This window comes from Leptonotus elevatus, chromosome 7 (genome assembly GCF_054856555.1).
Source record: "Leptonotus elevatus isolate MCC_2025b chromosome 7, RoL_Lele_1.0, whole genome shotgun sequence".
NCBI classification, from domain to species: Eukaryota; Metazoa; Chordata; class Actinopteri; order Syngnathiformes; family Syngnathidae; genus Leptonotus; species Leptonotus elevatus.
This window is the reverse complement of record NC_141245.1, coordinates 9,991,094-10,063,182: the sequence shown is the minus strand read 5'-3', so window position 1 is coordinate 10,063,182 and position 72,089 is coordinate 9,991,094. Positions and strand designations below refer to the sequence as shown.

The window sequence follows — 72,089 nt, the reverse complement described above, 5'->3', positions numbered from 1 at the left end:
GAAAATAATGTGACATGGTAAATGGTGCTGCCATAAAAGAGAGACAAAGACAGAGAGCACATTACTGTTTTGCTGCAGAAAGAGAGATAATTTATCAGAAAGTGAGTCAAAAGAGGGGGTTATCCGAAAAGAATGAATAGGGGGGAGGACAGTTAACAGATGACGATGGGTGAAACAGATCCATTTGACCTGATGGTCCTTCACAAAACGCAGTAAGACCAGACGAACACAGACAAAGAAAGATAAGACAAAACTACTGCTCTAAATGTTTGAATCACTTTTTTTTCCTTTCCATCGATGTAATGTTATTTGAGTAGCATGCAGCTACCTGTTATTATTCCATCTGCAACCTAAGTTTTGGGAGTTTATTGTGTAGGCTGTGTGGTAGGAGCCCGAGCCAACATTCATACTGTCAGTACATGGTAGACAACTAGCCTAAAACCATGCACCACAATCAATCCCACTTTGTCTAATCGAATTAAGGGCAAGGCAACATGTATGCCTACACGGTTAAACATGTTTAAATTTTTGTTGCAAGCAGTGACGTGACAAAGCTTTGCTTCCATCTTGCTTGTGTGTGGGAAGCTGAATAGTGAGCCAACTTCCCGGCTGCTTAACTGTGTCTGACTGATTGTATGTTTACTTAAATCGAATTATCTTGGGCTGCAAATAAATAACAAGATTGAATGTTTGACTATTGAACCAGGTCCATTTTGGTGCTTTTAACCCATTCTTTAGCCCAAGAATTAGCTGCTTTTTACATGAGGGAGAGTTTGGCTGGCACATAGCATTGTCATTTGACCATGTTCCCTTGCTTGTGTGCATGTGGGCACCTGTGAACGTGCTTAATCCATATATAATGAAGGCCATGTTCAATATTTCTTAGACTTGAGCTTTGATGACAGAGGTGCATTTCCATTCACAGCCGTACCTCTTGTTCTTTCCCTCCCAGCAGTTGCTAACAGACTTGTTCTCTCGTACCCCTCCGTCTTCTCTGTTTGTTTTAAGACTTTTTTGAATGTCCTACTTTGCCTCTCCTCAAACATCTACAGTAATTGTTGCCTTCTTCTTCTCTCCTGTGCTGACAGCCTCAACGAGGTGGTCCAAGGGCAGACAACTGAAAAATGCAGTTGGACAATTATTAGAACAGCGTGTAGTCACAGACACATTCAGTATAAAAGGGAATAACGTAGCAACATGTGTTTAGAGTTTCAACACTTGGCACTCAAGCGCACAGTGAGAGATGTAGCAGCTTGCATTGTGTGTTTGTGTGTGCAAGAGAGACAACCACGGATATAAAAACAAAACTAATTGGATAACACATACACTTGGAATAAAATGTTGATGGACTGTTTAATTCCGATGTCAAAACATTACATTTCTGTAGGCTACATCAAGTAGTAATATACACACCATACATAGAGTTAGAGCCACTGTTTAAAAAGGTTTGTAAAACAAAATGAACAATAGGCATCCTGAAAGGAGATGTCAATGAAACCAAGTCGGAGGATATCATATACAGCCTTTCAGGAAGAGCCATTGTCTGTCGGCGAGATTAGTATCGTCAAACATGCCCAAACAACAGAATGGGGGACATCCCAGCGGAAGTTCTGGACTGTGAAGTATTGACACCTTATCGCTGGACGTGACCCTCACCTGGGAGGGTAACAGTACTTGTGGACATTGACTAGGCATTTGCTTACATGCAGTCAATAAGCTTTTTTGTAAAGGCTATGTAAATGCACAAAACCCCGAAAAAGACCCCTGGGTTACTCCTTTTCTAACCTGAAAACTTGGTTGTATAAACGGGGTATATCAGGGTACCTCCATTGAACAGATCATTTGTTTGTGTTCTGTGCAAAAGTGGGCACACCCGTTAATACAATGGCCCGTCAATGGCAGATGCCCACCTTTCGGTGAGTGTGTCCACATTTTTGGGCGAAAACTTTGTAATGCAAAGCCTTGTAAAAATACAGGGATTGAGCACCGACTGAAGCAGGTTTATACCCGTCAATCGGGGTCAGTACAGACGGTCCTTCTCGGTCCGTGTATTTTTATGAGGCTTCGCATCATAGGGCACTCGCCGAAAATGCGGAAGCACTCGCCGAAAAGTGGGCAATCCGACAATGTTGTACCGTTGTATTGACGGACCCACCTCTGGTTCTGTACATGCTCTATTCGCAAGGAATTTTAGTCTTCTGATTACTGGAACTACTTGTATGCGTGGCACCGTCCCACTTCTAACTTGAATACATTAATTTCTCCACTGCGGTTTCACGTTATCTTCTCTTGTCTCGACAGCAAAAATGCTACAGTGTGTATATGTACTGTATATTTATATATATACTGTAAACAGTATATGCACACATAAAGGTGGTCACAGAGTCACCAGTCGACTCACTTCACTACAGACGACTATAATCAGCTTTTCATTCCCTCAACTTCATTATAAATGTGACTTTGCAGCAGTTGGCTACAGTAGTGGACACATCAAGAACACTCCTTTCGTCAAACGCAGGAGCAACGGGCAGCTTTCCAGCATCCTGGGAGCAGTTAGGAGGTGGACTCGAACCTAAGGCCCTGGCCGCAATCCTGGCTACTCTTCCACAGCTGCTCCAGCTTGGAGGAGGAAGGGTGGAGGACCATAAATATAGTTGAGTTAGTGTGTAATTGTTTCTTTCTAGTTGTTATGCGATTACAGCTGGGAAGTCAAATTGAGGAATTCTACTTTCTTTCAAGTCTCTTTCATCAAGCCATGTCCATATCATTTTATTATAACATTATCCACAAAATGCATTAGATTTAATGTGGATTTGTATAACTCTTTTAAGTCAGATAAATTGTTTTAATCAAGAGAAGAGGCAGATCCTTGAAGAGTCACCCTAAGCACCCAATGGAGCCTACAATTAGATTCAAATTACACATGCAGAGAACAATGGTTGAGTCAGTAGCCTACTACATTTGTTTTCTAGAGTAATGTCTCTCCAAAATATGTTTTTTTTTAAACATCTCACTGAAATTATTTTAGTTGCTTATCTGACCGTCACATTACATTACCCATCGCAGCAACAACATATATTATTAGGTAAAACACTCGCTTTCAAGTGGAGTGAAATCGAGCTAAGGATCCACACAAAGTATCATGAAAGCTTTGAGGTATGTAAACCGCTTCCATCCATGACAATGGGAGCAGAGGAGCAGTAAGCCTTTTTAATTGCCTGAAGCGCTCTGTCCAAGCTCAAAGCCTTCAGACTGCCACAGCCAGCATTTCAATCAACACTCTCGTTCAGTCTTTTCAGCATTCCTCTCCGGCAATCTGCTCCTCTGTCTTTCTCTGGCTCACCCTCTTGGTTCTGTGCCTCTCACCCTTTCTTAACTAGCTCTCTAATTCTTTGGCTTTTGGTCCTTTATTCTGTTCATCCTCTCCTGTGAAACCAGTAAACTAATTCGTCTCCAGACAAATTGCCAATCAGCTGTGGACAAAGAGAAGAAAAGAAAAGAGACTGGTCCTCAATAGATCCACTCGCTGTTTTGCTAAACGTTCGCTCAGGGGAGGAGGGGAATGGGAGAGTGTGCTTAAATGTGTGTGCATGGCGGGGTATAATACCGGTTCGTGGGGGTACTTGTAAGTGTAAGCAGGGGTGTGTGTGTGTTCATTAAGACGATGTGTGTCCTTGTCGCCCCCTCCTACCAGGGTTCACCTCCTTCTCTATGCAGAGGTTAACGACCTCACCGGCCAATCACATTCTCCTGTCAGGGCGCTGTCGCCAACAGCAACAGGTGGTCCAGCCAATTGGTATCCTGCTAAGCGGAAAAAAAGTTGCTCGAGACAGACGTTAGGATGGAGAATGAGTCACTGAAGCAGACAGAATTTACATCATTCACAATTAAATTTATATGCTGTATGCTGGCTTGTCTTTTGGGTTCATAAACTCACTGACCCCCATTATGCCATGCTCAGGAATTAAAGCAGCGTGCAAAAATATTATGAATACACTTCATTCAAGTTGTAGACTGTGCTTTTTTTTTTTTTTTTTTTATGTCCAGTAGCTTGCTTTTAAAGATAGATGCTCATCACATCTTAAAACAAATTTTACAACGACCGTTTTGGAAAAATTGGAGAGTTCCTACACCCAACTTGTGACAGACCTGTTATGGATGACACGCTGCAAGTGACATGTGGATGCCATTACTCACACGGATTTCAATTCAAATGACAAAACCTGACTTACAAGTACAAACTGAACTATTGTCATAACCGAGCCTGGCTTGGTTTCTTCTTTTGCCTGTTGAGGGAACGTCCCGTCACACTGCCATAATTGCTCTGAGTGAGTTGGCTACCTGGAGATCAACTCCAGCCCAATTATAATCACGTTGTGCTCATATGACTCTGTGACGACTCCACATGGACTCAGTTATTCATATGCTGTTATTTTGTGGAGCTTGCTAAATTAGGTATTTACACCAATGCTTTTAACAGTAAAATATTTGTTTATGATATGTCATATTGTGCATCAGGGGAAAAAAACAACTTGTTCTCATTTTTCTCATAATAGCAACGCTGCTCAACAGATTTATCCTTCACATTGATTCTACACAGTTTGTTTATTGTAACTTTTTACAAAGAAACAATTTCATTTGGACATTTGAGTACCATTTGTTTGTGATCGTAATTGACAAGGTACTGAAGATGTAGATTGATACGTGAGTCCTCGTTCTTTTTTATTTTGACTTGTTAGTCAAGAGACTCAACTTGAACTACATGACTTTACAAATCCTACGTGTTTACAGTTGAATTTTCATTTTCAAGATGCACCATTTGTTTTGATTTGAAAAGAAAATATTTTTGTATGATGCACATAAACCTGTCAACACTCCTGTATGAAATGATGAGAGTGCAAAGGCCGCTACGTGAACCTATGTTCATCACAATCTTGAGAAATATGGCAAAATGTAAGCTTAGCAACTCATATATCAGATATACAACAACTACATCTAACGTCAACCGTCACAGTAAAGCCCAGAGATAGTTAAGTTAAGTCAAAGGTGTATTCTCGAAAAGTAGAAGCCAAACATCTGTTTGTCACGTTCAAAAAACTGCACATGCGGAAGACCATCTTACCATCTCTCCTGCTCGTCCGGGGAAACGCCTTTCAAATGTCGCTAACTAGCGAGCTCATTTTCATCTTCATCTTCATCAGTCTCTAATCTCTGCAGCCGGCCTCACTTCATAGACGGATGTCATCTTGCGGCTCTCAGCCATTTTCAAAGTATGCGGTGAGCTCGGTGAAGCTACAAAGACGAATGTCTGAGTCCGAAGCTCAGCGGCTACATGCTACAAACCCTCGAAGTGCACATGCGCAGCTAGGAACGAGCACGCACGACGTCGTTACGGCAGATTGATTAACAGGATCGAGAAACAATTAAGATGATTCACCCGGAAGGCGCAGCGACAACAAATTTAACGTCAATCCAACTGATAGCTGGTCAGACATTTACCAAAATGCCAGTCAGTTATTTGTTGAATTGATAAGATGATAATGGGCAAAACGGACAGTGGTTTGGGACCATTGACTAATTCACTGCCACCTCTTTTCAAATTCACAATTTGGTCTTCTTCTTTACTTTTCGGCTTGTCCTGTTCGGGGTTGCCACAGCCTTTTCTTCTGCATCCGCCTCTCTAACACCAACTGCCCTCATGTTTTCCCTCACAACATCCATCAACTTTCTTTTAGGTCTTCCTCTTGCACTCTTTGCCGGCTGCTCCATATTAAAATCAATATATTTTTATGTTTTCACAAATCTATATTATTGGTCAGCCCACACGTGTATATATATATATATATATATATATATATATATATATATTTTTTTTTTTTTTTTTTTTTTTTTTACTAATTATTGACCAATCTAGAGTGTTGAAAATGGCTTGAAGTTAATCGCTGTTAGTTGGTTTGGACAGAAAAAAAGTTGAACAGGTGAGCTCGTAATGGTTGAACCGCGAATAGATGGGGGTTCACTGTACGAAAAGGTTACAGTTCACAGGAGACAGGAACCGAACAGACGGTGGACGGGGGTAAGAGGAGTAGGCAGGCAAGTTTAATAGTCCTCGCTTCAAGTTATTGACCACAGCAGCCTTTTTTTCCGCTTCTTGTCTTCAAGCTGTCCGTCACTGTGACCACTAATTAAGCAGCAAACAGGCTCATAAAATGGAGCAGGGTTTACAAAGGAGAAAGGATAAAAGCTGCATTAGTCTAGGCTGAGTGCTCCTGCCTCGTTAGACTGAGGGAAAGGAGCAGCTCCGACATCTGTCTGATCATTAACTCACTTAGCTTGACATGCCTGTAAATTTTGTCACCCCTCCTTTCGTCTTCTCTTATCCACTCATGTACTCATTCACAATTACAGAGATCGCTTACCCGCCTATCCTTCCTTTTAGTTTATTTTGCTTACAAACCTGTCTGTCTTCTTTGCCTAACAGTTCTTATCAGCTTAGTTTCAGTTCACATATACAAGGGACAAAGACACATGCACCTCTCCCAGTGCTTTTTATATCGACACAAAAGGGCCAAAGGGAGAAGGAGGATAAGGTAACACTACCATGACAGTGTATTTAACAGATTTCTGTCCACAGATGAAGAAAGTGTGTTTTTACACTCACGTGCATTGTTTACCGGTACACACAAATATTAAAGGGAGAGGAACCAAAAACATGTTCCTTTTCCCCAATGTAATTTGGCACTAAATTTTTGTCAACGTCATATCAAACATCCCAGACACCAACCAAAAATAGACATTGTTTTTCTTTCTTTCTTTAGGCACCCTTTACAAACAGATCATAAATTGTAAAATGCAAGTTTATGATTAAAAATGCAAATTCCCTCATAGTTGTAAAACCCATTTTTGGGATACTTTAAACTGGTTCTGTGACATTAGACTACAATCACTTGGATCAGCTACTCTTGCGGACTTCCTAGATCAAATTCCATGCACCGCAAGTACTGGTACCTGAAAACACCCTCCGAGATGCATATTCACATGAAGTCTGCAAAAAAATTGCTCACTCTCTGTAGGTCTGAACCAAGATCAACAGTGAATGTGACTGGACCAAGAATGTGTCTGCGGTTATTTGAGTTGCTATCCAAGTTAATGGTGTACAAGCACAATCCTACATGCTTGGTCCTCTACAAATATGCCACAATATGTACCACTTTATTTGAAAGCCATAAAACAAGACCATTTCCCACCAATGTTAAATAGTGTGACTCTCTGATTCCAGCCAATAAAAGTTATTCATTGTGTCACTGACGTGACCATCTGTCACACTGTGAATGTTGTGACGTTGCTTAGCAGGTCTATGAAGGACAATTGCAACATGATTGAAAGAGACCGTGTCTAGAGGGGAGAGCAGAGGTGAGTTGGGGTGAGTTTCCTGCGACTTTGTCCAATCGGAAAGCAGGAAGCCATACCCTTCCGTTGTACACACATTTGCTAAAGACATGAACACTCACAAGCATAATCTTGGTCACTCAAAAACATACAGGGCAGGAACATTAGCAAGGTTATAGGGTTTTTCCAAATCTTCGTTCCATAAATCTTCTGTGCCAGGTTCTACATGACCCCAACATGAACATGAAACAAAAAACAAAGTGCGCATTCACAGTCGATACCATTCTGACATGTCAAGGAAGCTGAAACATACTCAACGTAACACGCTTACTCAACTTCAAAATAACGTTAACATAATACAGTAATAAATTGACGGCAATGCAAATAGCCTTAGTACACTTCGTGGCGCGATGGCTAGCTCGACTTCCATCCTAGACGTTTCATTATCGTAGTTGACTGACATTGTAGTTGTGACCAACATCCACACAACACTATCCCAAACTCATGTTCAATCGCCAATTTAGGACGCTAAGAAAACGCTAATTAATTACGCCGTCATTGTACGATACGGCAGAAGTCTCCGACGTGAGTGGCTAGCAGCTAGCTGTTAGCATTACCTGGTAAGTGAGTTTGATAGCTGGTACCTGGCTTACTTAAATTATTTTTCAATATTCTGGACCAAGGCTACTGTCCTTTGTAATTCACTCTCAATGTTTAAAAGAAGGGAATGTGCCTTAAATTGCACGTTGAGGTCTTTAAATTATATAAAAAAAAAAGATAAATGTCTTCATTTATTTTATAAAACACTTTTGTCCATTAAAAAAAGAAAAACATTCAACTCAAAATGTCAAACTTAGCTGTATTATAGGAACACAACTTTAAGACATTAATACTTTGTTATTTTACATATGGACCTTATAAAAATAAGAATGTTTCTGCCTGATTATTATTTTTTTTAATGGGGAAAGGTGTTTTTCCCAAAAAATTAAGACAAAGTACTATTTATTTGTTGTTGTTTTTTGCCGATCCGAAAAACGATCCAATCCGGGACTGAAATCCGGGATCCGATCCGAACCGTGACTTTTGTGATCCGTTGCACCACCAATGTAGATCCTTGGAATTCCCTGGATTTCTGCATATATTGGCTATAAAATGTGATCTGATCTTCATCTAAGTCTAAACAATTGTTGATCACAGTCTGCTTAATCTAGTACCATACAAACAATTATCTAGGTTCATGTTTTTATTGGACACACCATGTAAACATTCAAAATGCCGGACGGAAAAAGTACTGTATGTGGACCCCTGGGCTAATGACTTCTCCGAGAGCTAATCAGAGTCAGGAGTCAGCCAACCTTGAACCCAATCAATGTGACGCGTGTATGAGTTGGTAAAAGCTGTGCTTCCCTAAAAACACACACACCAGTTTAGTTTTCCATTCTCAAAGAAGCATTGCCCGAAGTGAACCGTGCCTTGCAAGAAAGGGATCTCAGAATAACAACAATTGAGAATTGTTAACTTGCATTGAACTGAAAAGGGTCACAAACGTATCTCTAAAAATGGTGATGTTCATCAGTCCATGGTAAGACAGATTGTCTACGAATAGAAAAAAAATTGGCACATTTGCTACTCTCGCCTAGGAGTGGCTGTCCTGTAACAATGATAGCAAGAGAACAGTGCGGAATGCTAAACGATGTGACAAAAATGTTGGTTAAGGTCTTAAAGAATACCACTAGACAAATCTACAAGGAGTAAAAGGATGAATAAGGCTGGAAGTCACTAGAGGACACAATGGAGGAAGCCACTGCTCAGATATCCCAAGGATAATGCTGGACTGAAGAGGAGTGGTCAAAAAATTCCTCCTGACTGTTGTTCAGGTCTGATCTGCAACTCCAGGAAATATTTGGTTGCTGGTATTGCTGCCAGAGGAGGCTCAACCAGTTATTAAATCCTAAGGTTCACATACTTCTTCCACCTCACATGTGACCTTTACATTTTGTGTTCAGCAAAAACATGGAAACATTATTGTTCCTGTGGATTTATTTTAAGAAACCTGTTTTTGTCTTTTCTTGTGTCTGATCAGATAACAGTTTATGACCAGTTTATGCAGCAATCCATGCTCATTCCAAAGGGTTGACATTTTTTTTCTTGTAGTGCTATTTATACACGGACAATACATTTCGGAAATTTATCAGGTTTCAAGAAATGCACACACACAACCGGGTGTGTATGAACTTGAAGCTTATGAATGTTGTCGTTTGCGTACATGTACAGTATTTGTGTATGTGCGTGGGTGTGTGCATGTGTGAGGGGAAATGAGCTAATTTGTCTGTGTATCCTGACCATGTCCATACACGCTGCTGCTGCTGCCATAATGAGGAACACATTCGGTCTTCTATTACTTCCACATGTGGCACAGAGCAAGGAGGGCAGATGCTGGAATACAAACAGCGCTTATCCACGCAAGGCTTTTTCCACTTTTATTAATTGCCCTTTATTTTCATCACTCCTGTGAATAATATGGAGAGAATTTAAGAATGTTACAAGGTTTTGTAGGTGGTACCGAGAGGTGTGTACAGCCTGTCCACTCATTGGAACGACTTGACATCAGACTTTGAAAACATTAACGCAGTAGGAAACAGGCAACGTTTTGAAAATCATGTGTCTCTGTCTTATTTTTCACTGTATTTTATGCAGATTACTCATCATAAAAGACACGCGGGCTGACACTTTAACGTTTGCTCGAGCCAATTATGTGTGTAATGGGTTCTGAAAGGGGCCTCTAACAGGTATTTCTGTTGGCATCCTCAACTACAGCCAATTCTCACTTCAACCATAAATAATGGTGCCATTTGACTTGTGGGTCTTAAAAATAAAACCTGCAGAGTATAACTTTAAAGAAAGTACTGCCTGTGGAGATGATGTGGAGCCAAGTAATACCACAAATTTGGCAGTTACTTTTGTACCATCCTACTATCCAAATGCATGTCATGGGACAAGAATGTTGAGTCTACAAAAACGTGAATGTTACTTTTTTTTCTTTCTTTTTTTATCACATTGTTCTTGCATTAAATGTGTCAGACAAATTTGTCTCCCACTTAGAGAAGAAGCAGTACAAACAATAGTAGAAAACGATTAACATTGCCATTTCAAGATCAAAGGAAGGGGGAGGGACAAATGCACAAAAACATGCCAAATATTTGACGATATGGGTTGATTCCACTGCGAAGGCTGGTGTCCAAAGTCTTATCAGTCATTTAATTAAATGATACATAAGCTGTAAGCTTACATTGTAAATGCCAAAATGACTGGATCAGTATCGGATAAACCCAAACTATATAATCGACATGCTAACAGTTATGCTAACAGTTGTTTTCATCATACCGGAATTAGAACTAAGAATCATGGGAAATGTTGTCCTACTCACCTATTGCTGCGGTCAGACCAATGCAAGATGAGCGTTTCAGGTTGAGTGTTTCCAATGTTACAATGTCGGACCTGCTGCCAGGTAAACAGCACAGCCAGCTTCTAATAGCTGCCGTGACCGCACAAAAAATGCTTGGATAATGCTTGTGCATTAACTTGTTTACAGCTGTTGAACTGTCAACTAATATAGCATTTAGCATTAGCCATAGTAATAACACAACAACCGGTCACCAGATTGACTTGCGATATTCAAACTTTTAATTGTGTCTAAGAAACCCGTGTGTAGTTTCACGGTGAATATTTCGGGTCTGGTCTGAACCTAGCGTAACACCGCAGAGTCTAATAAAGAAACATACGGCACAATTAGAATAAACTATTTAACATACAATACTTCACAAAAATAATGCACCTTATGTGTGAAAACTTTTTATTTTTTTTAGTTCATTGATATTGTGCCTAAAATACGTTGCACCTAATAGTCCATAAAATATGGTACACATGACTTCAATGTGTTTTCCTTCTTTCTTTAGGGAACCAGAATAGTTGTACAGTGAATGTGGTGTTTCGGATATCTATATCAAGCAAATTACATACACATATTATAAAGAACTTTAAGAGTGACAAAAATAATCGGTAGACCTATAGGATCGGTATTGGTATCGGTATCAGATGTAAAAAAGTTGCATCAAGCCAAAATATTTGTTACAATTTTTCTTGTTGTTGTTTATAAGATGCGCGGTAATTGTCATTTTATTTGCCATTTTTCATGTTTTATGTCATGCTAATCCGAAGTTTTTTTTTCAAGGTTTATGCCAACTGATTTTTACCTGCATACAAAAACAAAGCATAAGCGAACAGAGGGGCTGTTTAGGGGCCCCACTAAAAAAAAAGGGGGGGGGGGTGTTTGCAAAGGTAGCGAATGTTGATTTCTCACGGTCATACCAGTCGCCAAACGTTTTAATGGCTACCATTACATGGCAATCTTGCGCCGGAGTGCTGTCGTCCTTGAACGCTGTCCCACGGTGAACTCCAGGAAAACCAAGGGTGGATTGAAAAGGCCTTAGCATGTTGGAAGGGTGGCCTCAAATCAAATTGTGCTTGGTATCTCGAAAAGATTTGGGTCAGCACTGCCTACAAGAATCAGACTTGGTTCCACTAGAATTTGACCTTATTGTCATCTACTGAAAACTATTTCAGGTTGTCTACATTTGTGTCCATCCATTCTCTGTACTGCTCATCGTCACTACGCTGGCGGGTGTGCTGGAGCCTGTCCCAGCTGACTTTGAGAAGTTGAGTTTATTAAAACGAAGTTAGAGCTCTTGCAATCATGGTGTGGAGTCTTGGCTTGTCTTCAAAATCAGAGTGAAAGCGGAACGCATTATATGACGTGGAAGTACCAGATGACTAAATGGAGGAACTTATTAAAGATTGTCCTATATTGTGTTTATTACTTGTTCAGTTTTGACAGCACATATTAAAGAATAGCTGGAGAGAGTTATGTCAACTCACTGGCATTGGTAAGATGAATGGTGACATAGCGTGCCTTGCATTTGGGTTTGCTGTGTTCTTTCTGCACTTGTGTGGGTTTTCATCTTGTCCTCTGGCAAACATTGCAAAAAACAACAACAAAAAACATGCTTCTTAGGTTAATTGAAGATGATCCCACAGGTGTGAACTGGAGTGTGAATGGTTGTTTTTCTATATGTGCCCAGTAACTGACTAATGTCTAGTGTGTTCGACAGATGGCTGTATGGCATTGGTAAAAATGTTCATTGCATGAGAATCCCACCTTTGACTGATGAAGGTCCCCTTAAAAATAAATATAAAAAAACTCCCTTTATGAGCTTTTTCTCCCAAGCGTGGCACTCATGAGGCATATGTATCCTCTCATCTCCTGGCTGAGGTTTGGAACAGTACATGCTAAACCAATGACGTTAAACCAGTTCATCTTGAGGAAACTAATTAGCTTCAAACACACAATCGGAGGAGAACCACCAACATGTAGCGTTTGGGATAGTTCAATACAAGATGAAAATAATTTCTTAGCGTGTGAGGGCCGGTGATGACTTTTTCACATCATGGAAGCAGGGGTTAGAGAAATACAGGGGGGGGGGGGGGGGGCACAATGAGGAAAGGAGAGAAGCAAAAGGAAAGGAGGAGGGGGTCATTAAAGAGCTCTAATGATGTGGTGATTGATGAGGGGCCCCAACTCTGACCCCACATTAGTACAGAGCCTGAGAACCAGACCTGTTTTCTGCAAGTGTGTGTGTTGGTTTTGGACTGTGCTTTACAATTTGGCTATTTACAGTACAACGCACACTTCAGTACATAAAACAACAAAGTCTGCTAACAAGTAACAGCTGAGATGGGAGAAACATGTTCAGCTGTCAAGATTTTTTTTTTTTCGCGGTTATCGACTGAGCTTTTGGCTGAGGTCAGAAGAGAAGTTTCTCTTCCAGCCCTTGATGCCAATGCAATGTACTGAACTGTCCAGAAAACCCCAAAACAAGGGCCAAAAATGGCAATGGGCGGGGCGTGCCACAAGCATACTTACTGAGGCCCATCATTGACCGATGGCCGACTGATGGCACATTAAAAGTCAGTGATTGTAAATCACACCAAAACAGTTTACAACCTTCCCAAAGTAGCGCTTCTAATTTCCTACAACACATTCGATTCTCGACTGCCTTACCAAATGTCCGCCGTTGTTGTTCCAATGCCAAACTATCACAAGCAATAGAAAATGAAAAACACTTTTTCATTTTGGCTACCAGCATGCAGACACACACTTGAACAGGCACACGCATACTTAGACACACGAAGCAGCCAAAGTAAGTTAAATAAGGACCAGATGAAGCAGCCATGAGATACTACTGAAACACATGTTGACACACAGAAGCACAAGCCCGTTCCTTTGATTCGGCTACAGCTGCGACCACAACTCAATTCTCTCTTCATTTTTATAATCCTCATCTCTCATTCATGCAACCACAGCAGGAACTGCGACACTCCTCCTTCGTTATGGGGCTGTAAACTACACAAATATGTTTGCGCCTTGGTAACACACATTTAAGCACTCTGTTTTTCCACTCACCACAGTTTTTTCACCTCCTCCCTCTTAATTTTCAATGTTAGGCTACACGAAGTACTCTTTGTTGACAGAAAGCAATGAGTGATGCTGGGTAAAATGACAAAGTCTATTTTTAAATGAAATAAATGGAGAATCATTTGAAACCCAAAGTGGCCAAGTGGAACCAACTGCGGCAGCACCAGATGTACGAATGTACAAGTTGTTAAATCTGGAGCTGAATCACATCGGAGGCCTGTGTTTTCTCCTCCTGGCCTTCCTCGTCCACCTTCACGCACATCTTTCTCTGACAGACTCACTGAACTAGAGCCAGGTCATTTTTAAGAGCCTCCACCACTCGTCTCCAACAACATCGTTTGTCTTTCCTTTATGAGGGCCTTCCCTTGACCTGCCCTATTTCATGTTTAAGACAATGTTTTCCCTGCTGCTTTTTGGCAGCTTCTGCACTCAGCTGCAACACCTCAATGAAGAGGTATTCTATCTACATTTGGACATTGAACTGAAGCTCAATGTTTTTTTTTTTTAAACAAGTGATTTGCAATGTTTATCAATTCTATCATGAGCCACCCATCTAGATTATTTTTTTTAGCCCATGTAGTCAATGCACCTGCTTTTAGCAACCTTTTAAATTACAGTCATAAACTAAATAGTTGATAGCCTGGAAACCAGGCTCATCGTTGTACCAAAGAGGGAGTCAGGACACAGTTGCCATCAAATGCATTTCTGAGGTGCGGCTAACCTAAGCAAATCAGCAATCAGCAGAGAGAGGAAATGACATATTCTGGGCACTTACTAGTATTTTGACCTAGTGCAGTTGCCGTAGTTGGCCAACAAATGTAGCAGACATTCTGCGCATTCTTATCAGTGAAATATGCATGTAGCGTTTTTCCCAGTCTTATCGGTGGCATTTTCGCCGGAGAGAGAGAAAATAATGTGAAAACACCGCAGAGAAATTAATGTTTCAACGTCATCGTTAATCCAAATAATAAGTCTGTGATCTTGTTTTTGTTTTTTATGACTATGTGTTTCTGGTCTGGCCCAGTGCAAAGGTTGTGAGATCAAGTCCGGGCTTCGGCCTTCCTGGGTGGAGTTTGCATGTTCTCCCCGTGCTTGCGTGGGTTTTCTCCGGGTACTCCGGTTTCCTCCCACATTCCAAAAACATGCATGGCAGGTGAATTGGACACTCCAAATTGTCCATAGGTGTGATTGTGAGTATGGTTGTTCGTCTCTGTGTGCCCTGCGATTGGCTGGCAACCAGTTCAGGGTGTACCCCGCCTACTGCCCGAAGCCAGCTGGAATAGGCTCCAGCAACCCCCGCAACCCTTGTGAGGACAAGCGGTACAGAAAATGGATGGATGGATGGATGGATGTTTCTGGTCATTTAAAACTGAGTTTAATACTGAAGGAAACAAACTATCGTCTCTCCCGCGCGCCATTTTAAATGGAATTCCGACGCTGAAGTGTGACATTGCTCACGAAAAACATGTCACAGCAAATGAACACATTTGATTGCACGGTTCGTTTTGAACTGGGCCAAACAGCGGTCTAGAGAGATCCGGACGTTGACATCACACGTCCCAAAATGGGCGTTAGCGCAGCCATTTTGGCAGCATAGAAAACGCGTCTGCCACTTTGAGAAAACGCCACACTTTAACAGCTGCCACAAAGAGAAGAGGCAAAATATGGATGGAACCAATGCGTAGCCAATGGATCATAGCAGCCATAAAAAGGGTGAACAACAAGATTTGGGATCCTCCCAATTGCTTCTATAGCGATAACTTCAATTACTGGATCAGTTAGTTGTGTAGATGTAGCTCGATTATATAGTTATTAAATGAAGGTGAAAGACGTGATCGGGCACTTTGTACATGGTGGCTGAATCAGCCGATGCTAACTTGCCTGAAGCTAGCTAAGTTACCACACACAAAATGTGGGGGCATTAATTAGTTTCATTCGTACGCTGCTACGGTATAGGCCTATTACACAGTTGAATTTGATAACTGACCAACACCATAAGGATTTTTTACGGCATAAATAACGGCGGAGGCACCCGGATTAGCAGATGCTAAATTGCCAGCGTGCCTAAATAACGCTGCAAGACTTGTGTGAAACTGCTAACTTCGATGGCATTTTGACCACACAAAAAGGGGGAAATAAATCCGGATTGTACAAACTTGTAAAGCCTTTATTGATCAGATTTGCAAGCACTCACCGATGTAAAAGAGGGGGTAATTCCACAAAGCAGTGTCACCGAGTTGAAAAAAAGCACTCCTGACACTTGGTGCCAATGGTTATTTCATCCAACCTGTCCACCTCGCGCATGTAGATCATGTCCTTTTCATCAAAGTGAGTGTCAATAGGCGGAAATAGTCCCGGGAGAAATAGTCACGTGACATCCGGATCTCTATGGCAGCCTTTCTAGACCCACTTTTATGAAAGTGGGTGTGTGCATTTCAAATCAGTTGTTTTGATGAGGCTAAATAATAATAATAATAATAATAATGCCTTGAATTTATATAGCGCTTTTCTAGGGACTCAAAGACGCTTTACAATGGAATAGATACATTATTCATGCACTCACACATTCACACTGTGGTGGCGGTAAGCTACTTAAGTAGCCACAGCTGCCCTGGGGCGTCGCTGCCACTGTGCGCCTACGGCCCCACCGACCACCACTAAACATTCGCACCTTTCATATACCAGTGTGAGTAGCACTGGAGGAGTAACCATCTGGTTACCTAACGACCGTCTCTACACCCTGAGCCTGGCCCGCCAATCAAGAGCAGTACAGACAGTAATACTGTAATGCAACCAGTTATATTCAAGTAATACTAACTAGTCAATAGTACTATTTAGGTGAATACAGAAATCTAACAGGCGCAGATCATGTGAGCACACATCACCACACGTACAGCATCGAGTCCTCCCCATCCCACCAAATCCCTTTCATCTGCCTAAGAAAACTCCTTTCCAAAACTCAGAGAAACCACACACTAATTTGAGAGTACACATTGCGGCTGTCACCACATTAACACAAACTTGCGCACGTCCACAAACTCTTGCAGGAGGAAAAGTAACATGCTCAATATCTCGTTCACTCACTTAAACATTCACTCACTCACACAACACACACCCACATCCATTAAAAATGACCATTCCCGAACCTCAATCACCAGGAGGTTTGTTGTCATGTCAAGAGAATGTAGACTGGTTCGATTGGGAGTCTGCTGGTTTCCAAGAGCTGAACGTCGCCATGGCCGCATGTGGACATTGCCATGCAGCGTATTCCCTGCTTCCCTTACATCAGACGGTTGAAATAGAAATGTAAGAGCAAGGATGATAATGATAGGGTTTTCATCAAATGCCACTACTCAAGCCCAACGTCTTTCCACACTAGGCTGTTCACGCGCTGCCAAGAATTGGACCGGTCCGTCTACTGAGCACTTAGCATGTGAACAGAGTGTACCACTTTATGGGTGGTTTTAGTGAGAAATGATGTATGCACATGATGAGAGTTGTGTCGCTCAAAAGTAACAGGTGGCCATCATCAGAGGGGTTGCAAGATCATCTTTCTCCCACGCCCCAAAAAATTGCAACTCAAATTCATGCTTTCCTCTTCCGTGGATTATTATTTCAACACACTTTATTACCAGTGATGTAAATGAAGTTGTTCGATCGCCAACCACGAGCAGTAACCAATCTATTAACTTGACTTTTAGAAATGGAGATGGATGATGAAGATAAAACGAAAAGGGATTGATGATGGATGTTTTCGTTGACTTCACCCACACACACACTATCTCTGTTCGTTTCTCGCACTGGTTGCACTCTAGACTGGATTTAATGTGAAATAAAGGCATACATGCAGCCAACAGGCATATTAATTAAACATCATTTGATAGTGTAACGGCACATTATGTATTGGAAATATAAGAGTAACTGCCAGGAGGACATTCACGTACAATTTTCTATTCGACATGCGATATTTACTATAATTTTGATACCACATGAAGGCAGCATATATGAATGGACTCGGGAGAAGTGAAGCCACCGGCGACCATCTTACGTCACCACTTGCTCAGCCTGCCTAATTGAAAACATTGATTACTCTGTGGCGTTTTCACATTATTATCTTTTTTTTTTAAGCGAAAATGCCACCGTGTAAGGCATACGGAATAGATCTAGGAGAAGTGCTACATGCAATTTTAAATGTTCTCCCATACAAAATATACCTCTGAGTGCTACTCAAAATGTGTCTGCATCATCATGTTGTCAGAATCATCAACAATCAAATGAAAGCAAAGCCCATTGGGACACAATTCCATTTGAAATGTAAACCATAACCTCTGTCAGTTGAATTTTAGTGCATGACCTTGCAGCCATTGTTGTAGTCCCATTACATATAAGCTACAAAATACTAAACACATCCACATGCAACATGATCAGAGTTAAAAGGCAAAAAGAGTCCAATTAAGTGCGTGATAAGGAACATGAGAGGGGAAAAGGGGGGTTCTTTCTTTTTCGAGGGGTGGTTCTTTCCAGCTGGTAGTACAGTACAAGACAGTGCAGTCTCTGTGAGGGAAAATAAAGCTGAGGGTCCTTCCCTCCCCCCTAATCACACTTAATGATTCAAATAGGTCTATGACATACCTCTGAAATCAAATGTACTAACCCGCAAAGGACATGCATGTACACATACTTTTGCATCAGCATGAACGAACACACATACAAACTTTAGGTAATCAAGGCAAAGATTGTTAAGGAGAGTGTGACTAATATCATGTGGATGTTTCTGATCCATCAACAGGTCTCTACAGTGCCGCAGCTAATTGTTTTTAATGACCTCATAGTCTCACACACACGTACACACACACCCACACACACGCTCACACAGCTCAATTGTAAAAGAAAATATTTTGTAGTGATTTGCACACACTAACTGACAAATGGAAAAGTACAAATCTGTTGAGTCAATTTATGACCACTGTATATGTGCGTGTGTGCATAATCTACAGTAACATCAGCTTTCTATACTGGCATTTCCACACACGCGCCCACGCACACACAGACTCCCAGGCGTCAAATTAATTAGCCAAGGGTTGGAATGAAACGCAATTGTTCACATTTTACAGAACTGTAGTTTAAGTGCAGAGAGTGTAATTGGAAAATATTCTCCAAAAGTAACATTTTTATAACGTGAAGTACATGCGTAGAAGAAATGCGCATTTAACCCATTGCCGGTCTGGGTAATCAAGCACGGTGCACTGCCCAAAGGCCTTATTGTGAGCAGCTGCCATCGTGTTTGGCTAAACATATCAACTCTAACAAACAAAAAATAAATTAATTAATTAATTAATTAATAGAAAAACTTAATCTAGTACAAAAAAAAAGAGGAAAAAAATTGTGAGCAGAAACAAAGATGTCCTTTCTTCAAAGCTACTTTTACTAGCCACTGATAGTTTTGTCTCTCCTGGGTGGCTGTACAATAGAGTGGGCTAGAGTTGCCACCCGTCCAGTTTTTCCCAGAATTGTTCTCTTTTTTTACCAGCTGTCCTGGGAAAAATAAAAGTCTCTCCCAGGACATGATTTGTCTTGTTTTTTTAGGAAGAATACCAAAAGCTAATTTGATTCCAAAAATTCCAATGGTGTCTGAAAGATAAGCCCTTGTGCATTACAGAAAAAGTACTGTCATTACGGTAATTTCAGTCCTCCTCTCACGGAACCGAGGGAAGTCGGTGAGTCACGACGAAAGAGTGTAGAGAAGAACAGCAGGATTTTCAGATATTTCTACATCAATTTGAACAAAAAAAACAAGAAGGTAGCCTATGTACTGTATATCGACACTTGTATCACATGGTGACTTTTTATAGAACCGTACGTACTTAATTGTGGGTGAGGTTTTTCTAGAATAGTACAGTACACGTTGCCACGTTGTGTTTGTACCTTATTGTTTTTTAGAGTGTATGCCTTGTTTGTAAAATACAATGTGTGCGACTAGCTGAATAATGAACTTTAGACAGACATACATTGCATTACAGTCTTTCTCTTTGTCTCTGTGGGAAAAGCATTTTTTCTCAACTTTTATATACATTTGAACAAAAAGTGGCACGTCCAAAATTATTTGTACCTTTCTCCTCAAAAATCAATAGAAAAGCCTTTATTGGCTATTACAGCAAATAAAATGCATCCTATATTTTCTGATCAGCTTTTTGCATGACTCGGCTGATATTTTTGCCCATTCATCTTTAGCAATGAGCTCTTCTTGTCATCACCCTGACCTTTAGTTCCCTCCACAGATTTTCAACTGAATTCAAGTCTGGACTGTCTGGGTCACTGCAAAACGTTAATATTTGCGTCCGCGAACCATTTCTTAACCATTTTCGCTGTGTTTTGGGATTTTGTCATGCTAAAATGTGCACATGTTCAAAATTAATCACAAATGTTATATCTGTTCTAAATGTACAATAAAAAATTCTAGGTTTTCATACTCTTGTTAACAAAAATGGAAAAAAATGTTAAACTAATAGAAATAGTTAAAATGAATATATGACGTCTATAACCGTCAATGGCAGTGAATGTGCCCGATCTTGGTCAGGTTTCCCTTTTTTCACAAATCCAAGGTGGCAACCCTAGAGTGGGCCCATGCAGAGAGCTCCACCACAACAATGGCTCCTTTATTTAATCGCTTCTTTATGGATACTTGTGAAGACCAGAGTGCTGGACTTCTTAAAAAATAGGCAAGATAGTCATACTGGGTTTATTTTCATGCTTGAAATGGAATAAACTAGTACCAATTTTAAGGAAGTGTAATTATTGTTTGTCCATATTTGCTGTATAATATATACTGTCCAGTATGTAGGTAGTTGGGCGTCTCGACTTCTACAGCTAAATTACATGTCAAACTTTGAAAGTATGAACCAGGGTCATATATCATATGTCCCTTCCCCTGCAGACAAATAATGAGGCATGAAAGGTAAATCCAACATAATATGTCTCAAAATGTCAGAACGGCTTCAGTGTACTTTGGAATAGATTCGACATGTCTGGAACAGCACTAGACTGATGGACAACCCCCTTGAAAGTACAGTATATTGCCTTTTTTGGTGCTGGTTGTGAAGGAGTACACCGTCTGACACAATCAAAATACTTCTTGTGTGATCTACTGAGTTGAATCCCGGGGTACATCTCATTTCATTATCTGCAACCTGCTCAGTCATAATGCCTCGCTCTTAATTACATGTTAACTCCTCCCACCAGAAATCCCATTGAGGAGTCAAAAGTGATCATCAGGGACAAAATTTAGGAGAAATTCGACATTTGTTTCTTGTCATTTCATGGAGACGTTATTGAAATGAAATGTTTTGTCACGGTGGCTGAAGTGTTCCAATCACATAAATACTGCCCACTTTACGCTTCAAATGGAATTAAACAAGATCAACAAGCTAGAAAATTATAAGAGAAAAAAAATCATAGAGAAACATACAATATGAAGTTGAAATTATTATTTTGTCCAACAAAAATACAGAGCTCCCCTTTTTGCTTAAAAAATGGTTACCTCACCCCTCCTACTTCTGCTTTGAAGCGCCAGCGGAGCAAGCTCAGCTGTCTGTTAGCGTTCCGTCATTAAGAGTGAAAGCAGTGGCGTCTCTGGCATGAAAATTGAGTGGGGCACAAAAGTGGGCACTTTACATCCACAAGCAGCAAAGCCTACACAATAAATTCGAATTCAATTCAAGATCACAATCCGGTGGAAAAGCAGTACAGGTATGTAAATGAAGTAGCCTACCATTTATTCATAGCCTTACAAATTAAGCCTATGAATAAAACCTTCGAAGATTATTAATACTCAATTTGAGTTGTTTAAATTGATATATTTGCATTTTATTTTATTTTAAAATTATTAATTTAATAAATCTTGTTTGCTCCAAAAGGAACTTACATAATTATAGTGTTTCAAATAATTGTATTTGTCTTAGGAAACATTTCTTGTTTTGTATCCAAAAAAAATATCGTTTGGATAATTGTGATTTCAATTATTACCCAAAAAATTGGGATCATTATTTTTTCAATAATCGAGCAGCCTTAGTTCAAAATAAAAATGTTACTCACCAGTGCTGTTCATTCAGCTCAGCTTTCAGCTCAGCTTTCAGCTCAGTTTCTAGCTTAACTTTATTTCCAATTTGCCTGATTGTCTTTGCTGCTTCAAATTCAACACATGGAAACGTTTTGCTGACATTACTGAAAAGTCTGCTGTCCACAACAAGCAGCGCTGCTATAAAGTGGCCACTCTTAAAAAATCTCACCTTCACTTAAGTTGAGCCACAGGCTTCCTTCATAACGAGACCGCTGCAGTGTTTTGCCCCCTCCGTTTCTACAGCGCTGCCTCTCTCTCTCTCTCTGAAAAATGACATCATCAACTCATCGACTTTATTCATATTGTTGGTTCGCTTTTACGTTGTCTTTTTGTTTATGATGAAAACCAATCCAGTTTACTGCTGTATGCTGCCATCTGCCCAAACGACAGTGTGCTGTTTTCAACACCGCCACTTGGCGGTCAAGAGGAATGAAATACAACTGAGCGTGTGTTGATTGGGTCTTGACAAAATACACATACCCAAACTAAAATGACAGATGAAATACTTAATTTATGAAGTCCTGCTCGATTTGCAATCCAGCTGAAATAACCCCTTTTTAAATATGACTGGCAGTCTTAAACATTTGATTATAGCTCCTCCATGGGGAATCACTTTTCAGGTGTGTGTTTAAGAGGGTTGATATCCTCATGGTTAAAGAATAGAGGGCCGAGGAGGGTTGCACACCCGGTAATCGACTCTGCTGTTTACAGGACACACAAGTATCCTGTTGAATGGCCGATTCCTGGAAGAGAACACATCCACTTCCATCATCGTCAGGGCTCATTATAGGATAAAGGTCCTCAGCTTTACATTTGCAGTGTCATCGTTGTACATCATAACAATGAACAAACTGTCTCCAGCAGTTTTGTTTCCTGTGGGGCCCCGAGAGCTTCTCAATTACTGTAAGCTAAGAACGTGAACCATAAACACATCCACACAAATATTTGTCTCTCATTCAAACCACTGTCCTCTCCAAAGTATTTTGGTCCCTGAAAAGTGATATTTCCTTAAATGGCCCTTCCTCTTAAAATACATTTTATATTCTTGCATATATGCAAACATAAAGTATACTGTATATGTATTCTTCTTAAAATATTAGTAGCTATGTGACTACTTCTGTAAATACTGGCACGAGGACCCCCCTTAGCTGTTCAACAAAGTGTCTGACGTTAAAAGCGTACGCAAGGACCCCATAGTAGTCTAACAATATGCCAAATGTAAAATACACCATTAATGTAGTATTTTTTTTATCCACTGATGCCAACACATTACAACAAAAATGGTGAGGTATTTTTTATTGTGCAAAAACTGTGCCGGGTGTACATGCAAAAAACATAAATAGAAATTAAAATGGGAATCTTCTATTTTTGTAGCTTGGGAACGCATTCATTGAATTCACATTATTTTTTCTGAGAAAAAATGTTTCGGACTTTGAACACTTCACAGGAACGAATTATGTTCAAACTCTGAGGTACCACTGTAGTGAGAACAGAACTAGGGGCTGTCACAAACGAATAATTTTGTAATTTATTATCCTATTGATTGTTCCATCAATTACTCGAGGAATTGCTTTGCTGATGGACATGTGCGTCCGACAGCAATAAATGCCCATGCCGAAAACATGAAATATTGGTTCTGGCAACTTCGGTGTGCCACAAAAATGTTTTTTTTTTAATTACTAAAATAGTTTTGAGGCCTGCATTTTTGTGTCGACCAATTTTTGTGGTGGACACAACAGAGCTTGGTCGACTTTGATTCTTAGCCCTAGACAGAACAAAACACAAACATGGAGCTAAGCAGCACTCAAAAGGTAAGTTTTACTATTACCAACAGTCACCATCTTAAGCCTTATTTCAAGTGGTGGGCATTTTACAAAATGTTGCTGGTCCGTCATTCGTCAGCGCCCAATCTTCCATCATCATTGGTCCGTCATTTTTTAAGCCAAACCAAACTGTAATCATCAGTCCGCCATTCAGCACAAAAATGGAATGTCCACCTCTCCTTTTTTTCAGCGTTCCCCCAACCTAACTAACCAACTAATGCTCCTCCGCATCCTTTTCTTCTATGAATTTATTGACATAATCAGATCCATCGCTACAACCATCTGCTAAAGACAATAAATGTCTTAACTTAAATTTAGAGTTAAAACCGTCTGAAAGAGCTATTAGGTGTATGCAAAAGTGAGTCTCACTTCCCTAAACTGCCCCAACAACTAAAAAAAAAATGGGTCTGACAAAGACACAAACACACACACATCTTGTGTTGACGTGAACTACTGGCTACCTGCCAAATGACAGACATTGAAAATGGCTACACTGTGGTCTGTGGTAGTAGTAACACTTAGTAAGACAAACAAATACACCCCACCACATCCTCCACCACACACAGACTGCACTGTGTGTACAACATAATACGTAACCATAAATCTTGCATGCTGGTAACTGTATAAAGTCAAGCAAGTCAAATGGTGTATAAGTTTCAGTTTAGAAGGTTAGCAGATGTGCGTTCAGTCACAGTATTTAGAGCCAGTAATACATTCTCCGCATTGAGAGTGGAAAGAAGGGAAAATAATAGCTGTTCACAGTTTAAAAAAACAAACCTTGTACCCTTTCTCTATCTGCTGCCTCTTTATTCTCGTTCTGAACTCGGCTGAAACTACTCTCCGGGCCCCTGTAGAGCAATAAAACATATTGCCAGGTACACGCACACACACACACACACACTGCTACTGGGCCTTGGAGAGAAGGAGTCATTGGACAAAAAAAGGGCAAAGAAATGTTGTTGTTGTTGTTTTTTAGTACAGCAAGAAGGAATGCAAAAAGGACAGACGAGTAATATAAAAGGAATGAAGATACAAGGAATGAGGACCAGTGACACAGGGGACTGCACAATTACTTTTACATGTGTGGCCTCTGGGCCTTTGCATAGCAGTTCATCAAGTGAGCCATAGTGTAAATGTTAGGCCAATCAGTCATTAGATTAAAAGTTAAAAATAACCTTCATAACTACTGTCCACATCTCAAACCTCACAAAGAAAAATATACAAGAAAGCAAACCCTTAAATTTCCTTCTTGACCACCTCTCAGGGAACTAAAGGGAAAATATACTTTTTTTTTTTTATATCCAGCTGCTCTGTAAATCATTTTTCTGGTGCTCTCCTCAGAGAAAACAAAACTCAGAGATCTAGACCAAGAGACTACTCTGTCATTTTGCTTTGTTTTTTTTTGTTTTTACTTTTGTCTCTGTAAATGAATAATCGGTTTGTACAAAAGTATATGTTATTTTGAAAAGAAAAATGAAAAGTTCAGAGTACGTGTAATATGGATATCAGGGCTCCAAATTAGAGTGGTAAATTTTCAAAAGCAGAGATTTACTAAGAATGAATCACCATAGCTATCACCATTTTTTTTTTTTTGCATTCCTTTTCAGGTTTGCAAGCAAATATGAAGCACACCAGAAGATTTGTGTTTCAAAGGCTTGCCAGAGGTCTAGTGTATACTGGTCTGTGAAGGCTCTAAACTATGAAGTACCAGTCACAGGTTTGTCTGAAAAAGATAAATTAAAAAGAATGATGCAAGAAGTTCTAGTAGGAGTCAACTGCACCATGAGCCATGACTGTAAAAGATCCATCATTCCAGGGCGCCTCCTTTGTATGTAATAGCCTACCAAGTTTTAAACAAAAGGGAAAAGTCTAATATCACTTCAATCAGTAAATATTGATAAACAGAACGCAAAATTTGTGAAAACAGTTTTTATATTACTAGAACGAAAAACTATGCAAGAACCAAGCATAAAGTGTATTTTCAATAATCAAGGAGTAGCTGTAAACAAGTCATCATAACACATTCCTCAGCACCTCCTTACAAAAGTAAATGACATTGGTTGTTTCCAGACCTGGAACAGAACGTCCCCTGCAGTCAAACCAAATTCTATTAATGCATACTGCATGTTGTTAATATAACTTTACACAGAACCTGCTGGTCATATGACCATCCGTTAGAACCCCAGTTCAATGAAAACCAAGGACTTCATTTTAGCTGCTTTCAGACAGACAAGGACAAGTGTAATTGTGGTTTGCGGTTTGACTGAGCATTCAAACACAAAACCATCTTGTCCACATGTGTCTGAGTGTCCATTTGTCTGACAGTCTCTGTGCATGTGTGTACGCCGAGCGAGACAATGATTCAGCGGCTGCGTACATGTTGTCTGTCAACCACTGCTTATGGTGTAACTAGCGGGCGTGACACAAAGATGACACACGTGGCACACAAGTCAAAGCGCAATCGGGCTGAGACAGAGGTGGTACGATGAGGATGTTTTGGTGGCTATATCCGAAGAACAATAAGATGTTTGTTATGAAGTCGTCACTGAGCATTGAGGACAACATTGAGGATCAAATGTAAACTCCCACAAAGTTTGTAAAGCACAGGCATTGCATTTTCAGATGGATTGTCATTTGTCGATTCATGCATTTTACACATTCACACCATTACACCAGGGAACAATTTGAAAACAAAAAATGAATACATTTGTTGAGATACATTTTTATGATACAGTACTAAAATCGGCATGCTGATATCCCAAATTGCATTTTTTTCCCCCTAGCATGTCAAGTTTTGTTCTCCACACCTGAGCTTCTAGACAAGCAAAATTCCACCGATTAGCTAAAGTAATGCTGCTTTCGAGGAAAGTGGGACTTTTCCGACTTCATACCAGGAAGTGTGTACGGGAACGCCCCCTTGATCTCGGGCCTTCTTCTCGGTGGCTCCGAGGCTGTGGAATGTTCTTCCTGACCGCCTGAGGGCTCCACAGCCTATTGCCATTTATAAACGGGCTCTTAAAACTCTTCTTTTTGCAAAAGCTTTTTGTTAGACTTTTTTACTCTGTAGCACTTGTTGGAATATAAAGTGCATTACAAATAAAATGTATTATTATCATTATTATTAAATCCCACTTGCAAAGTCGTAAATGAAAAAGGACCCCAATTTCACCAACCGACTTCAATGTGACGTCACTCTACAATGTCGACCACTATGGAAACACAGACTCGCGTATAAAACTAGATAGCTTTCTTCATTCATAAATATCCAATATAAGTTCACGTAACACAACGTACATGAGAATATGCCGCTATCTCCCTGCATGAAATTATACGGTGAACTACTGAACTGTATGGAATGCTTATAAAATAAGATAAATACATAAATGAAGCAAAAATGAAGGTAAGTTTACTGGAGGTCAAAATGTGTTTTGAGGACTAAAACAAAAAAACAATTTATCACTATCGGCCATTTTGGTTGTTTACTTTTGCCTCGAAAGCTTTCAGGTTGAACTATGAAAATCCAACTAGGATACATCCGACTTTCCTCAAATGCAGCATAAGACTGTAGGATCGCATTTGCCTGAAAAGATGCCGGCCCATCAGGCATCTGCCCTGTCTTCCAGATGGCCAGTCCAGCCCTGGTGGCAACTTGCGGTGAAAGCTAGCATAGTATGAATTAAAAGGATTTATGATGGATTTTCTCTAAACCTTCTAACCAGAGTCACACAGTAGCTACCGTTGTAAATTATATTTCTTTTCTTTTTTCTAGTTTTCAAAGCTATTAAAAAATGTTACCAAAATGTCTTGGTAAGAGAGCTAATTATAGCAGCTTGTGATTAATTAACTAAGGAGTATCTCAATAGTTGTTCATAGCATTTGCTTTTCTGTTGCATGAAGCAAGACAAATTCTGCATTATTTCATACTTGTATCGTTAAGCCTTAACGCATAAGGATCTGTCACATGGTTTGGATTTGATCAGGCAAGCATTCTAATAAGCGGCCACTGAACGTAACAGAGACATCCTATTTTTACAGTTGCGTGACACACGATGAAATATTGTGACAGCTTCATTTCGTTCAGTGGCTGCTGATAGGTCACAGAATGTATCTATGCCATCAAACTGAAATACAAGTATATTTCTATGAAGCTATGTTTGCGTGTGTTGTGGTGGGGCTCAATATTCCCACGGCAGGGACAGTGTTGACTTTTCCTCTCGAGACATGAGTTCTATTTCAGGGAGTGGAGCAACAAGATGGGGAAGTGACAGGTGCCAAGGAAGTTAGCACAGACTATGAATAACAAAATGGAGGGAGAAATGCATGGTGGGGAATTTAGCAGAAAACTGTTCAATACGAGTGCACAAAACAAAACTTTTTCTTGAGATTTTGTTTTAAGAAATGCAGCACTAGACTGTCCTTCTCGTGTAGCCGTTCACATTGCATGTTGAATATTTATTTCCATTTTTAAATGAAGCACTTTTTCGTTCATTTGTACAAAAAGCTGCTACCAACCCACATGATGCTGTATTTCAGAGAAAATGACAGTAAGTTAGCCCAGATCAGTGACTTAACCAGTTGGCCAAAAATAAAACATTCCAAAGTATATGCATGATATAAAGTTATTGCCCTTCTACATGCACACTGTGAGCTCAGACTTGTGTTCCAAAATACACAAACAGAAATCTCACAAGTCAATCCTACATCATTTGTGAGGAATCGAGAAATCATTTATCATCTATTAGCTTGGGATCGTAGGCGGCGCAACTGTGCTTGGTCAGAAAAACTGGCAAGCCTGTTGCTCTTGAATTTGCTTCATCTCTCCATGCCCTGTTGAGCAATCCGGCGTTCAAAGGGCGTTTCCTTTGACATGCGCCTGGCGCATCTGACATTCTGGTGGCAGAAATTCACCTAAACTGTACGCCTGCTGGAAACGCATCTAAGTTTTGGCGCGGGAAGTCTAACACCATTTTGGTGAATTTCATCAGGCAAGGGCAGACAGATTTTGAGCTCCAATGATCTCAATGTGTGTGCGCACTGCGCAATGTCAGAAAGCAGATGACTTCATGCTGAATTGACTAAATGAGCATAATCTGTATACAAATCTCATTGTGTCCTATTTCATATTTTACATGAGTGATGCGTGCCAAAGACAGACAAACCCAGTCAGTAGCAGCAACATAAATCCAATTATCTAACCAAGCCTACTTAGTCGACCCCTGTCCTCATTTATCCTGCATATTTGTCTTCAGCAGCCATTAAATTGCGCCTTCATGACATTTATCAGAGGAAACAGCCATCAGCTGGTGGTGCAGATGCGCAAAGAAAGGGATATGCAGTACAGTAAATGTATCTTTCTGGCCAAATTCTCACCCGCACAACTAATCCACATGGGATTTTTTTTCTTTCTTTCTTTCTTTTAGTGTGAGCACATCCATCCACTTCCCAACTGCGCTGCTACCACCTGCTCATCAGATTTCTGAGAAGAAGAAAAAAAAAATCATCTGCTCTAGGCAGTGAGAGCAGTGTGGAGTTGCAGACGAGCAGGGTGACAGGGGTTAACTCTCCAACAAGAGGCCCATTTACAGACATGGACAGGAACCATCTATCAGCACTCTGCTGCCTGACACCACACCAAGTCGCCTTGGGCTGAAGCTACTGCTGCGAAAAATACCCCGAATTAGAAATGAATGGACAATCCTTATGCATGGCAAAATGTTTTTTTATGCTGCATAGGATTTAGTTCACATGATGCGCTCGGAAAATTGTCATGAATCAGTGAAATGGCTACAGACTGTGTTGATTTTGTGGATGAAAAATCATCTGGATTGCTTCTACGTTCAGATTTACACTCTGAAAACAGTCGGATCAAAAATCAACCAAATTGGGTCAAAAATGGATTAAACCAATTTTTTTAGCTATTAAATTGATAACCTGCAAAGCAACCCAATTATATGGGTCTCTTTGTGACTTATTCATTTGATCCAACCTTTTGGGTTAATTGAAAAAACTAAATTAACAAACCCAACTTTTTGTGTTACAGTATTTAACCTCAAAAGTTGGCTCACATTAAATTAATAACCCACAAAGCAAAGCAGGTTGTCTAGTGGGTTATTAATTTGACCCAACTTTTTGGGTTAATTGAATAACCCAATTGAATCAGGTCTAAAATAAACTGAACCAACTTTGAGTTTTTAATCCCAAAATCTTGGGTCAAATTAAATTATTAATGAACCCTTTTTGGGTGTTTTGTTGGTTATTCATTTGACACAAACAGGGGCGTAGCTAGAAATTTTTCATTGGGGTGGCCAGGGTGAAACCATGACTCATATAGGGGTGGCCATGAATTCATACCTGAAATGTCTAAATAAGTGGTTCTTAACCATGCAGCCATACTGTTCGCATGCCGACCTTGGGCAATGCATTGGAGCTGTTACAATTGTCAATGAGTTGCTCAGTTACAATAGAACTTTCTGCCACTTGGCAGCAATAAGGCAAATGTCAGTTACTGACCTGTACACAATAAAGGAAACCAAACTGCGAAATTCACAACTAAGTATTAAAAACAAAAAAACTATGTTGATGCCTTACCTCACCAAAAGGTGGTCAAATCTATTACCTGTGGTTATTTTTGTGTTAGTAAACAGGACTCAAGATTCTAAACTTAATTTGATGCAGGAATTCTTTGCCTGTTTGGCATCTTGTTGGATGTCAAAGTTCACACATTAATAAATGTCTTTGATGATCACATTGTTATTTGATATTGTTACAGATTTTTATAAGTGTATTTGAGTTCCTAATTGAATACACTCATAATATCTGAATGGACCAGTTTGTACAAGAAATACAGGTTAAAAAACCCTTGGTTTGTTTTTATTATATTGTTTTCTGTAGTTCTTATTTATTAATTGTTTTATTGTGTCCTTTTAAAATATCAGCTTGTTTTTGCTGTACAAAATTAATACATAAAATGTCTTCTTTTTGGGTCTAATTTCACACACATTTATTTGTTCAAAACACTGAACATTAAACATACAAATAAATAGCAAAAACTAGTAAATTACCAGTATGCCTTTTCATGGACTAGCATAGCACTGACATTCACATTGGCAACATGACAACCGTGTCTAAAAACACACCCGCAGATGCGACACAGTTGTTGATTTAAAAAAATATTTTTTTTTGGTTTATAATATTAAATTTAGGTTTGTGTGAACGCCACGTGTAAGCTCTGAAATGTTTTGGGGATTATGTTTCTATCTGCTTCAGGAGCTGAGATATTATATTTTATTTATATTTAGTAGGCATTGACAATATTGCTGAATATCCAGGATCCAGGGGGGTGGCCGCCGGGGAGCCGTGGCCCCTGGTCACCACGTGCCTCCGCCATTGGACGCAACTTTTTGGGTTAGTTAAATAACCCAATTGAATTTGGTAAAAAGAAGGAAAAAATACCCAACTTTATGTTATTTAAATTGAGGTTGTTGTTTTTTTCAAGCCAAGAAGTTGGGTCAGATCAAACTAATAACCCACAAAGACACCCTGGCTAAAGTGAAGAACCCAGAAAAGTTGGGTCAGTCGCTTTTTGACGCAATTTGGGTTATTCGCTACCCAACTGTTTTTAAAATGTAGGCAGTCATTCTCATACACTTGCACAGAATTGATCACTGCTGATATAATGATACTTCTGTAATTTTTTTTATTTTTTTTATTTGGCCTGGACAGTTTATTTTTTGAACTGCAGATGGTGAGTCATCTATTGGGTGACAGGTTTATTAGGAGCCGTTACTTTGAAATGATGTCAAGGGAAACTGTAGGTTACAACTGCAGTACTGTAAATAAAAAGACCTTCTCTGCAGAAATACAGCAATGTGCTCTGCACAAACAAAAAATATGGGAACAATTTTTGGAGAGCTGCTCAGCCGCTTCATGGCTATACTGTCACGGTGCCAATGAGCAAGACACTGAACCTCTTCAGCTCGGGGCTGCAGCATCACTTTAACATCCCTACCTTCAATATATACATGTGTGTGGTCTGGTTCATTGTGCATCTTGAAAATTGGAGTGAATATAACATTTCCCCTCAAGGATAAAAATGAATGTAATAAAATACACGAGGAGCTCTATTCCAAAACGCTTATTATTATTTATGTTTGTTTTTTAATGCTGGAGTTTAAAGTGTCATATTTATTACAATCGGACATTTTTCTCATATCAACCAGGTTCTTAGATGGACACATTCACTAAATTGGCACACAACACGATATTATTTGAGAAACCTCTGTTATAAGAGAGGTGTTCTTCTTAGCCGTAAGTGCTTGAGGCACTGCTGTCACTTCACTGCTTTATAACTACCGTGACGAAGTTGTTGGCATTCTAGGCATCAGTTATCATCTCCCCAGTGTAACATTCTTATTGATGCCGAGGTGTAAATTACCCTTTTTTTTTCCCAATGTGGTTTGCAGTATGTGCATGTGCTTGCAAGGTAACCTGAACCTGCTCTCCCACATCATGGGACACAACACCTGCAAAACTCGGTGCTGTCAAACTTCCAATATAATATGTCACAAACATACATACTGTATACATGTAGCACATACTTTGAGCACAAAACAACAGCATTGCCATTGACACAAACTTTACTATTTCAAATAATCCAGTTTGCATACACTCCTATAGGCAGGTCTGTCAGTTACACATTCTCACACCATTCCAAGGAGTTGGCAGGCCTATTAATACCGCACTTGAAGGACTGGGCTTTGAGCCATGAGATGCTATGTGGTGTCTGATACACACTTTTTTTCCCCCTGTCCTTGGGGTGCTCTCAAACTAAAATTCTAGAGTCGTAGCATCCCTATATCGAAAGCAATTTCACAGAAAATTGTCAAAACTTCATTTTTGACCACTAACTTATTCAGTGACATATGATAGATATTTACATATTGTAAAACTAAAACTGATTCTCATTGACAATACAAAATGATACTGTAGAATTCAACTAACAAAAGTAAATTAAAGAAAAACAATTTTAAGTGATATATTTTTACAAACCCAAAGCAAATGTACAAAAGGTGACTATAAAAGGAATGCTAGAGAGGGGGAGTGATCTTTTTCTTAATGTGAATGTGACTCAAATGTGGGAAAACAGCTTCGTTCTTCAGCCCATTTGTCCATTGGTTGTTTGGCTAAAAACTTAACAGGACACGTGGGAGAACTGTGATTAAGTTAAAAATAAATAAATACTTCTTATTCTTCTTTTTAAAGGCTGCATCATGAAGAGGATATGCAGGATATCAGACAGTGATACATTATTATTTCATGGAGGATTACTGTTGCAGTCTGCTATGGATTTACCATTATCAAGATGTTTGATTGGCATAAGAGGTCAAACTAGCACTCCCAGCTCCTACTTCCATTATAATTGCCATTTGTAAAAAAAATATATATATAAATTAAAAAATAATAATAATAATTGTCAAAAAATTTTGACATTTTGTAAATGTGTTTTAACTTAGAGATATAATTAATAAAACATCAATCTGAATTTGTAAACTCAATTTGTCATATTGGAGTCAAATGGGGGAACAAAGAGAAGAATCTAAGCCAGACCTGAGCAGTTGATCGTAAATGACGAACACGTTCACAAAGTCACGTTTCTGAGAACGATCAAAATGATGAAGTTCTTTCTGCTGGTATTCACATAAAAAAAATGCCATGACTGCTATTGGAGAAAAGTGTGGGATAGATCATTTGAAAATACAGGCTATTTTCACTTGGCCCAAAGCAGTGGAAAGTACAGTAGCTTTCCAGGACTGCAAGGCAAATAAACCACACAAACCTTAAAGTGCATGGTGTCCATACTGCTGACATCTTGTCCACTCCGGTGCTTTAAATGTTTACCCATTCCCTTCATTAATAACAGGATCTGATGTTATAACAGATGATTAGCTCAGAATTGCAAGCCGCTCAAGTGAACCTACCATCAGTGGATTCACTCTGATTACTTCCATCAGTGGCCTCAAGTGCCCAGCGGAAAATCCGAAAGCCGTCTTCTTCCCACATAAAGTGTTTGACACACTTTGACGGTATATTTACAGAGTGCAATTCGTGGCCCATTGCATGCAGTCACTATCAATTACCAAGTCAACATAATCATAATATTTATGATGTATCGCAGCTAGCCAAGTGTCGTCAGACCGATGCGATGCCCTCCAACATGTGATTGCTGGTTTGCTTTGTTTGTGCTCAGAAGTAACATGGTCAGAAAATTCACTCCTTGCGGACACCAAAACATACACACAAATAATTTATAAAAAGCAGACAAACATATCCATGTCAAAAGCTTTTAAAATTCCAGTGCCGCAAATTATCTTCTCTCTGTCTGAACAATCCGGCTATCATGTTTCATTGAGCATTTGAATTAGATAGCCTTGCTAGCTCAATAGTTTTATTGCTGCTAGCGCAATAGTCATTAGCTACTCAGTGTGACGCTTATTAGCTTGCACTTCAACATGCTGTATGCTGTCTTCTCCTTTCTGTTATTCACACATAACTGTGAAAACAAACTGTCTTGGACTGACAATGTGCAGTTATCATTTGCATCGTTTGTATGCAGTCAGTAACCTTTTTCAAAAGACCATGTAAACACGTGGGGGGAAAAAAGAATAAACACCTAGATACACCAATCAGACGTCGGCCAAATGTGACTGACGCCTACCTCCTGGGCAGAGACGACGGCACGTCACGTAAAAAATGACGTGAATACACACTGCACCGACCCTGACTATTACTTACTTTCAGCGTGTGCACGAGAAGTAATTCCTCTCCGTACCATCGGCGGCGGTAGTCATTATTCCTAAAGGTAACTGGAAACCTCTTTATGGGGGCGGGATATAAAAACGTAAACAATGCATACCAGTTATTTTTTCTCTTATGATGTCATTCCACGTGAATGAAACCCTCCGTCTTTTTGCACAGTATCGTAAATAAAAGTAAATCCTACCTGCTATATATCCAGTCGCGTCCCCATGTCATGCCATAGTTTGGCTTTCATACCTTTGTTGGCATACCCTTTAACGGTAGTATCATACAATGCCGGTTTCTCTTGAACCAAAAAGACGTCATCTTCCCCATCTTCTGTCCAGACAGACATTGTATGTTCAAATGTTCGAGCATGGTTGGGAGAAAACGTTGCCCCCGCTGCTGGCTGACATTCCGGCCGATTTCTCCCGCGTTCACGCTCTTCTTCCACGGCAGAAGCGGCGCCGTTTACCCCGGCGGCCAGCTAGTGAAGCTAAAACGGCGCTGGAACAAGCTTCGTCACCAGCTCGTTTCCTGGCTGCTCCAATCGTCGGTTCACCTGAAAAGCTTCGGCCGTGCTGCCCTTCGCGTTTTGGACGTGGTGCCGACCTCCAGCTTCTGAAGGAGCTACCTCGAGACCGCCGGACGGAAGAGCCATGCACCCCTGCTGCTCCCACAAGGATCGCGCTGTTAAATGCGTCATTGACAAACAAAACGTTTATTTACAATACAATACAACAAAATACAATAAGGACTTTTTAAAGGACTTTGCAAATCTTCTTGCCGAAATCATGCTGAAATATGATCATATCCTCTTTATGGGGGACTTTCATATTCACTTGTGCTGTCCTGAAAACCCATTAAGTTGAGTTGAGTACTGTTTATTCGCGTCCGTCACTTCCTCTTCTTGCCCCGTGCGCTGATTCGCTAGCTAACAGCCAATCACAGGGATCAAATGCCCTGACGCCGATTCAACATGTCGAATTTGCTGTAAACGCCCCCCTAACGTATTCCAACTGAATCAAACTTCACGACAGTAATTTATACTTTAAACGCATGCTGTCGGCCCAACGCTGTCCGACTCCCGACGTCGGATTGGTGTATCTAGGCCTAAAGACCTTGGGTTACCCCTTTTCCATATTTGGTCATATAAACGCTATTGAGTTATCTCCACCGAGTGGAACATTGGTTTGTGTTCTACGCATGCTTTAATCGCAAGCAATCTTGGTCTTTTGAATAAAGGAACTACTTGTATGCGCGGTGGCCATCTTACGTTGCCACACGCCAAGTGAGCCGAATCTGAATACATTGATTACATTGAATACTGTATATGCGTGTATAATTCTGTGCGTCTGACGAACAATCCACCAGAAATACACAAGCAGAGGTGAACAAACATGGACAAAATGACGTAACATATAAATGACATCTACTAGGGTAACGACGTTGTCCCTGCGTCGCGGTTTAGATCGGGATATGTTATAAGGGAGTCAATTTGGGTTATTCCGAATGTTTTAGAAATTGGAATTTTGACCTTAACGCGAATACTGACTACATGTAAATTGAGTCATTTTTTAACCCTACAGTACACTCATACTGTGCTGTTCTAATGCAAATAGTTTTTTTTTGGGTCAATTAAAACTTGCATTTTTTTTTATTTTATAAAATAAGCATTTTGGTCTCTCATGCATAGTAAAAGTGCAAACTGGTTTAACTTAAAAATGTGACTCAAAATCATGTGCCTATTACACGTGCTCTCTAACAAATACACACACACACACACGCACACACCCATATGCCCCTGATAACCATCAACTCCAGGGGCATCACAATCTATTGTTTCAGCTCAGTGCTAATTACTTTGGGTCTTGACCCCTGATTTAGCCAAAGGGGGGGTATGCTTATTGTGTGTATGCCTGCGTGTGTTTGTGCGTGTGTGTTGGGGGAAGGGTGGTTTGCCGCTGGGGAGGTCATTGCTGCTGCCAATCAGTTGTCACAGTGGATTCCCATATCACTCCATTAATCCAGGGATGAAAACACAGCAAAGTGATGTGTGATATGAAAGCAGCCTGCTGTTGCTGAGGTTTTCCAACTGTTAGCAAAACTGTTACTTTTAAGATCACATTTTGCAGTTTGAAAACTCTTTGTTTAAATTCACAAACCTCATTCTCGCGCTAAAAGCTTGGCCCGCAGGCTCCTAAGCTCTCAAATCAACTTGGTAAGTGCAATTACATCTGGAATATGCATCAACTGCATCGGAACTGTGCAAATCAGACAAAAGCCTAATCTAACAAACAGTTTTTGCAGTTTCTCCCTAAAGGCCCCTCACTCTTCACTGCTCGTTTCATGCTGGAAAGGTGAAGCCTTCTCCCAGGGTGCCACAAGCAAACAATACCTGTCCAGTATGTGCATTCATTGCAATGCAAAACAGATTTGCCGTGCTTCAGCATCACTTAAGCGCCTACTTTCAATTACAATGTCAGAGCCATTTAGAGGTGATGGCCCTTTCGAGAATGGGAGCTCAATCTATACAGTTTTAGATTTAAAAGACTATTTTAAATATGAAATCAACCGCTTACTCTTATGCTTAACCACTGGAAAAGCCACTTTTTTTTTATAAATATTTCTGTCAAAATTCGTTATGCTTGATCACATGTTAGAATTGGAGAGAGAAAATCATAGGAAACAAGGAGGCGAGGGAGTGAGAAAATGAGTGTGATACTATCAAAAAAAAATTCTACAGGACCCCGCCCCCCGTTCGGGGGTTGGCCAGAGAAAGCAAGACTGAAGTGGGGCGCAATGATTGGTTGGCTGTGTTGTGGACGGGTTGAATAGTCTCACAGCAAACAGACACAATAAAGTTAGAAGCCGGTCGCGCTGCAGCTTGGTGGCGCAAAAGCTGGTCTCTGGATTCTGCGCCTTCATTCACGGACTTTAACGGAATCTACAAGGAAGAAATGTGGGATTTGCTTTGGCGTGCAGAGGCATGCGCAGTTTTTAGGTGAACTTTTTAAGATTCGTTTCAACGATCTCTCTGGATATATGCATCCATCAAACGCACCAAATAGGATAGGTGACCACCAGGGAGTGCGCCTGGGCGCGTTGGACAGTTTGGACTGTTCCAATTATTATTTTATTATTTTAAGGAATAAGATTGCAAAAGACGGCGACTCCGTTAAGGAGTGAGCATGCGGGGGATGATGGTGCCGCTCACTCGGGCAGTCCTGCTCCTCCTGTCCGGGCTCCTCGCTCTGCCGTGCATGGTTGTCGGCTTCGGCGATGAAGTGGAGGAGATGACCTGCGACCCCATCCGGATCAGCATGTGCCAGGGCCTGGGATACAACGTCACCAAAATGCCCAATCTGGTCGGCAACGTGCTGCAGTCTGACGCCGAACTGCAGCTGACCACGTTCACGCCGCTCATACAGTACGGCTGCTCCAGTCAGCTCAAGGTACGGCACACATATGGGACCCGCGAGCAGTGTGTATTTATAAACAGACCGCAACAGAACAGCTTGTGAGAACTGTGGCTCTTACGCACACGCACACATAGCATATGCTGGGTCCAGACAGTCTGCTGCAAGCCGCGTGCGTGTGTGGATGGAGAAAAGGGAGCGCATGACAACAAAGAACCACCACCAGTAAAAGTATTCACGATGATGGTACCACAAGGAAGAAGTACTGCATTATGAACTGGAAAGTTCATATCAGTATAATTTCCAAATATGTCATGTCAAGTTAGCCTCCTCTGCCCAACATCCTCACTGGTTTGCACTGTACATCAGTGAATCGCAATCAGAGCAAGAAATAATCCAAAATTAATTTACATAATTCATATAATGTATCTTTGTGCACGTATTTATTTTACCGATATATAGTGAAAAACAGAAAATTTTAATGTTTTGTCCATATCACATCTTGTGAAACCCCAAGTTTGTATAGTTTTAGGCATACTTTTCTATATTTTTTGCTTGACTTTTTTGGGGGGGGGGGGGGTTGAGTGACTTGGTATGGACAGGTGTTTGGACATAGGGCAAAACTGCTTTGAATGGTCCACAGTAAGCAAAGTGCTTCAAAAGACAGTTGTTCTCAATGTGTGAGGCAGACAGACAGAATAGGAACTGCAAACTCCACAGTCCTGGCCTGCTCCTGCTCAAAATTGCCCTGTAAGATTAGCCGTCACCCCCTCCTACACACCAAAGAGGGAGGAAAGGTGAAAGGGAAACCATATCCCCTAACATTTGCTCTAATGGGAGGCTTCCTGGCAAATAACCAGGGCAGCTTCAGGCACTGAAGCGGCAGCGCTCAGTTTACCAACGGTCAGGGAAAACACCATCGGCATTCTTTGGTCATCGCTGTATTCAAACGACCCTACGTAAGACACGAAGTCACAAATTGTTAAAACACAAACAGTTATATAAACATATCATGAACAAATGATCTCATTTTATGTGCCACTGTCACATAATACAAACATGTGGTATTATTCAAGTACTCTCTGCATTTGAGTTTGGCCTTTCAGCATGTATGAATACAGACTTCATTATATTGGCATTTTGTCCCGTGACAAGAATGTGAAAGCACTTTAAAAATGCTTAAAACTCAAACCTTTCGGCTCCCTCAAGGTGTCACATCATGACCACGACTACCTGAAATGATAGAATTCAACTCCATTCTCGAAAACGTCTCTGAAACCCAGACATATAGATCTATTTCAAAACAGTTGCCATGGCACAGAAAATTGAGCCTTGGATTAAGGGATTATGGAGTATTACATGGCTCATTCCCCTTGTGTTTACTCCTCGGGTTGTTTTTTGGAGACGCGGAGTTGTGTGTCTAACCTTGAAGCAGGTTGATGTTGGCTCTGGTTTCTTGACTCAAGTTGTGTGTGTTTTTTTAGTTTGTGCTATTAAAAGTGGAAATGTTGACCTGCAACGAGTAGACATGATGCAATGGTTTTGGATGATGCAATGGGGTACAGAGTGGATATCAAAACAAGCCTATAGGAGTGTTCATATATCACCATTTATGGTAATAGCAGAGTTGCTTTCTACGTCACTTATTGGGGGGTCCACAGTGTCATAAGATTCACTTTTCAGTAAGGAAGCAGCAATTTGAAAATTCCTCGTTGCATTCCTTGGATCAGTTTCGGGAAGATTTTTGATACCCAATCTCTAACAGTAACTAGCAATTTGTCTTTTTCTCTAGTTCTTCCTGTGCTCGGTCTATGTGCCAATGTGCACGGACAAAGTGCCAATTCGTATTGGACCATGTGGAAGCATGTGTTTATCTGTCAAGAGAAAATGCCAGCCAGTGCTTCGTGAGTTTGGTTTCGATTGGCCAAATGTGAGTCAACAACCTTCGCACATACTGCAAATAATGTGGAGAAAGTGAAATTAGGAACCACTATCATAGTATGTTCTATTTTGTTACCAAGCAGGAGCTCAACTGCAGTCAGTTCCCGCCTCAGAATGACCACAACCACATGTGCATGGAGGGTCCAGGGGACGAGGATCCGCCCTATTACCGCCACCCTCTGCACCAGGAGGAGTGCCAGTCTTTGGGATCTGCACCCGACCAGTACACCTGGCTGAAGCAGACGGATAGCTGCGCACTACAATGCGGCTATGACAGTGGGCTCTACAGGCGCGGGGCCAAAGTGTTCACGGATGCCTGGATGGCCGTATGGGCTGTGCTGTGCTTCCTCTCGACCACTTTAACAGTCCTGACCTTTCTGTTGGATTCCCAACGATTCTCCTACCCTGAGAGGCCCATCATCTTCCTCTCCATGTGCTGCAATTTGTACAGTGTTGCCTACCTGGTAAGTAAATTCCATGTGTATGCAAGTTGACTTCTTCTTTACTTCAGTGTAGAAGCAGTGCTGTGCTATGGCACCAATTGTAGGAATATTGTTAAATTTAATAAGCTCTCTCTGAAATGCCTCCAAGCACAAAGCAGATTATCTTAATTGTGTGAAAGGCTGGAAGCATTTGCACGTATGTTATTCTGCACCATTTGGTTCTATTTTATTCTCCTCTCTTTTTTGACATGCTTCTTCTTCCACATTTCTCAACGGATTCTCACCGTTGCAACTTCAACATATTCAAAACGTTCATGCAACATGGGCTTTCATTTTTCAGATTCCAAAAAAAATCATAATTTTTCCACAATTATACATTTTTAACCAAAAACAATTCTCCATTCATTCCTATTGACACATTCAACTTAACAGATTCACATCATTCTTATTTGAAATTCAAAATGTTTGGCTCATTCAATTCACCTTGGGAACAATTTTCGACATTCTGAAAACTCCCATAAATGAAGAATTCTACTTTTTGTTTTGTTTTTATAAAAAAAAAAATACATTTCAAAATGTCATCATTCTTTTTTTTTACCAATATAATGCCACATCATTCCAGTTCATTCATGATCATTCCACATTGTTCAATATAATCCAGTATTGTTTCACCATAAGCATTCCAAATCAATAAATATTATTTATTATTTTTAATACTATTCCACTCATTTCATAAAACAATATCATTCTTTCATCAAGTTTCTACCAACATTTTGCAGTTTTTTTTTAAACAAATAACTTTCCACATCATTCTTTATCACTCTGTCACTCTATGAGCATGAATTATTTTGATTCAATATAATTCCATGTGATTGCATATTTTTTGTTTCTGCATTCCAATATTCACAAACAACTTCTCCAGAAATTGAATTTTCTAGTTTCACTGATTATGTTTAATAAAGGAATAATAAATTCCAAGAAAACCATGTGGAGGGGTGTGTATGTGTAATAGCCCAAAGTTGCCATTTTGGAAATTGAGATCCATGTGAGATGGTGGTAAATAAATGTGCAGATAAATGTGTGGTGGTCTTTATAAATGTGCATACGGTGCACAGTCTACAGCAACGGACCACAATTGAATGCAACATTCTGTACTACGGAGAAAAGAATGTGTGCAATAAGAAAAACAATTCACCCTTTCAGTTGTTCCATTTCTCCTACATTCAACGTCTCAGTAGCCACTAATCTTGAAGGGAGGAATTTACCGTATCTTGCTCGTATTATTGTTCAGCTTTGGTAGAGGTCAGCGCTTACAGAGTACATTTGGGAAGAAATATTATTTAAAACAAACTAAAATAATCAGTTGTTAAGATGAAACTGTTCCCTCTGTTCTATATGCGTGCGGTGACTTAGTGACACACAGCCAGGTTCAAAAACTAATTTAGTTATCATTTTTCTGTAATGTGCTCCACCCATTAACATAGTCTTAAGAGAATTGAATTTCACCATAATTGTAGAGACGTTTGGAATGAAAAGACAGATTGTTTTGCAATTGCTCTCCAGTTAAATCATGCATTTTTATCTCCCCTTCAGGTCCGGTTGACTCTGGGTAGGGAGCGTGTGTCATGTGACCTGGATGCAACCGAAGTTCCTATTCTAGTGCAGGAAGGACTGAAGAGCACCGGCTGTGCCATCGTCTTCCTCCTGCTCTACTTCTTTGGCATGGCCTCCTCTCTCTGGTTAGTGCACGCACGCAAATCATCTCTTGTCGTACAACAATTGGAACACGAGACCAGCATCCTGTTTTGTTTAAAATCTTGCCATCCTGTTTCATAACCCCTGCACTAGATGGATGAATTCACACATATAAAAGGAACGAGGTCACTTTTCAAAAACTTGTTGTGCGGCAATTGAAAAACACAGCTGAAAGTCTTCCTTTTGGATTTTGCCCTTGATTTCCCCTTTCCAGGAAAAGCAAACCCAAAGGACTTAATTCTGGCCTTAAATATGACACCACCATCTGTTGTGTAACCCTTTACTATCTGCCGCCATGAAGAGCAACACATAATGGCCATAGCTGTATTTACACTGTAAAAATATAGCATTACGCATCGTTTAATTTTCTTTTTTCTCAACTCAGGTGGGTGATCCTGACCCTGACATGGTTCTTGGCTGCAGGATTAAAGTGGGGCCATGAGGCTATTGAAATGCATAGCTCCTACTTCCACATAGCAGCTTGGGCTATACCAGCTGTTAAAACTATTGTCATTCTCATAATGAGATTGGTGGATGCTGACGATCTGACTGGCCTATGCTATGTTGGCAATTTACAACAGGAGGCGCTCACGGGCTTTGTAGTGGCGCCACTCGCGACATACCTTCTTATAGGTAAAAACTCACTCATGCACAATAAAGAGTTTTATGACATTTCCTCTACTCTCTTTTACAGCAGTTTGCATTCCTGTAGTGAATTTCTCTATTATCTATGATATACATTTATTTTTAACTCTAGATTTACTTACACATTTCTTGACAATAATATGTTATATGTGACCTCACTAGTTTAAACATGATATTGTGATTAATATTACATTTGTGGAATATGAGTTATGAACCAAAATTCAGCCGTTCTTGTCCATCTGAGGGGGCGGCCATTTTGCCACTTGCTTGCATCAATGTCTCAGGTAACAACCAAACCACAGCTCAGCTTCAGAAAACAGGTCTGCTGTGATTGGTCGTTGCCGGAGCCCTGAGCAACATTGATGTCATCCTCAGTCGACAGCAAATGGCAAAATGGCCGCCAACTGAGATGGCCAAAAACGTCTGGATTTTGCTTAATAACTTATATTCCACAAATGTAATATTAATCAGAATGTCATGTTAAGACTAGTGAGGTCACATATATTATTGTCAATAATTTCTGGGGGGTTGATTTCCTCTTTAATATAAATTGTAATCTAATAATGTGTTCCATATTGAACTGCAGGTACCCTATTCATCTGTGCTGGCCTAGTAGCGCTTTTCAAGATTCGCTCCAATTTGCAGAAGGATGGAGCCAAGACAGACAAGCTTGAGCGTTTAATGGTGAAGATCGGAGTGTTTTCCGTGCTCTACACAGTTCCAGCATCCACTGTGATTGGCTGTTACCTCTACCAACTTTCTCACTGGGGGGACTTCAAAGCCACCACACAAGACTCATTCGTTGCATCAGAGATGCTTCGAATCTTCATGTCCCTGCTCGTGGGCATCACTTCGGGCATGTGGATCTGGTCAGCGAAGACCCTTCACACGTGGCAACGATGCTCCACCCGCTTAATCAAGGACAGCAGGATGGGCCGAGGGGGCAAGCGAGGACCCGGCAAAGGCTGGATTAAACCGGGGGCAGGCAATGAGACGGTGGTGTGAGGAGAAAGGATGGACAAGACTGAACTTGCTTCTTTATCTCACAGACGCTCACCCCGACAAATGGAGGATGTAATACAAACCACTGGATGTGAAATCCGCTGTAAAATGTTTCAGAGTCCACAAGCATGTCTATCTCTAGGTTTCCAAATTCCAACAGTGGTTGACATTTCCTTCTAAGCGTTGGAGTTAAGAGATAAGGGTGGATAGGTTCAAAAAACTAATAGCAACAGTAGCTCCTTGACCTCTTCAGACTTTTTCTAGCCCAGAGAGAGCGGAGGCGGAAGAAAGACAAAGCAGGCAGCATTGAAGCATCGACATGAAAATTTGACAGAAAATAAGCTGTGTATGTGCCACGTCTACCTCTGCCTCAATTTTCTGCTCAGCAGCAGAGACGGAACCTGCTGGGTACAATAACTCCTCTACCTTAAAGGCCTGTGAAGGCCATTGATGAGTCCATGTACAGATGGTATTCACATACCGGCTGAGGTTTCCCAAAGAGCCTTGTGTCTTTCTGTATTAAATGAAAATGGGAAATGGAAAAGACGTACCAGACCAAAACTTAGTGACACGTGTTCAAATGGCCTTACATTTCTAAGCGTTTACATTTTAGCAAACTTATTTTATTTACACTAATTGATATCAATGCAGATTGTTGTATTGCTCTCAAATATGGGGGGGGGGGGGGGGGGGGTACCAGCTCCAAGCTGTAATGCACTATAATTAAAAACATGAAGCGTTCGTGCCTGCCACAAGTGCATTAATTTAAACAGCAGACTGATTCGTGAAAACTCAATTGCACAGAAATCCACTAGTATGCTGCAATAAAGAGGACGTCTAGCATCAATTACATAATTCCAATAAATTACATTTCACATACAGCAAATTGTTTGGATAGATAGATGGTTTGTAGTTGCTGATTGATAAATTCCTTTGCGAGAAGCTCAGACTCTTCTAGAAGCCAGGGACTGTATATGCTCACAGGTTAATGAGCAGTCCAGGAAATTAAAACTGCCTTTTCCAAACACGAGCCAGAATTCAATGTTATTAGACAATCACTTGCCAAAAGACACAACATACAATACTGTATAACATTATAGCACTATATGCATTTAAACATAGTAGAGAAGGAATCTCATCCACTTGCCATAGATAATCTAAGACAATATCTCATTTGTGGTAAAATATCAGCAAAAATCTGTTCCAGTTTGACTTTTCAGGATCAATTGAATCATCCAAGTTCTATGTTCAAGTGACTGCCATGACTGAATTGTGGCCATCAGAGACAATCAAGCCACACCCAGAAAAAAAAAAAAGGTTGTTCAACGCATTTGAGAATTGAAAAATCATCAATTCACAAGTATGTCACTCACCATGTCTTAGTGCAGCATTCATTAATGTGTACATGCTTAGTGTGTTTGCACGACAATCTAGCAAAGTGCTTGCGTTTCAGTGAGTCTTGGAATGTATATTTTTAATGTGCGTCACATTTAGTCCTCGTACAAGCGAGAGTCAAACGTGGGGAATTCAAGTGCACAGGTATTTCATGTGCCATGTGAAACCAGATAGTGCCTCGCGTTGCTGTCACATGTATTTTGAGGTAAATCTACAGAAGTAGGTGGGATATCAGTTTACAGACTTGTGTTGTGACTTGGCCTACCAAGGGAAATGAGACCTTGTAGATATTTCTAAATATTGTGGTGAACCTGAGAAGCCTGGAACGGCCACCAGTGGCCCCCGAAGCAGCATACCTTGGCACCCTGATTAAATTTGCAAAGTCAAACAAACATTACATTGAGCTAAAGTGAATTAAGCAAAGCTCTGACCACCATCCGCCTGAGTTAATGCAGTTTCCCTTTTCTCATAATGTTTGGTGGCCACCTCCCGTATGACAGCACTGTGCCTCCCATGACGTTTCAAAAAATAACAAAGTAGTTAAGTCGGGCCATGTTTAATTTTATTTTATTTTTTTACTGGCAATAAGATGTAAATGTTAAGATGCCCAGATATGAATCAATGTTGGGTTTAGTTGACCATTGCTGATCTTAGCCCGTAAGATCTAAAAATCCTGGAGAGATCGTCAGTGTATTATAGGGAAATGTTAATTTATCCTTGTAAAAAGTGACAGAATTTTAAAAACTTGTTATTTAAATGACACTTTTGTATCAGAAGATGAATAAAAAAAAGCTTTGGTTACCGAAATGTTATGTTTTGAGCGTGCATCCGTGTTTGTACGTCCCTAAATGCACGGGCACTATATATAGCAGCAAATTTAGAGTATTATAAGTCATAGATCGCATTTGATGCCGTTTCATAATGTCATCATCACGTATAAGCCACTAGGGTTCATTAAGAGCGAGAGTGAAACACGCACACACACGCCCATATAGTACAGTACATACATCAGTACTTGTCACAAGAGTTGTGCTCTCTTAAACAATGCTGCCACCTCTTGTCTGACGAGAAAACAAGCAATGACCAAAAACATACTACCAGGACAACGAATAGTGGCTCAAAAAGAATAAGTGAGATGTCTCTAGACCACAAGCCAATAGAAAACCTGTAGAGAGAGCTAAATATTTGAGTTTTTAAGCGGCTGGAGGAGTGGGCTAAAATCCTTCCTGAGCTGTCAGAAAACCTGGTGACCACCTATATGAAGTGTCTTATTGCTGTTTGTTTCTTCAAGTGCAAATGTATGGTTTGCTTGGGAACCAAATACTTGTTTCTCTCAGTAGAGTCTATTATTCCCATTTTATTAATCAACGCTCATGCTTTGTGTTTTGTTTGCATTTTGGACAGATATTCTGTCTATTAATATGATCAATATGCAACCATAAAAAAAAGGACCTTTTTTTTTGTGGGGGAAAAATACCTTAAAAAATGCTGACCTGTTATTCATATCACACCAGTGCAGTTTTCAACACACACAAAGCCAAAAGACTTTGTTTGGCATGACATTTAACTATAAGCCAGCTATGCATTAGATTAGCTACATATAGGTGTGTGTGTGTGTGTGTGTGTGTGTGTGTGTGTGTGTGTGTGTGCGCGCGCGTTGTGGGAGTGCTGGTGAGGTGCTGGTGAGGGTTTCCAAATATCTGTGGTTCTAGCTCGGATTGCCTTCCTGTAATTTACTGTGACTGAATGAGTGTTTGTTTAAGGGCTCCCTCAAAAGCCTGAGGTAGGCGCAAAGTGACAGCATCTACTGCTCTATTGTTTCCAGATGTGGCTCCATGCACTCTTACAAACCACCACAAGCAAGTAAAGCATGTTCAAACAAACGCTATATGTTGGGAAGTTGTTCTTATTCATATGAAACAGTTGAATACTCCCCCATTTACACATTCAAACACTTCTGGTTTATGTACAAAGTAGTAGTAGTAGAAGTTCAATGCTAATTTTTCCAACTTGAATTATCTGACTCCAGTGCCACTTGCAGGGACGTTTAGACAATGAAAGGAAATAATCAACAAAGACCCAAGTGATGTGAATAGTAAATCACTACATATTGTAAATCACTACATATTGAATGTTAAGGAACTATAAGACACTTACTTGATGATGAGGAGGAGGAAGAGGACTAGTTGAACAAATAAATCAGAACTAGGTTTGACTTACTATTTTATTTAAAATCCATATGATTATTTTAGAGAGAAAGCTGATTACTAAAAGAAAAGTGAAGAAATGCTTGAGACGTGTGAAATAATTAATGTAGGAAAAATGACAGGAAGTAATATTGACGCTCGGTGGTGGTTTCCAAAGTAAAGTAATGTTCAAAGTAAAACATGAAACAGGTGGAGAAAGAGCAACAAGCAAGAACGTGTGCGCACCCTAAAAAGTCAGTCTTCAGACAAGCCACTAGATGTCAGTCTTTATCCAGGATAAAGGGTTGTGTACTCTGGCTCAACAGTTCTTTCAGAGTGAAATGCTCCTTTTGCACTGTGTTATGTAAGATATTAATTAGAGCCCGAGTTTATCATATGCTAAAGATCTGTAATGGCTGAAATAAAATTATTTATTGTTTTATATATGATACAACATACACTGTGCTCTACACTACACAGAGGCAGTGCGGTGACAAGTGTTAGCAAGTCTGCCTCACAGTCCTGAGGTTTGGCTTACTTGTGCAGTTTGCATGTTATACCCCATACTTACAGATCATTTTCAAAAAATGTGAATATCATGGAAAAGTTAATTTATTTACATAATTCCATTCAAAAAGTCAAACTTTCATAGATTCAGAGCCCACAATGCAAGTGATTTCAAGTATTCATTTTTAAATAATTTGGACTTCCAGTTCTATAAACCACAAAATCAGGATTTCAAAAAAAATTTGAATTGTCATGGTTTGAGTTGGGTTTTTGTTATCTTTTGGGTTTCACAGTTGTGTTTTCCTTGTGTTTCTTTTCAATGTCCGTCTCATTTAGTATAATCATTGACACCTGTGCTTGTCATCTCACACCCTTGTGTTCAGCCAATCAGTTCCCTCAGCCATGTGTCCTGTCCAAGTGTCCTTTCTTGTGTAATTAGTTGGTGTGTGTATCAAGGCCCCGTCCACACAAAAGCCAGTTTAAATGTATCCTCACAAGTTTCTTACCATTTAGGCCATTCGTCCATTCGATGGCGCGGTTTCAGAGCTTGAACGAACACAGGAGAAGTGACAATGGCGGGTGATTCAAGTACGACACAACTTGTCGAACGTGGGAATAAAGAAGCAAAATATTTTTGCTGCAAAAGCATAAGCACGCTAAGGAGGCTGCGCAAAACCACTAAGATATTGCTATCCACCATTGTTGTTGACAGACTGACGGTTCACGCGAGAATTGGCGCATAAGTCATTAATCTGCGACAATGCATCATCATCGAGCTGCGAACCATTACGTCATCACTAGAGGAATATCCTGCATATGGTGTCCAGACGGACACGTACGGGGCGCGTATTGAAATCTTTCCACTCTGGAGCCCGCTTTCAAAAGTGATCAGTTTCAAGCTCCAAAACCGCACCAGCATGTGGACGAACGGCTTAAACGGTAAGAAACTTGTGAGGATACATTGAAACTGGCTTTGGTGTGGACGGGGCCTGAAGCTACTGCACTGCTTAATCTCTCAAGTTAACATCAGGTGTGGAAGAAATTATAAATTGTAGAGATAGCAGGCGAGATGTGACCAGAAGTGCTCCCTTCATCTGGGGCCCATTACTATAATTATGAAGATAAAGTATGTTCAGTTCTGCTACAATTTTTGGATGGAAATTATGCTTGCAGCCAATTAGGTTCACTTTAATGGGAATTTTAAAGTACTCCTGGCTCTGTCCAATGGCCACCAGTGGAACGGCCAGCTGGCGGTTGCCTCCACTAACAATATAGCACTGTGTCAATAAAAGGTTTTGTGTAAACATTGTGGCACCCTGACCTATAAGTGATTAATAAAATGTCATTTGGGTGAGTATTCATGAGTAATTTAGCGAGAGAGTAGATTGTGGGCCCGAAACAGTAAAGTTGCACTAACCTTGACATTTGTCAGAGTGCAGTAGTGACTGGAGAAATTTATCCCAAAATCGCCAGCAACAGTGAGGGTGTAACAAAGATTTATTGCAGTCCAAATGGGGTAAATAACAACAAAAAAAAACGCTGGACCAAGCCAGGATACAAAAATGGGTTAAGAAAAACAACAAATGGCGCTTGCAAAAGGCAAGGTAAGAACACGCAAATAACTCAAAACAACTTAAGCACAACTAAGACAAGAGTCGAGCAAAACTATGGCAAAAAGTTGTAGAGAAACACACTTGACTACGGCTGTAAGCACAGAGGAATAATCTGAGTGTCCGAGTCCTTATAAAGTCCTAATTAGCTGATGTGCCGCAGGTGCGGCGCTGGGGGAAACGCCCCCTCAATCACTCCGAAACTGAAATGAAAAAAGAGCAGCACTGAGAGCCCTGCACCATGACAACATTTAAGTAAGCCTATACCAAAATGTTTGACTACACTACAGTCACTCTAGGTGAGTGCATTGTACATGACCGATGGAATGAAATGCCCTCAACAATCAAGATGAGTAAAAAGGACCTTCACGATCGTTTGCTGTTCAATTCCGACTCAAAATTGCCTGATGTCTGAATTATTTTCCTGGGCTTAATCCTTCTGGAGCATCAAAGTAGCTGGACAATAGCATAACATGTCAAGGGTTTCTTGCTAGTGTGTGTTTTACATCCATGTCATGGATAAATGTCAAACTATTCATTTTAACATCCAGCCTCAGTCGGCATTGTAACAATTACACACCAAACACAACCTTTTTAAAAAAAAAACATAAATTATGTGTTGATTATGACAGAATCCTCTATAGTTTTGTCTGATTGATGTATTTTTGAACAAAAGGTGTTTTTGTTCATTCAGGGTACAGTAATGGTATACGGTTGTAAGCTTTATTCGTCACTGGGGTATAGATGAGACACTTACCTAAAGCCTGTGATCCAGATCCATTTGCATTTTTCTTGTTAGCGCTGTCACACCGACCTGGAGGTGACTGTCATGAACACACTGGAAATAAACAATCCAGCCTAAGTCGTGCAAGCAAAAGCTACACAAAAGGGTGGAACGACTTATTTCCATTTGAAAAAAAAAAAGAAGTCATTTTGAGAGGCCCTTTTCTGTTCTCGCATAACTATGCCTGCAGTGCACAAAACAACATATGAGTTTGGAAAACATCTCAGAAAGCAGTCGCAACATTGTGTGGCTTTACACAGCGCCAGGGAACTCGAAATCGCACAATTAGCAGCATCTGCTTTGACACGTAAAATACTTTGCTTACTTGCTTTCAATACAACAGGGCAGGAGAAATGATTTGTCACCTGTATCGTCATCTTAGCGTTTCATCAACATCCATTCTTGTCAATGCTGTATAAATCCCAGCTACTGCATATTACATGTATACATATTATTATACAAAGTAAATTATGTACAGTAAATTTGAATCAATTTAGAATAAATTTGACTATTTAGAGTGGGACCAAATAGACTCAGTTTTAGAATAATATTTACACTTGGAAGAGTAAAATAAAGAATCAAAAAAATAAAATAAAAGTCACTCAAGGGTTGAGGAATGAACTCGCGACCTTCAGCTTGGGAGACTGCTACTGATCCACCTGAGCTAAGCTCCTTCTACTGTATGCTTATATCTAAGGGGAGACCAAAAACGATGGAGTTACGAAGACTCCGGCTGCCACGAGCGATAGAGTAACACACAGCAGGAGCTGCGTGGCTCAGGGAGTGGATAGGCTGTCTCCCAAGCTGAAGGTCATTAGTCTGTTCCTCAACCCTTGAGTGACTTTTATTCATTTATTTTTTCAATTCTTTATTTTACTCTCTTCCAAGTGTAAATATTACTCTAAAACTGAGTCTATTCGGTCGCACTCTAAATAGAGTCAAATTTACTCTACAGAATTGACTGTGTATTTCTGTACTGAAATTATTAAAGTATTAACTATTCTATTACATATTTAAGTTAGAGTGCATTAGAATTTTTCTATTTAAATTTGAATCTGCACATTTTATTGTAAGACCTTTGTATTTTAGAGCGGAGCACTATTATATGCAGGTGGGATGAAAGAAGGCATCAAATAAAAAACAAGATTTGCCTTGCTCTTTTCATTCTGTGAGCAAAGGGATGAGAGAAGCTGCCTGCGGATGACTTAAAATCGAACATAATCTAAAATTTGACTCTAGTCTCCTTTGCACTCAAGAAGAAAAACAACATGGTACTTACTTGTCTAATATATACAAACATTTACACAGTGCCTGTCTCAAAGTCATTATTATGGAACGTTGATTCTTCGAAGAGGTGTTTGAATACAAAACTGCGGAAAATGCGGGGGAGGGGAATCTGTCTGAGTAGGGAAATTCTTATCACTTCATCCACAGTATTGAATTTTAAGTAAAAGATTCCATCTACACAGACGATTATACAGAAAATAGGCTGAGAGGCTGGGGCTCGGAATGGGCGCTGGGCGAGCTGCTGCAAAGCAGGTGATTGATGAGGCAGCTCATTTTCCATTTGTCAGTTTATGATCACATCCATTATCCCTAATGACACAAACATTGGCACACAAAAACCTAAATGTAACTACACTAGCATGTGTGTGCTCGTGAGCTATGTTCCCCCACCACCCGCAACAGAATCCAAGTGACCTTGCATCGGATAATCAGTAAAGATTGATGGTTGTGCATGACACGGTTTACAATTTAGGTTTGAACTCCGGAAGCTTCAATTTGTTTTGACATCACACAATTTTAATGTTATGATTTGACTTGTCAAAACAATCGGATATGAAGCCAACTGATAACAATGATAATGCTCCTACACCTCGTAATTGGGCTTTTCTAGAAGCTCCCATCCGCTTTCTGTTTGGTTATAGCTTTGTGGGCCTTTTAATGTAATGGCAGGTTTCAATTTATGTGTTGTGATTGCAGCAAACAGCCTACTGAGTTGTGACAGGCCAGAAAAAAAAAAAGACCACAAATAATACCTTTTTTGAGAAGGCGGCTGTCTGTGACCAGGGAATACACATCATTTTACTGGATGAATAAAATAAAATAAACATGGTTTTCTCAAATGTCCATGTCACGTAATCTGTCTTGTAGAGTCGGTGAATCAAATTTGTCAGTTAGAAATATGAGCCAAGCATTCACAAATATTTCTGTCCTTCTGAATTCACTTTTCTTATCGTTTTGCTGACCTAATTTTAATGTGCTTCATGAAAATGAAACTCAAGCGAGGAATAAATTGAGGCGTGCTATTACATTTCTTACCATATTGGCCCACTTTAATGTAACATTAGCTTCCACGTAATAGGCTGCGTTCGAGACTGCAGGCAAATCGGATTCCTCCTCAAATCTGATTTTTAGGACTGACTGTCCAGACAGTTTTTAGCAAGTGTCCAAATCCGATCTGGCCCTGTTCAGACTGAGCCACATTATTGACCCATCTGACAGGTTGCTGTAGCAAAGACGTCGAACGGAGGCGGAGCGTTAAGCGGTTCTCTTTTATGTTTCTTTCTTAATTTTTTTAACGGCCATCTATCTATGGCTATGACCGGGCACTATTTCGCTATTTTCGGTTACGGTTACGCATGTGAGGATCTAATGGGGCAGCGAGACCGGCTTCAGCGCAAGTAACGTAAACTGTCACTCCATTTCCGGTTGAACATGACAGGAGCCGACAAGACTATTGACTGCCGAGCATACGAGGAAACAGCCGGGCAGCGAACCTATTGGAAATTGACAGCACAGGCGTTTTTGCACGCGTAGAGTGACGTCACGGACGCATCCTGTCCAAAGCGGATATGAATCTACCTCTCGCATGTTTCAATCCGTCCCGCAAAAATCGGATTTCATGTGCTTTTTGACTGTTCTGACAACAAAAGAGCCATCCATATTCAATCTGGATGGTCTAAAAATCGGATTTGGGCTGCCAGTCTGAACAAGGCCTTTGTGACTTGGCCTCAGACTTTTAAGACTCACGTTAGGCAGTTGGGTGACCGCCTGGGTCTTTAGCCTACTAGCATTGTTGGGTAAGTTACTTTGATAATGTATTGAGCCTACAGTAGGCTCAACTGGCGGTAGCTTAACTACATTGATGCTACCAACCAGAGAAATTTAGCTACCTAAGCTACGCTAACAATAGCGGCTAAACAAAAACTACGTTGCTATAAAGCTTCTTAAGTAGGGTGAAGCCACTTTATTAAAAAAGGAATGTTTAAAAATGTTGAGGTCATATAGCCTACCTGAATGTGTGTTCTTCAATTTTTGCTAGATGTCCCGAATACTGACAGGGGTTTCTTTTGGTGGGTTGTGCTTTAATTAGGAATGGAAAGGCTGTCCACTGGGGGGCACCTGCGCCTAATCAATACATCTCACTAATCTATACAGATCAGTGACCCATCTTCACTTACCCAGAAGTGCAGTTAGAGCACTCATAAAAAACAACAACTCAGTGGCGTTTGTGAAGACAGTGTGCAGCGGAGACCCCAAACTGCAGTGGCAACAGCTCAGCCTCCAACAACTTTGAACTTTGGTCGACGGGGGAAACAAATTGCAGCTCTTGGAAAGCGGAGCGAGGTGTGTTTGACAAATATAATCTAATTGTGGACTGTTTTGTTAGCTTGATTTCTTCAATGTTTTGTATTGCTCTGTGAATTGCATGTGTGCACCATTGTAATTTAGTTTAATCTGTAGTTGTTCTTGTTTAAAGACAATTGTGTGTTATTTTTTGTGTGTTTTATTTGTATTTTCCATGGTGCTTTGTGCTTGTGACAACATTGTACTGCTGATCACTTCAACCAGTTAAAAAGTAAAGCTCTTCGTCCATTTCCTCATTCTGGGGACTGCTGGTGTGTGTTCTATGAGGACTCTGACAGAAATGACATGGATTTCTGCAAGCTGCTGAACACACACAAAAAAGCTACTGAATGCAGAAAATTCAATTTTGAATCACTACTGCCACCTGTTGATGAAAAATGAAACTGCACACACCCTTCTTCACATACACAATGCGCACATTATGTCACATCCGCATTTGAACCCAAATCCAGTCTGTAAACTAACTAATTACTTGCTTTCAGGAGTACCCATTGTGAACATCATAGGTGTTAGTCTACTAATTAGAAGATGTTATGTTATGTTGTGTTATGTGAACCCAGTCATAAATGGTCACATAAAAAAGCTATTGTAAAGATATTTTGGGACAAATTGTTACAAAGAGAAACTTTAATGTATGAACATGCTTCCTTCTCTGCAATAGTATCCGGAATCCACTGTACTGTAGCGAAATGTAGCTTCTGTGAACACTACCACAAACTTCTCTACTGAAAGGCTTTTTAATATTGCAGGCATGGCTCCAGGATTTGTACTCTTTGGGGTTTAAAGGGTGGCTTGACCAATACATAGGTTGGCTGGGAAAATCATTTATAAATACATTTTAGAATGTAAAATAATAGGCTGGTATAGGGGCTTAAATGTGGCTGCAAAGATTTTTGACTGGGCTATAGCAGCACCATCCCTGCAATGTTGAAAACAATGTAGCTATGGCTCTATGGATCGATCGCAGTGCAGGTCCCCGTGAGATTATTATTTCTTTCAATCGCAGAAATATTTAAATATAATGTTAGAGGCCCAACGACGCTACTGAATAAAGGTGCCTTTATGCGTCATTGATGTGGCTGCCAAATGGAAGATAGCATTGTGCTCCACTTCTAAAGCAATAACGCAGGATGGAAAAAGTCCTTCTGCGATGACTCACTGTGGTCCACTTATTGGTTTGTTCTATTTCAACGGATTAGGGGCACCATTATTGTCCAGATGTCATTCTGCCATTGCCCATTCATCCTGCAAGCATTTATGATTCACTAATGTTGCATATGAAACTATCCTAATACAGTTTAATTAGTCTTAATGTAGTCAACCAAGCATCAATTAGCAATCACACTTTTTGTCTCTGGCAGTATGAAAAGATTGTAACCATGCTGTAGACTCTGAGAAAAACAGAAGTGCGTAATCATTTCAACTCTACACTTTTATTGCAAATTGCTCAGAAATGATGCAGTAAATTCTGACAGATGTTGTCTTTGAGCATCAAATTGAAGGCTATAATTTTGGTTTATATGTACAGTGCTCTGCGATTGGCTGCTGACCAGTCCAGGGCGTAACCCGCCTCTCTGCCAAACTGCTGGGATAGGCTCCAGCTCACCTCCCTAATGAGGACCAATTGATTGATTTACAGTACAATAATGTGCAAAAGTCTTGACTTTAAGTGATCATACTACACCTGTACAATTTGCAATATTATACAAAAAAAACATCCAACCATTTCTGACTGCATACCTTTGTAAAGGAATGCTGCATGAGACATGGAAGAGCAAGTTGTGTTTTGTTAAGGATAAGATAAGTGTGTTGTTGACCATTTGGTTTACTGTGGTTTGGCGTAAAGTTTTATTGAACACAAAACACATTACAAGTATAAAATATAAGAGAATAGGAAGAAAGAAAAGAGTTTATATGTTCAAAAGGGGTAGGAGGAAGTTAAAAACGCATCTAGTCGTATACCCCTTATTGGCTCTTCTCTATGGTCATTGGCGCCGTCAACCCAAGCAAATCATAATGGCAGCCCCCATCTGTGTATTCATGGACCAGGAAATAGCCAGCTAATTATCAAACAGCTGGACAAACAAACACAATGTATGAATTGCTTCTACTTTCATTAACATTTTAGACTTGTGGAGGTCTGCACTCTTGACATTCTCCTTGACAATCTTCATTAATCATTATAGCATGGTTGAAATGTCACATCTAATGGTGTTTTGTACTGTAGCGTGTATAGCCTTGGGAGCAGCACAAAAGAGAAAGCCGTTTTCTGAGGATGCTATGCTATCAGTCCTGTATCATTTATTTCCTGTCCATAATGCCACCTTTGATGCCCTTGCAGAAAAAGTGCAATATTTCGGAACCAATAAGGGTTTGGGCTGAGAAATGAGCCCCACATGTCATGCTTTTTATTGCGTTGGAGTAAAATCACTGATGCTGAATGCAGTGAAAAATGAGCAGAGCAATATTGGGAAGATAGAAGACTCCTTTTTTGAAGCACTACATTATTGATGCGAATATTTGTCACAGCATTCATACACAATATCTGTAGCTGTGCACAGCAGACAGGATTGTCTCTAACAAGACACAATGACTTTTACATAAGTATGAGCAGCCTCACATTCACTTGGGTGTGTGATCACTCTTACTTTATGACAATTTAGGCTGCAAAATCAATGCAAAAAATGTCAGCCGAGGCTTTAATGTTAGCATAGCATTGCACACAATATGCGCACACACACACACACACACACACACACACACACACACCCCCCCTCCCCCACACACACACACATTTCACATTTACATTTCTAGTGGGGACATCTCTTTGACAAAATGTATTTACTAGACCCTTACCCTAACCTTAACCATCACAACTGACTGCCTTACCCTAACCCCAACCAAAACCCAATTCAAACCTAAACTCTCGAAAAGAGGTTTGGACGCATGGGGACCACCAAAATGTCCCCACAAGGACATGTGGTCTCCACAATGATAGTAAAAACCCAGAAAATGGTCCCCATTATGTCATATAAACCTGCACGCACACGCACGCACGCACGCACGCACGCACGCGCACACACACACAGTTTTTTTTTTTTACCATCTTTGTGGGGCCATCTCATTGACAAAATGCATTTCCTAGCCCCTCCTCCTAACCCCAACCATAAAAAATGATTGCCTACCCCTATTCCTTACCCTAACCTCAACCATAACCCAATTCAAAACCTAAACAATAAAACCAAGTCTTGACCCTCAGAAAGAGGTCTAAACTTGTGGGGCCCAGCAAAATGGACCCACGTGGACGAGTGGGCCCCACAACTCTGTGAAATCCCCAAATGTTGGCCCCATTATTTTAGAAAAACAAGAACACACACACACACACACAAACACACCCACACACACTTTGCAATAATCACATACAAATAATCACATACTGTACAGTGTTGACTATATATTGTGTGTTATTTAAAAAAAAAAGAGTATAAATAAATGCAACAATCCTAAATAAGTTTTAAAAAGACATAGCTGTCTTCAAAATATTCATAGTGTGTCATCACTTTACAGTATATGCAGCATGTGCTTTTTACTCAATCTTGTTCATCTTCCTTAAAAGAAACCCTGACTGTCATGACAAGTTTGCTCTATATTATTTATTTGGTTCTTACTAACATAACTTTCAAAAAAATAATTTCCAGTTTAGTAGAAACTTTATTTGGACGTACGCCGCCATTTTTATTTACGTCGCAACGCATTCAGTGCATAGTGACGTAGAATGGCGGTGGCTCGCTACCAAGCAATGTGAAACCCTATAAAGAAAGCAAGGTAAGCCTCCGTAACGTTCCTAAAGGGACAATCAAAACTCTTGCATGCGTCTGGTGAATGACGAGAGCACAGCGTGGTGGAGGGTGGCTCTCCCGATTGCATGTTGTTACTTTAGGAACACTACGGGGCTGAACTTGCTTTCTTTTTGTTTGAACACCGTAGCCTGTGTTTCAGATAATATATCATGCAGTGTTGTGGACACAAGCAGATGAAATAAGCTAGTTAGTTGGGGATTGTATTACTCCTGGGGCAGTTCTTATTCAACTTTGACCCAACTAAGGCCTCAATTATTTCTTCCTCTCTCATCTTCAGGTTATTATAGTGGATAGTAGAGTAAAATAATTAAAACCACAGCAACACTTGACTTTACTGGACTCAAAAGTGTAATACAATCCTTCATGTAGGTCAGTTTTCTCTCTCTCTCTCTCTCTCTCTCTCTCTCTCTCTCTCTCTCTCTCTCTCTCTCTCTCTCTCCCCGCAAGTTTCTCTTGTCCCACTTACTTTGCTCCTCAAACAGTTTTCAATCACAGCTATGAGTGTTTCTAAATTTCTCAATACACCGATAGTGAACGTGCCCACCTGACAGAGGACAGAAAAGGCATCGCCAGAAGAGCCATTCAAAAATGTCCAGTTGGACTAAGCATCATACTTTCTAATCCAAACAGCTAATTGAATTGGAGCACACAACGAGGCACAAAGAAGATTAAATGCCACTCAGATTGAAAAAAAAACGGGAACGCTAGTAAAACTTGTTTCAGATGGGGGTAAGACCATAAAATGTTGTTTTTTGAGTCGGAAATCCAGAAATAAGAATGAGAGTGACAGCTAATTATAAAATCAGGACCAATCTAGCAAAGGCAAACAAATAATGCCTTCTTCTGTCTCTTTGACATCTCTTGCCTTTCGGAATAATGGCATTGTTGTGAACGCTAATGAGATGCTACCCTTCTTCACCAGGGCCTATTCTGGGCATCAGCATAATATAAATGTGTATAGCGCATTCATATATAATTTATGAACACGTCCGTGCTCTTACGAAAGGGCCATATAACGACGGCTATGTAGCAATTTTTGGCAGTTCAAGGGCACGTTGAGCTTTGATATTTCATGACCATAAATGTGTGTGTGCGTGTAGTTGCAGAAGGAGGCGGCGCGCACGTGAAGCCGTGCAGCAAGAGCATCTGCCAGCCTCTGGCACTCCATCAAAGGCAACGAGACGAGGACAGTGAGAGAGAAAGACATGAAAGTGAGACGAGAGGGAGGTTCACGTTACAAGGCATATGGTCAGCGTGTGGAGGCAGATGTTCTCGGAGGAGAGGAGAGGTGAGCGGGCACACGTCCTGTTGCGTCAGCTATTGCAGTATCCCCTCAATCCCCCGAGGGGACCGGCAGACAGATGTATAGTGAGGGTGCAAAGGCATGCGGGTTAATGATATTCCCCTTCCTCCTTCACCCTAATCACCAGCTCCTCAGCATCAACACTTCAAAAAAAAAAGGATGCTCAAAATCTTACGCCTCACAGTTTTCATCTGACGACCAGCGCTGCCTTTTACAGACAAAAATGTTTTCGAGCACATGAGCTTGCTCTCTCAAGAATCTATAGGATTAGGAGAAAAATAACAAAGAATGTGATCTCAACTGAATGCCCATGGCTAGATTCGTCTCACCACATTTTGTAAAGTAAATAATGCTGAGCTAAGCTGTTTGCCGAATGGATTTCTTGGTTTCATTTTGGTAGGAAATAAGTACCAGAATTGTCATTTTTCTTCGCTCTTTGTTTTTTTAGCATTTATTTTCGCAAAATCCCTTCTTATAATACATTTTAAGAAATAATTGTTGTTATGTCCATTACTTCTGATTTCAGATTCAACTTGTTGAGTAAAAACTATCAAATGAAAATGCATGATTTTCACAGACATAACTAGCGCCATGGCCAAATGAGTTTGACACACCTGCCGTAGAATTTGAAATTCAAGTTTGGGGCAAAACAATGCCAGTAAAATCTGGCAAAATGTCAGAGTTCAAACCACTGGCATGCATGACGTCACTAGCAACGTATCACCTCAGCATATATAACAGGTCCTCAATTCAGTGAGCAATTTCAAGTAACTCTGTGTGTGTTTGTTTTTTTAATCAGATTTTTGTGGCTTGTTTTGCAACATGTGGGAAAAAAAGAATCATCTTCAAAAAGTCAACCCAAAAATTGTTTTTATAATATTATGTTGTATGTGCCCCCACTAAACACAGCATTCTGATAAATATTGTATTTGTATAATATGAGTTAAGCAGCTTAGGAGGCGGCCATTTTTCCACTAGCTGTCGACTGAAAATGACATCACAGGCGCTCAGGGCTTAGGCAGCAACCAATCACGGCTCACCTGTTTTCTGAAGGTTAGCCGTGATTGGTTGTTTCCTGAGCCCTGAGCACTTGTGATGTCATTTTCAGTCGACAGAAAGTGACAAAATGGCCAACCTGTGAGATGGATCAAAACGATTTTTTTTTTTTACAGTTTACACCATATTCCACACACACAATATTAATCAGAATGTTTAGATTAGTGGGGGCATATACAACATATTATAGTGGAGAATGTTTTTGTGTGTATCGACTTCTGTTTTCACCGAAGCAGACTCAATAAAGCCCTTTTCACACTGCACTCACTTAATGTGAAAGAGTTGTGTGGCAACACAAAATGATCGTTTGACAGTGTGTCCATTTCAAAGTGCTGACATAGCAGCCTACCAGGAAGTAAAAATTGAGATTTTTCAACTGGTTGTATTTTTCATTGTTGCAAAAATAAAGCCTTTTGCTAATTTCAAGACGAAGGATGAGGACACAAGCAGCAGAGAAAAACTAATAGCTCGATAGGAACTTGGATCATTTAATTAATCATGGTGTAACTTGTAAATAAGATAACACTAAATCATTTCACCAGCTCTTCTCCAATTAGAGATTGTCTGACACCCGCTGCTGCTCTCGAATACAACATTTTCCAATTCAAGGCGCCTTGAAGTCCACTTGACGATGTGCCGCCCAGCAATGCTCCATTCTGTGTTCCCCGCCTCTCACCACATACACAATGAATGGGTTTGATGTTGGTGCACTGTGCCCTGCTAAACGCAGTGTGAAAAGGGCTTAAGACTCTGTGATGTCCCAAAACTTTCGACCGCAGCATGACAATGGACACTGGCACTTGTTGACAAAATTAAGCTACAGCGTTTTATTGTTTTTCCTTTCAATAGCATCAATGGTTGATATATAGCAGTTACAAAGGACAGGGAACTCATTGCAGTACATATAGTACTATAATTGTTGAAAACAAAAGGATATTCAATGTTTTAATTATTCCTAACTTTGTGACTAAGGTTGGTAAACAGTATTGCAAACAAGAAAGAAAGAAACTTGTTTAATCCACAGCTTGAGCTCTTCGACCAGATTTGTGTACCAGACAATTTTGCCCACAATGTGTCTTACAGGTGCCATTGTCAGTTTGATAGAGGTTGTAATCGAGTAGCATTTGGTACTTTTCTGTCACGCTTTGGTTGAGCACCCAATTGCAGGGAAGCAGGGAGGCGAGGTAGGTGCGCACTCAAAAAGGAATTTAATTTCCGAACAACAAAAAGACAAACACGGTACTAAATCAACAGAAGTCAATGTTCAAAGCATCTAAACAAACACAAACACTTATTGTGTTAAATGTTGTCAATGTATTTTCTACTAAATGTTCTAGTAATTTTAAAGAAGTTAAGTCTTTTCTTCTTCTTTTTTGCAGCAATGTTTTAAAACGATATTCTGATGAATATTGTGTTTGTGCAATAGGATTAAATCCACCCGTTGTTATCCATCTCAGTGGGCGGCCATTTTGCCACTTGCTGTCAACTGAAAATGACATCACATTTGCTGAAAGTTCAGGTAGCAACCGATCACAGCTGGGGCTCCAGGTGGCGGAGTGGTACCGTCACTTGCCTACGATGCAGGTTGGCGTGGGTTCGCTTACCCGCCTGGGAGACCATGTTTGAATGTGTGCGTGTTTGTGTGAATGAGTGCCAAAAAAAATGAGCACAGCTCAGCTTGTGAACATCACATGACCAAACATTTGTTCTCATTCACCTTTTCTGTATATCATATTGAGTCGTCTTGTGTATGAAATGTGCTTAATAAATACATTTACTTTGCCTGGGAAAAGATGATTTGGACAAGGATACTCAACCAACGAACACAGAAACCAGGAAACTTAAATACAAGCAAGACAACAATACAAGGCAACAAGGAACACCTGACAAGGCACAGGTGGCTGAGGGAGCTGATTAATAAAGACAAGGCACACATACCTAATGAGACAGACATGAATAAAGAAATAGGAATCTAATCAAAATCAACACAAACCCAGATCAAGACAGTTTCCATTTTGCAGCATTAGTGGATGTATTCTATCTACATTCTGGTAAATGTGGATAGATGAGAAAGAGTGTTCGAGCTCAGGTGGGGTTATATGTTTGCACCTTCCTCCAGCGTTCTCTCTCAGGGATACAGATCATTGTTACCAAAGCTATAAATCACATGTTTTTCTGTGTGCGTGCGTGTGTGCACGCAGGTGTGAGTCTGAGATTGAGAAAGACCTTTGAAGGTGCGGAATAAAGTAAAGGTGGAGGCACAGATGGTAGAGGTGAGACAAGCAAAGATTTGGTTTTTACGTTGCTGGAATATTAACACGATCACATTATAATGAGCTTTCTTGAGCAAAATCAGCAAATGACATTACACAACACATGTAATTTTCTGAAAATGAAAAGCTGCCAATTAACAAAGAATGGTCTTAATTCAACTCAGAATTTTAATTGAGCTAATAATCGTTATTTAGTTATGTGAATAAGAGGATTTTGTTTGGATTCTTGCTTCACTTACTTGAGCCAGTTTTGTCCGAGTTGATATTTCTTACCACGTAGTGTGCAACATGTTTGTGATGGCTTCATTTGGCAATTTTCACAATATCATCGTGACAACATGATCACTAAGATGCATGTATTACTAAACCATGAAAGTCACTGTCAAAGGCCTTATTTGTGCAAAATACAATCGTCTTCATTTCTTTCGGCATTTTCTTGAACGTGCATGTCAGCTGACTGCTTGGAAACGTAAACCATGGCGCCAGACTGTTACACAACGGAACTTGGAAAGAGATTTAGATTATTTTCAGTGATGTGGGTCACATTCCTTAAACTTGCATGTGACGTGTTACATTGATCATATAGCCATAATCTACTCCTTGTGCTTCTGATGATTCATCTCAGCCATTCCTCTCAAAATGGCCTTTAAATGAAGACTTTGGAATTAAACTCCTGCTTATAGACCAGATGAGCTATTGGGATTTTACTTGAGTGTTATGTGACTTTTTAAGCCATGCCAGTGTTTTCTGTTGCTGGTAATTAGTCTTGGTGGGGAGAGGGGACAAAGCCCCCCCCCCCCCTCCCCACATAGGATATTGGAAATGCCTGATTGGGTCTCAGTGTTTTGATTCTTAAGATGTTAAGATAAGAGTGATGGCCTGTGGTGAGTTGTAGCTCCTGATGTCCCACAAATGGGTCTGTGAGAATGCGTTATAGTGAGAAAAGAAGCCTTTTGCATGATTTTTGAATGAGCCCACCAAGCTTGTGTGTGGAGTTTATGAAGTCATTGCAATAAAGGGACATTTTAAGGGCACAAAATGATCGTAGCACATGTAGGTATTTTTATTTAAAGAGACAGTGTGTAAAAGTTAACCACTTGGTGTCACTATGTAGCCGAAGCACGTGCATTTGCAAGGACCACCAGGGCAAGCTACGCTTCGTTCGCTGCAAACATCTGTAGCAGAAAGATGGCGGCGAAACATAGTCTCCTGTAAGGCGCGGCGTGACCTATGTAATGTAATTTAATTACTAGACCTAAGAGTATATGAAAAAAATGTACATTGATGTGGTAGAACTTTTTTTTTTTTTTTTTTACATGTTATTGAAATCAAGAGTGGGTTTTAAAAATGAATGAATTATTAGTTCACCAGTAGATGGCGCTAAATTCTACAGTCACTTTAAAGCAGCACTCAGGAACTTTCAGTTTACGTTGATTATGGGGACGCCATATGGACAAAAGCGCTAATGTTATGCCTGAAGGAAGACCATATTTCACATGAGGGCAAGCGTCATTTTTTTAGCTCACGCCAGTGAGCGAACGCCGAGCCAATGTTGATCCTTGAAATATAAATTGACTTCTGCCTTTGTAAGAAATGGGGAAAGGGCAAAGTGACGTAAGTGCCATAAAGCAGTCAGCACATTTGTAGTTTTTTTGTGTGGCAATGTTCCTACCATCCTACTCAAAGTTGCTTAATGACCAAAAAAATCATACAGACCCCCTCAGGCCATGGCAAAGGTACCATTCAACTAGTTTTCAATGTTACATCAGAAGAGTTATGAAAATATTTTAATATTATGATTGAAAATTTCCTTAGTGCTACTTTAAGCAATTTTTTTTAAAGGTTGTCAGACATTATCATCTCATTAGTAGTAACAATAATTTACTTTCATTATATTTAAGTACATTGTGTGCGCATCATGGCGGCCGTGGCTCAGGGTGTAGAGTAGTAGTCATGTGTCGTTGTGTCCTTGGGCAAGGCACTTCACACACATTGCTTCCAGTTTTACTCTCACTGGTGTATGGAAGGTGCGAATGTTAGGTGGTGGTCGGAGGGGGCGTAGGCGCACACTGGCAGCCACGCTTCCGTCAGCCTGCCCCAGGGCAGCTGTGGCTACTTAAGTAGCTTACCGCCACCACAGTGTGAAAGTGTGAGTGCATGAATAATGTATCTATTCCATTGTTAAGTGTCTAGAAAATCTATATAAATCGGATGCATTTTTATTATTTTATACATTAGGGATGCATGAGAACTGATACCAGGTATCAGTATCGGGCCGATACACTGAGTTATTTCAAGGTATTGGTACTCACGACGGCAGCCAATACCAGTAATGACTGCCTTATTGTGGACATTTTCCAATCAGGAACTTGAAATGAGAACTTAGAAGAATAGAACATTTCCATTACATTTCATGCAATTTTAAGGGTAAATGCTGTATTGGAATATATAGGTCTTTCTTTAAAATTATCTGTCAATTTTTTTTAAAATTATGATTATTATTTTATGATTCAAAAGTACGAGTGGTACCAGTACTTGGTATTATTAATGGTGGCTGACTTGACCTTGTATCGAACATCCCTAATATATACAAGTATTGTGTTTGGTGCTATAAAGTTAGCCAATTAAAGTTAGCCTTAAGGGGCAAGTATTGCCAGGTATGGTGGACGATTTGTTTGTTTTGGTTTTATTCCCTCAACCCAAAAAAAAAGAAAAAGAAAAGAAAACTGTATCAAAATGATTGCTGCAGACTCACAAGGACACGGGCAGACAACAACAGAAGAGCGAGAGAGAGAGAGAGAGAGAGAGAGAGAGAGAGAGAGAGAGAGAGAGAGAGAGAGAGAGAGAGAGAGAGAGAGAGAGGTGTCGGATTCTGGGACAGCCGAGAAAGCTCTTGCAGGAAAGACGACATCCTCTGTTGCCATGACAACTGCCTCCATGCAAGCGCTGGCTAGATCTCATGCTCTATTCGCTACTCGCCCACACACACACACACACGCACACAATTGAGAGACGTGCTGAAACTCCCACACTGCCTGGCAACTTACCTCTCGTCCACCCACCCACCTTCTCCCGCTCTTTGCACAGTCGGTCCCCCATCTTTCGATTCATGATTGTTTGGCACAGTTATCTCACATATTCCTTTAAGTAAAATACATAAGTACGACTACGTTTACATATAGACAGTATGGTTCTATAGTGTTAAAATGCAATGCTCTGTTGTGCCCTTCTGATTTGGCCAGGCATGCACATTTTGCTTGCGCATGTCATAAAACCAAAATCACAGATGCCCGGTGGGAATGAATTGCCTTTAAGGATATAAGAAATAGCACAAGGTCACCTCGATATGCAAATTGCATTCACACACTGTTGTGTAAACATCTACAGTTTGTACACAAGGGAATTATGCCATGTAGCTTTCATCCAGCCAAGGCAGAGAGTCAGCAAACTTTATGTGAACACAACAGACACAAACACACACGCAGCCATGACCTAAAAGACCCACAGCTCAGGCGTCCAAACATTGACACGCTATGTGGAAGGGACACACGCACACACACACACACACACACACACACACACACACACACACACACACACACACACACACACTAGACATAAATCACAAACACATTTCCTACTGGCTTTTACACTCCACACTGTGAGATAATTTAATTCCAATGTGACATAAAATGGGCCAGATGTTATACATGAGGACATTTTGGACCAATAAACAATGTGGAAATAGTAGCATAAATATTACTTTAGATACTTATTCATAATGTCCTCGAACAGCACAGATGATGAGGAAAAACTGCTGTCCAAGGTGCTGATTTCAAAACTGTTAGTGATGTTGAGCAGGGGTTATCAAAGTGTGGTCTGGGGACTCCTGCTGGTCCCTGAGAAATCTCAAGTGATCTATGTTGCAATTACCGTACTCATATTTGCCTTATAAATCAGTTTCTTACTGATGCAAGTGGTGCCTCAGACGGTTCAGTTCAAAGTGAAGACAAACTTTCACTGCAATGTCATCAAATTAGGTAACTAGCTCTGTTTCTCCTATTAAGGTGACAAGAAATCACTACAATAAATGAGTTATTGATTATTTTTTCACTTTTGGGCTCAACCCTATTCAGCAGTCGCCACAGCAAATCCTCCTCTTCCATCTTTCCCTGTCCTCTGCATCTTCTGCTCTAAGTCCAGCTATCTGCTACACTCTAAGAACAATTGGGTCAAAAATAGACCGACCCAACTTTTTGGGTTATTAAACTGATGAAATGAATAATCTACAAAGCAACCCAATTATTATATATATTTTTTGGTTCATTCGTTTGACTCAACTTTTTGGGTTAATTGAATAAACCAAGGGCGGCACGGTGAATGACTGGTTGATGACTGAGTTTGCATGTTCTCCCCGTGCCTGCGTGGGTTTGAATGTGAATGGTTGTTCGTCTCTGTGTTCCCTGGATTGGCTGGCAACCAGTTTAGGGTGTACCACACCTGCCGCCCAAAGCCAGCTAGGATAGGCTCCAGCACCCCTGTGACCCTTGTGAGGAATAAGCAGTTAAGAAAATGGATGGATAGATGGATGGATGGATGGATGGATGAATGAATAACCCAATTTAATTTGTGTAAAAAAATAACTGACCCAACATATTTAATCCAAAAAGTTGGGTCAAATTCCAAAATGTTGGGTCAAATTGAATAGTAACACACAAAGCAATCAAATTTATTGGGTTGTTTTGTGAGTTCTTTTGACTTAATTTTTGGGGTAAATTGAGCAACCTAATTGAAACGGGTCAAAAATGAACCGACCCATCTTTTTAAGTTATTTAACCCAAAAGGTTGGGTAAAATCAAATTAATAACCCACAAAACAACTGCATTTTTAGGTTGTTTTGTGGGTTATTCATTTGACCCAAGTTTTTCGCTAAAATGAATAACCTGAAAAAAGTTGGTCCGGTTCATTATTGACACAAATGTTTTTCTTTATGTTTTTAGAGTGTAGTTTGCCCTCACCAGATGCATAAATCTCCTCGTTGGTCCCCTTGGAAGAAGAAGAACTTTATTGTCCCCATGGGCAATTTGGTTGGCAACAGTTTGACACAAACATAAAGAGGAAAAAAAACACGCACACAAGAAACAGCTCAGAGCTGATCCATAACGCTGTCCCATCTCCAACCTTGAAGTTTTCATTCACTTGAGCATCATCATCTCATACATGTTCTCATACATATCGTGGATTAGGCTAACATACTTCCCTGCCATCGCCAGTTTCGAAAAAATATATACAACAAAAAACATAATAATAATAATAAACTCAATGCGGGGCCTTCTGACTTTACATGTACAACTGAGGGCAAATATGGCACTTCTTTTCTCTTTAAAAATGCCCTCATTAATCAACTCCTCCAAGTACTATCTATCTGCTCAGCATCCGTTCCTCGCTTAGTACATTTCCATCACTGTCCTGCTACAAACCTTTTCCAGCTGTGCCTCTTCTTTTCTTCTTCCATTGTCTCCAACATCTCATTTATTCATTCACCGTCTGATTTCTACTTGGTTTTGGTCACTTCCCTCCTCACATACTCTCTCCTCTCCTTGTGCGCTTGTCACTTGTCTTACTCTTTTCAGTTCGCTTACTACCCCAACTCTTTTTCTGTATCCCTAAATCTCTTCATTCCACCATCAAGTTTCTTTTTCCTCCCTGTCTGCCCATAAGATACATGTAGCACCTTCCTACCTGTCTCCCTTATCTTTGTTGCCGCATCAACCCAATTATCTGCTTTCTACAGATAACCCAGAGCTTTTCTCAACTCCTTGTTCAAGTCCCCACAACGTTCCTCCTTTTTTGACTGGCACCATCTGATCTTCTGCTCCACCTTCACACTTCCTTTTTCCTCACTCGTACACACTACAAAACACGACCATCCAATGCTGTCTGGCTGTGCTTCCTCTTATCACCAACCTCAAGTTTCCAATATTTCTCAAGGTACAATCGTCCACATGCTTCTGCTTTTGTATGTCACCCTGTGGAACTCTATCTTGGAAATAAGGCTTCACCACAATTATTTCTTTCCCCTCATTAGACAAAACTAATTGTGATTTTTTTTCCTTCTGGTTATATTTTTCAATGCCCGCGCCTGTTGGCGAGTCACCATTTTCAAACTCACCTACAACACTGTAGAACTGTTTGATGGGAACCTCACCTATTTATGCTTTCCGTAATGCCACAAGATGGCACCAAATTGCTCTGTTTCTTCGAAGACAGAATGTTAGCAGAGGAGGAGGTAGCGTTGACCAACAGCTGATAGCCAACAGTATACATGATTTAAGAATGGGTCCGATTGGCAGAAGAGGCTGTTCTTGGTTCTCTTTCTGTCACTTTTCAGGTGTTGTACTTCATACAGTCAGGCTTTGGGAGTAACGGAATACATGTACCGCCGCTACGTAATCAGATTACATTAAAAAAATTTAACTATTTTGTTGCAGTTACAGGAAAAAACATGTAATCAGATTACAGGTACATTATTAAAAATAGGGATTACTTCGAGGGTTTACAATTTCTAGGATGGGAGAGAGTGCGAGAGAGACCCAAAACAATTGGGTCAAAAATAGACCGACCCAACTTTTTGGGTTATTAAACTGATTAAATTAATAATCTACAAAGCAACCCAATTATTATATATTTTTTTGGTTTATTCGTTTGACTCAACTTTTTGGGTTAATTGAATAACCCAAGGGCAGCACGGTGAATGACTGGTTGATGACTAGCACGTCCGCCTCCCAGTGCAAAGGACTTGAGATCGAGTCCGGGCTTCGGCCTTCCTGGGTGGAGTTTGCATGTTCTTCCCGTGCCTGCGTGGGTTTTCTCCGGGTTATCCGGTTTCCGACCACATTCCTAAGACATACACAGCAGATTAATTGAACACTCTAAATTGTCCCGAGGTGTGAATGTGAATGGTTGTTCGTCTCTGTGTTCCCTGGATTGGCTGGCAACCAGTTTAGGGTGTACCACACCGGCCGTAATCAGATTACAGGTACATTATTAAAAATAGGGATTACTTCGAGGGTTTACAATTTCTACGATGGGAGAGAGAGAGAGAGAGAGAGAGAGAGAGAGAGAGAGAGAGAGAGAGAGAGAGAGAGCATGCACGAGAGGGGCCGTTGCTACTCGAGCTGTAGCCTACATGTCGGGGGTGGGGACGAACTGACTAGTCGTTTCTACACATGCTGGCAGTTTAAAAAAGCTTCACAGACGGGAGGAGGAAATTCCGGTATTCACTGTTTGGAACTTACTCGGCTTGCTGAAGGAGCGAAAGTTTGAGCTGAGGGTCCAGCGGCATGCTACACGCTGCAGCTTTTTGCTAGCCCGCTAGCCTACAACCATAATGTGAGTTACATCTTCCAAGCAAATCTTCTTCCCACCAATTCACAATTTAAACATCATACACAATATATACAAGGCTAAACTTGTGACTGGGATAAAAGTAAATTTTGCAGTTGATGTCACACATTGTCATCCTCATCGGATGTCTATCTATCTATCTATTTATCTAAACTGTGAGGTGTGGTTGTTTTCAGTGAAAACAGCATATGGCCTTCAATCAATCAATCAAACAATCAATCCCCTACATGCTTTTTAATTACACACGGATTTTTGCTATTTGTAGGCTGCTCTGGTCCCTTTCACCCGCAAATAGCAGAGGCACATTGTATAGAATATATATTGTGGTGATATTTATTTTTATTTTGTCTTCATGAGCATACTCAGTATTGGAGTAATCCAAAAGTAATCCAAAGTAATCAAGTTACATTGATATTATGGTACTTGGATTACGTTACTAACTACATTTTTTAGCAGGTAACTTGTAACTGTAACGGAATACATTTTAAAAGTAACCCTGCATACAGTAGATGCTACTTCAAGGTCAATTTGCGTAACTGCTCTCTCCCTTCGCTGCACTCTGTGATGTGCAACACTGTCACACCACAATGACACAAACATTGCAGCAAATGGGAAAATGACAAATTGAACAAAATGTTTTCTCACAATAATCATCATACATATTGTAGATGAGTGAACAAGAAAATGAAAATGATGAAAATCAAATGGACACATTCAAATCAACCACATTCTTATTGATTTCAGTGTGTTGGTGATCTGAAAAGTAGACACATTCCCTGTGAGCACTCAAGAGCAGCCAGCAGCTCTCAATTCTCATTTTGTGAGTTGACATTGATGATCATCGAGCCACAATGTCGCCTTGTATGAACACCACCTGTTCAAATAAGGAAACATCTCGCAGTACATTCTAGTTGCACTCTAGCTAAGAGACCAAAATTGTGACTGTAGTCTGAAGAGGTTTTGCAGTGACCTAATTGCAAAACGCAGTGTCTGTGACGGAAGATGGTGAAGGAGAATTAAAAAGGCTGCTGATGCTGTAAAACCAAACAAAACACGATTGAGAGACACAAAAGAGGAAATTTTTGTCACTGTGCAGTGAAAGAAAACTCCTATTTTATAAGTTTATATTTATCTGGAAAATAAAGAAAATAAATGTCAGTTTTTTGATAAAAAAATAAAAAAATAATTGGATGTAAATTACATGTCCATTGGACCAATGCATAGTCACTTTGTCTGTCTGATATTTGCACGTGTTTGATTATCTTGTATACAGTATTAAAGTGGGGAAACTAAGTGAAGTAATACGAATTTGAGAAGAGGGCAAATTCTTTTTCGCAGCACTGTTATGCATAATATTCCATTAATTTCATCTCTCTACGTTCACGAAAACTCTCAAACAGTAAACACTCGGCGTAATTCTACAATCGATAATTGACACAGTAATAACCAACAACAAAAAGTAATATACGTAATATCCAAAGAAACCTGAAAGCAGAAGAGTTACAATACACAGCATATGTGGCAACCTCACAATGAAGTAACCCTTCAGAAGGATTTACACAGCAGTATGATTAGTTTATAAATTGGTTACAAATGACAACTTACTTATTTTAAAAGCATTAATAACAAGCTGGTAATGAGGTACAGGTCTTGTTGGTAACAAACACAAGTTACACTATACTCTGGCTCTTTATTACGCCTTAAAGCATTTACAAACCAATTAGTAACCAATGTTCAAGCATTAGCATAAGGGTTAATTGATTTATTGTAAATGATACAATTAAAACATGGTCACTTGGTATTTACTCATGCTTAATAGTGTGTACTTATTATAAAGTGTTACCAAACACGTTCATATTCAGACATTTAATTATATAGTATTAATTTGATGAAATAAGTGGTTAATTAATTCTAGTGAAATTATTTATAAATATACAATTGCAAAAAGAAAATTAATTATATTAAAAAAGATTAACTTAGCAATTGATTTATTATATATTATATAATAAACATTAAATGAAAAAATATTAAATAAATCATGAATTTCATACTGTTGTACATGTATTGTTATTGATTTATTGGAAATAAACAAATTTTAAAATGTATATTTTATTAAATAATGTGTTAATTACAAATAAATACATTGTAAACAAGGAAATGTATAATTAAAAAAATATTCATTTATTGTTAAAATAAAC

General features: G+C 40.1%; 1 protein-coding gene across 3 annotated transcripts; it reads left to right on the top strand.

Annotated features, from left to right (window-relative positions):
- The first annotated feature begins 37,487 nt into the window (after positions 1–37,487).
- On the top strand, positions 37,488–46,066 carry fzd4 (frizzled class receptor 4). Of its 3 annotated transcripts, XM_086080927.1 has the most exons (7): positions 37,488–37,658; positions 37,804–38,109; positions 39,866–40,003; positions 40,095–40,478; positions 42,051–42,196; positions 42,598–42,845; positions 43,444–46,066. In XM_086080927.1, the coding sequence occupies exons 2-7, from the start codon at positions 37,846–37,848 to the stop codon at positions 43,860–43,862; spliced, it is 1,599 nt and encodes a 532-aa protein (XP_085937053.1). In that variant the 5' UTR covers positions 37,488–37,658; positions 37,804–37,845; the 3' UTR covers positions 43,863–46,066. The 3 variants fall into 3 exon arrangements, with proteins under 3 accessions (XP_085937053.1, XP_085937054.1, XP_085937052.1); XM_086080928.1 differs by having other exon boundaries at positions 37,488–38,109; positions 40,098–40,478; XM_086080926.1 differs by having other exon boundaries at positions 37,488–38,109.
- The last annotated feature ends 26,023 nt before the right edge of the window (positions 46,067–72,089 follow it).

What these genes read in the sequence shown, in the direction of transcription:
- fzd4 (XM_086080927.1), top strand. Translation starts at nt 37,846, where the DNA reads ATGCGGGGGATGATGGTGCCGCTCACTCGGGCAGTCCTGCTCCTCCTG. An exon ending in TTGGTTTCGATTGGCCAAAT is followed by an intron (nt 40,004 to 40,094) that starts GTGAGTCAACAA and finishes TTTGTTACCAAG; the next exon opens with CAGGAGCTCAACTGCAGTCA. An exon ending in CGCGACATACCTTCTTATAG is followed by an intron (nt 42,846 to 43,443) that starts GTAAAAACTCAC and finishes ATTGAACTGCAG; the next exon opens with GTACCCTATTCATCTGTGCT.